Below are 70846 nucleotides of genomic sequence, written 5' to 3'. Positions count from 1 at the left end.
TACACACTTTAATCGTTTAGACACTGGGAGTTTTCTTTTTTCTGGTGCTTTTTGGTCCTTTATTTTGACTACAACTCTATCTTTTGCAGATTCAGAGATGATCGGTTCTTCATTTTGTAGACCGTTGTTGAAGTGATCATGTGGAGGAGAGGAGATAGGTGATAAAACTGCTTCAATTTCAGATTCTTGATTTTGTTCTGAAGGTAGCATTTTGGACATGATGATTCTTTGTGAAAATGTTGGAGCTGATAAAAAAAGAAGAAAGAAGATTTGTTTACTGAGGATGAGGAGATGGTTCTTTCTCTTGCTAGATTTATAGCGTCTTCACTTGACCAAATTCACTAAAACATTAATTGTACTTAATCTCACTTAAGATTTTCATACCATAAAAGTCACATTTCTTTTAATAACTCTATGTATAATGTTCACAAAAGATTATTTGGTTTGTTAGGCATTAAATGAACCTTTGAGACAGACATTTACAAATCTGTCCTGATTTATGGCTAGTAAAAATTGGCTTATATGGCAAATTACAACACATAGGAATGTCCTCAAGAATAATCATACATCATGAGCATCATCATCATCATGACATCATATATTATATTCTTGGAAATCTCCTAACTTCATAGTTGAATTACGATTTTATAGCTATACTAAATCAAAATCTAATTAAATAGTCATATTTTATTTACGTAAAGGACGAATTAGAAGTCTAACATTTAATTCCTTAGTTATGACATTATAAATTTCCTTAGTTATTTCTAATTAATGCGAACTTACTCACTTAGGAAAAAAAACTTTTTTTTCTTATTCCAAAACTATAAAGAAATTGAGGAGTTGCAACGAACTCAATATAGATTTGTTGGTTTTTTAATAAAGAAATTAAGAAAATAACAGAGAAAGACTATGACACCCCGGAATTTTTTTCGCAAAGACTCGAATATTTCTTCACGTGAGTGTAGACTCGGACCGGAGGGCTTGAAATTTTTCACATGAGTTAGGATGAGTTCCTAAGTAATTGAAGAGCGTTAGAGGTGATGTGGGGTCATGAAGGACCCCTAGGACCAAATCAAGCCAAAGGATTCGTCGTGGCTAAGTTTGAGGAGGAGTTCGCATGAGGGGTTGGCTTCTAACGACCCTATCTTTTGAAATATGATGATCTGAGTGGCCCACGACCTACCAAATTAAAGGTCGTCGAGTCTTCTTTCCAACGCCACCAAGAATGTAATTTTTGGAGTTCAGAGTCAAAAGATATGACTATCCTAAGATGAACTAGCACAGTAGAGATTTTCAGGCCTGGGTTGCAATTGCTGGAAAACTGGGCTTGGCGCCGCAGTGGCGCGATACGCCACTATCGCGCCAGAAACATGCCTCAGTAGTTTGGGCTTTGGCGCGGCGCGCCACTAAAAGGTGTGCAGGTTTTTTCAAGCCAATTTCCAGAACCTAGAAAATATTGGCCTTGGCGCTGTAAGGGCGCGACGCGCCACTATCGCGCCAAGAATGTGCCTCAGTAGTTTGGTTCTTGGCGCGGTGCGCCACTACAAGGTGTGCAGGTTTTAGGCGTAATCAGCCTGGCGCTGCAAGGGCGCGATGCGCCACTATCGCGCTAGGTGCATTTTTAGCCTATTTTCAGAACTTTTGAGGAGGGGTAATTTGGGAACTTACCCAAATTATATATGTATCACCCTAGACTATTTTGAGATCATATTTTCAGCCCCCACTCTCTCTCTAAAAGCCCTAGGAGCTTCTCTCTCTCTCTCTTCTTCTTCTTCTCCATTTCCAACAAGAAGGGTTCAAGAGTTTCAAGAATTCAAGCCTTCTATTGAAGACCTAACATCAAGGTTTCTTCAAAGTCTTCAAACAAGGTATGTAAGGCTAACCTAAAATATGGATTGAGTTCTTCCATATGCCCATAGACGTGTTGGTTAGGAGTTGTGAAAGAGTTGCACCTTCTAGAAAGGTTTTCTTGAAAGTTTTTCCTAAACTATGGAATGTTTTTAGATACAAATGGTTGATTGATGATTTTAATGACTTAAGTTACTAAATAGTTATTTTTCATATTATTAACTACAAATGTATCTTTGTATATAGATTTATAGGTATTGACGATATTCTTGAGTTGAGTTTTGTTGAGAGTATGGGTTCATGTTTCATTTACATGAACCCAAGAAGAGATTTCTTGTCATAAATGTCTTGAGGTTGAGATGGATAGTTGTGTGTATATATGTATTGATTGGAATGAAAAGAATGAATTGGTTAGTTAAGAATGTCCCTTTGCTTCTATAAAATGAACATAAGACTAAAATAAGGATTTTGGAGTAGATATTTGATGATTGATGTGATGATGATGCTTGACAATGATATGATGATAATGTTTGATGATGATGTAAATGATAATATATGATGATGATGTGATGATAATGTTTTGATGATGATGTGAGTGATGACGTGAATGGTGCTTCTTTAATATGTGTAGAATGATTGATGAAAAGGTATATTGATGGGGATGTTATGTGATGAAGTGGATTGGAGTCTAATGTGATTTTGTGGTATGTGATGTGCATAATTTGAGTTGATTGGAGTCTTAGGAATATTTTGAAAATAAATTATCTTTTGAGGAGGAGCTTTAAATAAATTATTTGTGAACTTTTTTGCATAAACCATTTACACGCTATTTTGAGTCTAAGGAATTATTAGTTTCATCTTTGATTTAGAAAGGAGTTTAAGTATGAGTTGAGTATGAGGAGCCTTTAAATGATTTGAGTATTTTTACATTAAAGTATCTATTTTGAGTTTGAGTTGAGGGGTTGAAATTATGTTTTAACGTACATAATATTTTCTCCATTCATCGAGTTGAGATTGTACAAGTTTTAAAGAGAAGAGTTTGATGATTTGAGTTGAGTTTTGAAAAGAGTCCAATGAGACTTGCCATTATGACTTATTTGAGTTGAAATGAGAACAGAGTTGATGAGGTGGTAATGTTCCACATGAAACTAGCCGTGAGGGCTTGTTTGAGATGATTGGAGGGAGTCTTATGAGCATGGAGTCATGGGAGGAGTATCGAGCACCAAAGCGGGTGAGAGTATAGTCCATACTCGAACCCCAGAAACTACGCCGCCAACGTAGGTGGGGATGGAACCGTTAAAGTCGGATGTTTCCCATGGGATCGAACTGTTAAAGTCGGATGTTTCCCATTTTTATTGTCCTGAAATGATAGGACTTGACTAATCGATGGTATCCATGATTAGGGAGGCGTTCTTGCCCTGGCAAGGTATGGACGGACGTGGCAACAACGTCTGATTGTTGTACTATCACCGGCTCATAGGTGATGGTTGTCGGATAAGAGAAACTCCCATTTAGGTCTTGATAGTGCTCTGAGTCAGTTGAGTTGAGTGGTTTACGAGTTGGTCCTGTCTAAACTATTTCTTGTTAGACTTAGGACACTTGAGTGAGTTGTTACATATTTATTGAGTTGAGTCCTTTGAGTTGAATTGTAAAACGTTGCATAATTTAATTTGCATATTTACTGAGTTGAGTCCTTTGAGCTGATTGTTGAGTTGAATGTTGAGTTGATTTTATATGGTCGGATTGGATTAGATGAATTGTGATTGGATTGAATAGAATGGTATGCGACTAGATTGGATTTGATTATTGAGTTAATTATTAAGTTGAGTGTATATAATCGGATTGTACATGATTGAAAGGGATCAAATTGTAAATGATTTGATTGAACTGTATTATACATAATTGGATTGGATTGTATGGTATATGATTGGTCTCTGTCTAAACTGTATCCTTACTTTAGATTTATGACGCCTTATTTGAGTCTCTCTTATCTTTCTGGTTTGAGATATGTGGGCCGATGTTATTCTTCCTCGAGGTATGTTTCATTCTGCCATATTACATACTCGTACATTCCACGTACTGACGTCCATTTGGACCTGCATCGTTTTATGATGCAGAGACAGGTTTAAGAGATCGTCAATAGGAGCATCATTGGGGATCTATTCGCACTCAGCGTATTGGTGAGTCCTCCTCTATATTCGGAGGACACCGTCTGTGTATTCTTGCATCGAGTTAGCCCTTTTCATTTTGATTTGAGGTAGCCATGAACATGTCATTGGCACCAATTAGATAGTAGTGATAGAGGCTTCATAGACTAGATAGTGATGAGTCGATTGAGTACTTATATCTTGGGTTATTCTTGTCAAACTATTTTTAATGACAAATATTTTAGTTGATCTGTTGGCCCATGGCCTTTATTCTTCGAGTTGGATGGGGGATTTGAGTTGCCCGCTAAATTATTCTTTATTTTTAAACTTTCCGCTGAATGAATGAATGAACGGATGTGTGATCAGGCTATGTGGTTCGCTTGGAAGCCAGAAATGGTTTCTGAGTGCCGGTTACGTCTAGGGTACCCTCACGGGGCGTGACAAAGACTTTGAGAGAAAAAATACTGCAACGAGGCTAAAGAGAATTATTTTTATTTTGCTTTCTTGGACTCTAGATTTATAAGAACAAAAACAGCAAAAAGGTAATGGTAAGAGAATATCTTTGCAAAATATCTTAATAAACTAATTACTAATAAAAATAAAAAAACTAGCTAACCAACTACTAACTTAGATTTATTCAAAAACTAAGCAGTAAAATAAAGTTGCTGCAGTTCAAAAGCATAATTCCAATAGATTATTGGCCAAAATCATCTCCATACTCTTCATTTCTAATGATGCATGAAAAATTATGAGCATCTCAGAATGTGGAAAAATTAGATAATTAACGGAGTTACAATGAGGTATATATCATCTTTGCTTCATTCGACAAACACATTAAATTCATTTAATTAATTCAATTTATGGAGCATTTCATTTCTCTGATCCCATTAGTCTTTTCCAGTGAACTGAAAATTGCAAAGTAAACTACTTCTAATAACTTCCGGTAAAAATTGGTACGATTCAATTCAACATTTATTCACTCGGATTTGATTGTGTCATAGCTTTATAATTATGATTTGATGATCAGTTCATCTATTCCAAAGACAAAGTACGTAGCACGTTAGATAACATTTACCTTCAATTCTTAGTTAATTTGTCTCTGAGGATTTTCAAATAGCCATCTGATTTTTTTCGCCTACCTCAAAAGAGTTATATCCATCTATTTTTTTTTGCCTTCCTCAAAAGAGTTAACATCTCTGATTTTATAATTAAGTTAAAGAGAAGATATTTGTAACACCCCTCAAAATTTTCCCCTAGAATTCAAACCCTTCTTGTATACGGGTAGGGTCGAACTCGAGTATTGAGGAGCGTATGCATGAGTTGAGATGAGTCTTTGAGAATTTGAGCAGCGTTAGAGGTGAGGTGGGGTCATGAAGGACCCCTAGGATCAAATTAAATCCAAAAGATTCGTCGTGGCTAAGTTTGGGTAGGAGTTCGCATAAAGGGTCGACTTTTAACGACCCTATCTTTTGAAAGATGATAATCTCGGTGGCCCACGACCCATCAAATTAAAGGTCGTTGAGTCTTCTTTCCAACGTCACCAAGAATGTAACTTTTGGAGTTCGGAGTCGAAAGGTATGGCGATCCTAAGATGAGCGAGCACAACAGAGATTTTCAGGCCTGGGGTTCAACTACTAGAAATCTGGGCTTGGCGCCGTAGTGGCGCGATGCGCCACTAAAAGTTGTGCAGGGTTTTTCAGGCCAAATTCCCAGAACTCAGAACAATGGCCTGGGCGCTGTAAGGGCGCGACGCGCCACTATCGCGCCAGAAACATGCCTCAGTAGTTTGGTCTCTGGCGCGGCGCGCCACTACGAGGTGTGCAGGTTTTAGGCGTATTCAGCCTGGCGCTGCAATGGCGCGACGCGCCACTATCGCGCTAGGTGCATTTTTAGCCTATTTTCAGAACTTTTGAGGAGGGGCAATTTGGGAACTTACCCAAATTATATATGTATTGCCTTTGATCTTTTGGAAACATATTTTCTCAGCCTCACTCTCTCTCTCTAAAAAGCCCTAGGAGCTTCTCTCTCTCTCTCTTCTTCTTCTTCCCCACTTCCAACAAGAAGAGTTTCAAGAGCTTCAAGATTTGAGTTCTCCATTGAAGACCCAACATCAAGGTTTTCTTCAAGTCTTCACTAAGGTATGTAAGGCTATCCAAAACATGGGTTGAGTCCACCCATGTGCCCTACTCTTGCCTTGTGGTTAGATGTTCATGAAAATAGAGTTTCTTGGTATGGTTTATGTTTGTATGAACTTTGTCTCCTATTTATTTGATGATATATGTGTTGATGTTGTTGAGCTAAGAAGTCCCTAAAATCCTTCATGTTAGTATGAGTTGATGGAGATGACTTGTTGTTACGTCTTATTGATCTCTTTAGCCATGTGATTATGTTGCTTAAGTCAATTTCCTTAAATGTGCTATTCTACTTGAATTGTTGAGTTGAAGTCATAGAGTTATGCTGAATCTTCAGGAGATGACATAAATGTTTATATAAATGAGGCTTGATTGAGTTGATTTGAGGATGGATGTAACACCCCTCAAAATTTCTTCCTAAGATTCGGGCTTTCTTTGTACACGTGTGGGGCCCATCGTATTTATTTCGAAATATGTGCTCGAGTTAAGATGAGTCCCTGAGGAATTTAAGAGCGTTGGAGGTGATGTGGGGTCATTGAGGACCCCTAGGACCGAGCTAAGTCCAAAAGATCCGTCGTGGCTAAGTTTAGGACGAGTTCATGTAAGGGTCGACTTTTAACGACCCTATCTTTTGAAGGACGTCAATCTGGGTGGCCCACGACCTATCAAATTAAAGGTCGTCGAGTCTTCTTTCTAACGCCACCAAGAACGTAAATTTTGGAGTTCGGAGTCAAAAGATATGACGATCCGAAGACGAACTAGCACGACAGGAATTTCATTTTTGGCCTGGGTTGCAACTGCTGGGGATATGGCTTTGGCGATGTAAGGGCGCGACGCGCCACTATCGCGCCAGAAACATGTCTCAGTAGTTTGGTCCTTGGCGCGACGCGCCACTAAAAGTTGTGCAGGGTTTTTTAGGCCAAATTCCCAGAATTTAGAATAATAGGCTTGGCGCTGTAAGGGCGCGACGCGCCACTATCGCGCCAGAAACATGCCTCAGTAGTTTGGTCCCTGGCGCGACGCACCACTAAAAGTTATGCAGGTTTTGGGCGTAATTGGCCTTGGCGCTGTAAGGGCGCGACGCGCCACTATCGCGCCAAGGGCGTTTTTGCCTGATTTTCAGAAATTGGAGGAAGGGCAATTTGGGAAATTTCCCAAATTATATATACACAAGCCTTGTGTATTTTGGGGGCATTTATTCAGCCCCCACTCTCTCTCTAAAGAAAAGCCCTAGCTTCTCTCCCTTCTCTCTTCTCTTCTTCTCCATTTCCAACCAAAAAGGAGTCCAAGAACTTCAAGATTTGAGTCCTCCATTGAAGACCCAACTACAAGGTTTTCTTCAAGTCTTCACTAAGGTATGTAAGGCTATCCAAAACATGAGTTGAGTCCATCCATGTGCCCTATTCTTGTTTTGAGGTTAGATATTCATGAAAATGGAGTTTCTTGGTATGGTACATGTTTGAACGAGCTTTGTCTCCATTTTATTTAATTATTTATGTGCCAATGTTGTTGAGCTAAGAGGTTCCTAAAATGAGCCCTTATGTGAGTATGAGATGATGAAGGAATGAGTTGCTAAATATGTTTTATTGATCTTCTTAATTATGTAGATTTGATAAAGTATATTATTTTCTTAAAAATGTTGCCTATTATAAAAATGTCAATTTGAAGTCTTGAAGATGTGGTGAGTCATGAGGATTTTCTCAAATGGATGGAGGTAATGATTGATTATATCTAGATGATGTTATACATGTGCATTTAAATTTTCTTTGAAGATATGATTGAGATTGAGCAATTAGTATGCTTGAAAGAGATTTGATTGTGATAGAGTTGATGAGTTGACAAGGTTGTAATGAGACTTGTTGATATGAGTTGATTGAGTTGATTGGATGGAGTTTTATGAGCATTGAGTCTTGGGAGGAGTATCGAGCACCGAATTGGGCAAGAGTATAGTCCATACTCGAACCCAATACCTGTGTTGCCAAACATAGGGGGGATTGAACCGTTAAAGTCGGATGCTTCCCCGAGAGCTTTTGTCCTGACATTATAGGACCTGGTTGGATTGGATCCATGAGTGTTCGTCGTTCATGCCCTGGCAAGGTATGAACGGGCGTGGCAACGACGTCGTTTCGTTGTACCTTCACTGGCTCATAAGTGTTGGTTGTCGGTTAAGAGAAACTCCCAAATAGGTGTTGATAGTACTCTGAGTCAGATTGAGTTGAATTGTATATGATTGGTCCAGTCTAAATCATATCCTTGTTTAGACTTAGGACATTTGATTGAGTCGTCATCCCTTTTGAGTTGAGCTCCCGAGTTGATTTATTCTTCCTTGATGTTCGTTGTATTCGGCCATTTTACATACTCGTACATTCCATGTACTGACGCCATTTGGCCTGCATCGTTTCATGATGCAGAGACAGGTACTAGAGATCATCAACCGGCGCTCCGTTGAAGATCCACATACACTTCCAGCCAGTCGGTGAGTCCTCCTAGTTCCCGGAGGATATTGGGCCTTCTTGTACAGTTTTGTTGTTCTTCCTTTTATTTAGATTGTTGGTAGCCATGGGCTTGTCATTGGCACCTTTTTGACATGAGTAGAGGCTTCATAGACTGGAGTGTGGAAGGTCGAGCGGTCATCTTGAGGAGTCCTATTTTTATTGTCTTCTTTTGATTGTAAATGTTTGGCCTTCGGCCCTTATATTATGAAAAGTATTTCTTTAAATTGAGTTCCTGCTAAGAGAATGTGCTTGAATGAAGGAGTGACTGGACCAGGTGGTTCGCTCGGAGGTCAGAAATGGCCTTCGGGTGCCGGTTACGTCTAGGGTACCCTCCCGGGGCGTGACAACATGGTATCAGAGCACAGAGTTCAAGTGTCCTAGGGAGTCTATGAAGCCGTGTCTAGTAGAGTCTTGCTTATGGGTGTGTTGTGCACCACACTTATAATCGGGAGGCTATAAGACATTAGGAATTGTTTCCCTTCTTTTATACTCTAAATTCATGCGATGGAGTTGAACTCCATGAAACTTCCTTTCTAATTTGTGCGTTCATACGTTACAGATAATGCCTCCTAAACGTACCGCTAGCCAGAGGAATATCGATAATGCGGGGATGCCACAGTCAGAGGCACGCCCAGCAAGGGCTAGAGGCCGACCCTCGAGATATGCAGAGGCACGTCAAGTGCCATCTACTCCACCTGCACCCACATCAGAAGCTGAATTTCGAGGGGCAATTGCCATGCTTACTCAACTAATGGCTGCCCGAAGCGGTAATCAGAGTTCGCCGACTCTCAGCTCTAGTTCTCAGGAGCCATCTGCTGCCACTACAATTAGAGACTTTCTGAGGATGAATCCGCCGGCATTTACGGGTTCTAAGGTTGATGAAGATCCCCAGAATTTCATTGATGAAATGTGGAAGATTCTAAAAGCTATGCACGCTACAGAAATCGAGGGGGTCGAGTTGGTGTCTTATCAACTCAAAGATGTGGCAAATATTTGGTATAATCAATGGGAGCAGAGTAGAGGTGAAGATGCTGAACCTGCTAGATGGGATTAATTCAAGGGGGCTTTTCTTGACCACTTCTTTCCCCGAGAATTGAGGGAAGCGAAGGTGGAGGAATTCGTTAATCTGAAGCAGGAAGGAATGTCGGTTAAGGAGTATGGCTTAAGGTTCATCCAGCTGTCCCGGTATGCTCCAGAAATGATTCCTGATGTGAGGTCGAAGATGAGGAAGTTCATCTCCGGATTAGGGAGGCATGTGAAGAAGGAATGCAAGGCAGCATTGTTGATCTCGAATATGGACCTTTCCAGATTAATGGTGTATGCTCAACAGGTAGAGGAGGAAAAGAGAAAAGACAGAGAAGAGCACCTGAGCAAAAAGTCAAGGTCATCTGGGCATGAGAATGAGTAGAGGCAAGGCAAGGGCAACAGGTCCTTCTTCCAGAAGAGACCTTCCACCTATGCCTCATCTACCGCTAGTGCACCGATGCCGCAGGACAGGTATGATCGGCAGGGACAAAGTCGCCAAAATTTCAGACCTCAGGTTTCTCAATCCCCGGCCAGTGTAAGTCAAGGTTCGAAGGGAAAGCCACCATGCAGCAAGTGTGGTAGGCTCCACTTGGGAGAATGCAGAGCAGGAAGGGTTGGTTGCTATAAATGCGGCCAAATGGGCCATCTTCTGAGGGAATGCCCAACATGGGGGAACAGGGCCCAGTCCTCTGCCACCGCACCACCAGCTAGAGGTAATCAGAGGGGCGCTACTCCAGGGACGAGTGGAGGTACAAACCGCCTATATGCCATGGGTAGTCGCCAAGATCAGGAGAACTCTCCAAACGTCGTGACGGGTATGATTCGAGTCTCTTCTTTTGATTGTTATGTATTGATGGACCCAGGTGCCACCCTATCTTTTGTGACTCCTTATGTGGCTAGCAAATTCAATAAAATTCCTGAACGTCTTCTTGAGCCTTTTAGTGTGGCCACTCCTATCGGTGATTCTGTCCTAGCTGAGAGAGTCTATAGAGATTGTACCGTGCCAATTCATCACAGGGACACCTTAGCTGACTTGGTTGAGTTAGACATGGTTGATTTCGACGTGATCCTTGGCATGGACTGGCTTTATGTCTGTTATGCCTCTATTGATTGTAGAACTCAGATTATCACGTTCAAATTCTCGAATGAGGCTGTCATAGAGTGGAAGGGTAGTCCTGTTGTGCCTAAGGGTAAGTTTATTTCATACCTTAGGGCCAGGAAGCTAATCTCAAAAGGGTGTATTTATCACCTTGTCCGAGTGAAAGATGACAGCATTGAGTCTCCATCCCTTGAGTCGGTTTCGATTGTCAACGAATTTCCGGATGTCTTTCCTGAAGATCTGCCTAGAGTCCCTCCTGATAGGGAGATCGACTTCGGGATTGATGTTCTTCCTGATACCCAGCCTATCTCAATTCCCCCATATAGAATGGCTCCGGCTGAGTTGAAGGAGTTGAAGGAGCAGCTGAAGGACTTGTTAGATAAGGGATTCATTAGGCCGAGTGTCTCGCCATGGGGTGCTCCGGTCCTATTTGTGCGAAAGAAGGATGGGTCCCTTAGAATGTGTATCGACTACAGGCAGTTGAATAAAGTCACTATGAAGAACAAATACCCTCTCCCCAGAATAGATGACTTATTCGACCAACTTCAAGGTGCCACTTGTTTCTCAAAGATAGACTTGAGATCCGGCTACCACCAGTTGAAGGTGAGAGAATGCGATGTTCCGAAGACTGCTTTCCGGACTCGTTAAGGCCACTTTGAATTCTTGGTCATGTCTTTTGGGCTGACTAATGCTCCCGCCGCTTTTATGGATCTCATGAACCGGGTATTCAAACCGTACCTGGATATGTTTGTGATTGTATTCATAGATGATATTCTGGTTTACTCCAAGAACGAAGAGGAGAACGCCTATCATCTTAGAGTCGTTCTACAAACTTTGAGGGACCAGGTATTGTATGCAAAGTTCTCTAAATGTGAATTTTGGCTTGCATCGGTGGCCTTCTTAGGCCACATTGTATCTGGAGATGGTATTCAGGTGGATGCTCAGAAAATAGAAGCTGTGAAAAATTGGCCTAGACCCACATCCCCAACAGAGATAAGGAGCTTTCTGGGCTTGGCCGGGTACTATCGAAGGTTTGTAGAGGGATTCTCATCCATATCATCACCATTGACTAAGCTGACCCAAAAGAAGGCTAAGTTCTAATGGTCTGATGCTTGTGAGGAGAGTTTCCAGAAATTGAAGACCAAGCTAACCACTGCTCCTGTTCTAACCTTGCCCGATGGGACAGAAGGTTTTGTGATTTATTGTGATGCCTCCAGAATTGGTTTGGGTTGTGTGTTGATGCAAAGGGGGAAGGTGATAGCCTATGCTTCAAGACAGCTTAAGCTTCATGAGAGGAATTACCCAACTCATGACCTTGAGCTGGCAGCTGTGGTGTATGCACTTAAAATCTGGCGCCACTACCTGTATGGAGTGCATATCGATGTATTCACCGATCACAAGAGCTTGCAATACGTCTTTAGCCAGAAGGAACTCAACCTGAGGCAAAGGAGATGGCTTGAGCTACTCAAGGACTATGATATGAGCATCCTCTACCATCCAGGTAAAGCTAATGTTGTTGCTGATGCTCTTAGCAGGTTGTCTATGGGTAGCACTGCCCACTTGGAGGAAGGAAGGAGAGAATTGGCGAAGGAGGTACACAGGTTAGCCCGACTGGGAGTTCATCTGGAAGAGAACAATGAAGGCGGAGTTAGAGTTCAGGACGGGTCTACATCCTCACTTGTGGCAGAGGTGAAGGAGAAGCAAGACCAAGATCCCGTCCTTCTCCAATTGAAGGGAGTTGTACACAAACAAGAGGTAATGGTTTTTACCCAAGGGGGAGATGGTGTGTTGCGGTACCAAAATAGATTGTGTGTGCCGGATGTTGACGATGTTCGAGAGAGGATTATGGCCGAAGCGCATAGTTCTAGATACTCCATTCATCCGGGTTCCACCAAAATGTACCATGACTTGAGGGAGATCTATTGGTGGAGTGGGATGAAGAGAGACATTGCGGAATTCGTTTCCAAATGCCCGAATTGTCAACAAGTGAAGGTTGAGCATCAAAGACCATGTGGTCTAGCCCAAAACATAGGAATTCCAGAATGGAAGTGGGAGATGATCAACATGGACTTTATTACAGGCTTGTCGAAGTCTCGAAAGCAACATGATTCCATTTGGGTGATTGTGGATAGAATGACGAAATCAGCTCACTTCTTGGCGGTTAAGACTACCGACACCGCAGAAGATTATGCAAAGTTATATATACAGGAGATCGTCAGATTGCATGGGGTCCCTCTGTCTATCATCTCGGACAGAGGAGCTCAATTCACTTCCCAATTTTGGAAATCCTTTCAGAAGGGATTAGGTTCGAGGGTGAACTTGAGTACAGCCTTCCATCCCCAGACAGATGGCCAAGCAGAGCGCACAATTCAGACATTGGAAGATATGTTGAGGGCGTGTGTGCTTGACTTCAAGGGGAATTGGGATGATCACTTGCCTCTCATAGAGTTTGCATATAACAATAGCTATCATGCGAGCATTCAAATGGCTCCTTATGAAGCCTTGTATGGGAGGAGGTGTAGATCGCCCATTGGGTGGTTTGAAGTTGGTGAAGCCGAGTTGATTGGGCCTGACCTTGTTCATCAAGCCATGGAGAAGGTACGAATTATCCGAGAGAGACTAAAGACAGCCCAAAGTCGCCAAAAATCTTACATCGATGTGAGGAGGAGGGACTTAGAGTTTGAGGTAGATGATTAGGTGTATTTGAAAGTGTCACCCATGAAGGGTGTCATGAGGTTTGGAAAGAAGGGGAAACTTGGTCCTCGATATATTGGTCCGTACCAAATTTTGAGGCGGATCGGGAGTATTGCTTATAAGTTGGACTTACCCTCAGATCTAGCTGCTATTCATTCGGTGTTCCACGTTTCGATGTTGAAAAAGTTCTTGGGTGATCCCTCGTTGGTAGTCCCCATTGACAGCGTTGGAATTAAGGATAGCTTGTCTTATGAAGAGGTTCCAGTCCAAATTCTTGATCGCCAAATTCGCAAGTTGAGGAACAAAGAAGTTGCCTCAGTCAAGGTCCTGTGGAGGAATCAATTTGTTGAGGAAGCCACATGGGAAGTGGAGGAAGCCATGAAATCTAAATATCCACATCTATTCGAGCCTACCGAGGAGGATATTGAAGGTAATGACCATTTCCTTGACTCGAATTCATTTGTACCTTTTTGAGTTTTGATTGATATTTGATTGAGAATTTGATTGATTGAATGACTGAGTTTTGATTGTGATTTGTACCCCGAGTCCATTCTTGGTTGCTCGTCATTCGAGGACGAATGATCCCAAGGGGGAGATAATGTAACACCCCTCAAAATTTCTTCCTAAGATTCAGGCTTTCTTTGTACACGTGTGGGGCCCATCGTATTTATTTCGAAATATGTGCTCGAGTTAAGATGAGTCCCTGAGGAATTTAAGAGCGTTGGAGGTGATGTGGGGTCATTGAGGACCCCTAGGACCGAGCTAAGTCCAAAAGATCCGTCGTGGCTAAGTTTAGGACGAGTTCATGTAAGGGTCGACTTTTAACGACCCTATCTTTTGAAGGACGTCAATCTGGGTGGCCCACGACCTATCAAATTAAAGGTCGTCGAGTCTTCTTTCTAACGCCACCAAGAACGTAAATTTTGGAGTTCGGAGTCAAAAGATATGACGATCCGAAGACGAACTAGCACGACAGGAATTTCATTTTTGGCCTGGGTTGCAACTGCTGGGGATATGGCTTTGGCGCTGTAAGGGCGCGACGCGCCACTATCGCGCCAGAAACATGCCTCAGTAGTTTGGTCCTTGGCGCGACGCGCCACTAAAAGTTGTGCAGGGTTTTTCAGGCCAAATTCCCAGAATTTAGAATAATAGGCTTGGCGCTGTAAGGGCGCGATGCGCCACTATCGCGCCAGAAACATGCCTCAGTAGTTTGGTCCCTGGCGCGACGCGCCACTAAAAGTTGTGCAGGTTTTGGGCGTAATTGGCCTTGGCGCTGTAAGGGCGCGACGCGCCACTATCGCGCCAAGGGCGTTTTTGCCTGATTTTCAGAAATTGGAGGAAGGGCAATTTGGGAAATTTCCCAAATTATATATACACAAGCCTTGTGTATTTTGGGGGCATTTATTCAGCCCCCACTCTCTCTCTAAAGAAAAGCCCTAGCTCCTCTCCCTTCTCTCTTCTCTTCTTCTCCATTTCCAACCAAAAAGGAGTCCAAGAACTTCAAGATTTGAGTCCTCCATTGAAGACCCAACTACAAGGTTTTCTTCAAGTCTTCACTAAGGTATGTAAGGCTATCCAAAACATGAGTTGAGTCCATCCATGTGCCCTATTCTTGTTTTGAGGTTAGATATTCATGAAAATGGAGTTTCTTGGTATGGTACATGTTTGAACGAGCTTTGTCTCCATTTTATTTAATTATTTATGTGCCAATGTTGTTGAGCTAAGAGGTTCCTAAAATGAGCCCTTATGTGAGTATGAGATGATGAAGGAATGAGTTGCTAAATATGTTTTATTGATCTTCTTAATTATGTAGATTTGATAAAGTATATTATTTTCTTAAAAATGTTGCCTATTATAAAAATGTCAATTTGAAGTCTTGAAGATGTGGTGAGTCATGAGGATTTTCTCAAATGGATGGAGGTAATGATTGATTATATCTAGATGATGTTATACATGTGCATTTAAATTTTCTTTGAAGATATGATTGAGATTGAGCAATTAGTATGCTTGAAAGAGATTTGATTGTGATAGAGTTGATGAGTTGACAAGGTTGTAATGAGACTTGTTGATATGAGTTGATTGAGTTGATTGGATGGAGTTTTATGAGCATTGAGTCTTGGGAGGAGTATCGAGCACCGAATTGGGCAAGAGTATAGTCCATACTCGAACCCAATACCTGTGTTGCCAAACATAGGGGGGATTGAACCGTTAAAGTCGGATGCTTCCCCGAGAGCTTTTGTCCTGACATTATAGGACCTGGTTGGATTGGATCCATGAGTGTTCGTCGTTCATGCCCTGGCAAGGTATGAACGGGCGTGGCAACGACGTCGTTTCGTTGTACCTTCACTGGCTCATAAGTGTTGGTTGTCGGTTAAGAGAAACTCCCAAATAGGTGTTGATAGTACTCTGAGTCAGATTGAGTTGAATTGTATATGATTGGTCCAGTCTAAATCATATCCTTGTTTAGACTTAGGACATTTGATTGAGTCGTCATCCCTTTTGAGTTGAGCTCCCGAGTTGATTTATTCTTCCTTGATGTTCATTGTATTCGGCCATTTTACATACTCGTACATTCCATGTACTGACGCCATTTGGCCTGCATCGTTTCATGATGCAGAGACAGGTACTAGAGATCATCAACCGGCGCTCCGTTGAAGATCCACATACACTTCCAGCCAGTCGGTGAGTCCTCCTAGTTCCCGGAGGATATTGGGCCTTCTTGTACAGTTTTGTTGTTCTTCCTTTTATTTAGATTGTTGGTAGCCATGGGCTTGTCATTGGCACCTTTTTGACATGAGTAGAGGCTTCATAGACTGGAGTGTGGAAGGTCGAGCGGTCATCTTGAGGAGTCCTATTTTTATTGTCTTCTTTTGATTGTAAATGTTTGGCCTTCGGCCCTTATATTATGAAAAGTATTTCTTTAAATTGAGTTCCTGCTAAGAGAATGTGCTTGAATGAAGGAGTGACTGGACCAGGTGGTTCGCTCGGAGGTCAGAAATGGCCTTCGGGTGCCGGTTACGTCTAGGGTACCCTCCCGGGGTGTGACAATGGAATTGACGAGTGGACAAGGTCCTAAATGAGACTTGCCATTATGACTTATTTGAGTTGAAATGAGAACAGAGTTGATGAAGTGGCAATGTACCACATGAAACTAGCCGTGAGGGCTTGTTTGAGATGATTAGAGAAGTTTTATGAGCATGGAGTCATAGGAGGAGTATCGAGCACTGAGGCGGGTGAGAGTACAGTCCATACTCGAACCCCAGAAACTACGCCGCCAACGTAGGTAGGGATGGAACCGTTAAAGTCGGATGCTTCCCTTGGGAACGAACCGTTAAAGTCGGATGTTTCCTATTTTTATTGTCCTGAAATGATAGGACTTGACTAATCGATGGTATCCATGATTAGGGAGGCGTTCATGCCCTGGCAAGGTATGGACGGACGTGGCAACAACGTCTGATTGTTGTACTATCATCGGCTCATAGGTGATGGTTGTCGGATAAGAGAAACTCTCATTTAGGTCTTGATAGTGCTCTGAGTCAGTTGAGTTGAGTGGTTTATGAGTTAGTCCCGTCTAAACTATTCTTGTTAGACTTAGGATATTTGAGTGAGTTGTCCTATATTTATATATATATGTATGAGTTGAGGTGCTGAGTTGATGTTGATGTCTTCTTGATGTTTGTTTCATCCGGCCATTTTACATACTCGTACATTCCATGTACTGACGCCATTTGGCCTGCATCGTTTCATGATGCAGAGACAGGTACTAGAGATCATCAACCGGCGCTCCGTTGAAGATCCACATACACTTCCAGCTAGTTGGTGAGTCCTCCTAGTTCCTGGAGGATATTGAGCTTTCTTGTACAGTTTTGTTGTCATTTCTTTTATTTTGAGTGTTGGTAGCCATGGACTTGTCATCGGCACCTTCTAGACTTTGATAGAGGCTTCATAGACTAGAGTGTGGGAAGGTTGGACTGTTATTTTGAGGAGTCCTATTTTACTTGTTTTGTTGGAGTTGAATATGTTTGGCCTTCGGCCCTACAGTGTGAATAGTATGCTATGATTGACCCCTCCTTTGGGTGAGTGTGATTAAATGATGAGGTGACTGAATCAGGTGGTTCGCTTGAAGGTCAGAAATGACTTTCAAGTGCCGGTCACGTCTAGGGTACCCTCCCGGGGCGTGACAATATCAAACTAAAGTGGAAAGTGAAACAATTTCAGAATGGATCCAAATAACCTTTAATTTCACGATCTCTGATCCAACAGTACACAAATTTCAGGTGAACTGAAAACTGCAGTCGAACTGAAAATGCAAGCAAAACAACATCACAATGATCTGATTATCTATTTTAAAGGTTTCGTAGCATGCTATACTGGTCATAGGATGACAACTCTTATCATTACACTGAGGCTCCCTTCAATCGATACAAAAAACACAAGCAACAATTGATTCTATAAATGTAAGAAAAGATATATCAAACAAAAATGAAAAGAGAAACAGTTGAACAAAAATAGCCCATACATCAGATAAACTCACAAAATCAAGTTTTTCTAATGAGTCTATAATGCTGCTGTAAAGTTTATACTATAATGAGTCTGAATATTAGTATCATACGCTATATCCCATCGCCAACATTGTGTTCGGAATTACCCCTTGATCGCATAGAGAAGTCAAAAATTTCGTTCAACTGGCTGTGCCATTTCAGGATTATCTCAGTCCAAAAAAAAAATGAAACCTAACTGCAGAAAACTATTTCCATTTCCAGTCATGATAAAATTCCTTGTGATTACCCCATAATCGCATAGACAAGTTGAATATTTCTCGATTAACAGGCCTGTCCAACCCAGGATTATCTCCGTCAAGTTCCCAAGCATCATTGTAATTATTCTTAAATGCTATGATCTTTTTCGCTAACTTCTCTCTGGAGATTTCCAAATAGGGGAGTGAATACATGATGAAATCGAGTAGTTTAAACGAGGGTGGATGTGGGAAATACCCAGTTTTGCACTTGAAATCCCACATGGTTCGTAAAATTACCAAATTCTGATGATAATCGTAATCATAATCATAATAGTCCGGATCTAATGCTCCTTTAGACATTCCCAGTTTAGACATTGGTTGTTTTCCTTTTCCAGCAGCTCTTCTTATTCTTCCTTTTTCCTCTTCCTCTTCATCGTCACCATTTTCTTCCTCATCTGACTGTCCTCCTCCTTTATGCATTGGTTGTTTTCCTTTTTCAGCAGCTCTTCTTCTTCTTTCTTCTTCTTTGTCTCCATATTCATCATTTTCGCGTTTTCTTGGATCCAATTCCTCTGTTTTTCCCTCCTCTGTTTCATTAGATTCTTGATTTCCATGCTTTCCTCTTTCTCCCTGTTCTGAATCTTGATTTCCATTTCTTCCATAAAGCTCCTTTTGACCTTCTTCTTCTTCTTCTTTGGTACGTAATCTCTTACGACCATCTTCAGGAACTGGTTCTCCTTCAGGTAACATTTTGTTTTTGCAGAGAAAATCAAAACAGAAAGAAAAAAGGAGTAAAGATTTTCGTTTCGAATATGAAGTGAATGAAGAGAATGGTTAAGCGCCACTAAATAATAAAATTAATGTGGTTAAAAAAGGAATAGTATTAAATTGATATCAAAGAATAAATAAGGATAATTCAGTAGTTAATATTTTCTTAAAGGACGTACAAAGAAAAACATGATAAGTAAAAATGACCGAAGAGAGTACATTTTTGATTACTAAATCTCACGTACCAGAAGTCTAATTTAGATGGGAGTATGGTGGTTACTAAATTATCTTTTAAAAAGAATTGGTTACTAAATTTTATGTACCCAAAGTCTAATTTTAGATTATTTTTAAATGTCAATTTACAATGGGAGTATGGTGAAGTCAAAATATAACTTAGTAGTCAGTGAAGTTTGACTAAACTATAATGAGACCAGTTGTTTAAAGAGGTTAAAAATGATAATTTGATTTTCTTTTTCATCGGTGAAAGGTCAGTGGATATATAGACTTATTGGGTACATGGATTAGTGGAGTATCAAACATATATGATGAATTGAGGTGCGCGCAAGCTCTCTTGCGGTCACCGTTATTGAAAAGTATATGATAAGTTGGCAACCAAATATGAAGCTTAAAATTTTTTATAGAAGTTGTGAAATATGAAGCAGTAGATTCATTATGGAGGCTGCGTAAAATCGTAGTTAGTAGTTTTATTTTTTTATTTTATATTGATATATCCAATGTTAGAGACCTTTAAAAATACGAAAGCATATCTCCACATGAACAGACTAAAATAGTATGCTACTTATAAAGTCATAAGAGACGTTTAGCAAAAACACTTCTTATGAGATAATTACTTAATTAATATTAGTATAGAAAATATACTTTTTAATTTATTAAATTGATATATCGATAGTATAAAATATTTTTTTACACTATCAAATCATATTTAGAAGATAACAATATTAAGTCTAACCAAATGTCAATTTACTTTATAGTCAATGAAGTTTGACTGAGTTATAGAGAGACCAAATGTTCAAAGAGGCTAAAAGTGCTAAGTGATTTATTTTTTTCCATTTGTGAGAGGTTAGTGGATATATAGATAGACTTATTGGATATATGTATCAGTGGAAGCATCAAACATATACGGTGAATTAATTGAGGTGTGCGCAAGCTGTCTTGCATACACCATTATTAAAAATAATGATAAGTTAGCAAACCAAATTTGAAGCTTACAAAATTTTGTAGAAGTTGTGAAATATGAAACATTAGATTCATTATAGAGGCTGCCATAAAATTATAGTACGTAGGTTTAAAATCCTAATGAGTAACATTCAATCATAACAATACAATGCAAAATGAAATGTTTTGAATTGAAGTGAGAATCAGTAGAAGTAAAGTGAAAATGAGGGGACCGGTTCTTCCTAGATATGATACACTAAATTAATGAGTGATACTTGTCGATTATCTCCGTCCCCATAGTAGCATAGACAAGTTGAAAATTTCTCGATCAATACGGCGGGCAATCTGGGGATCATCTCCGTGCTGTTTCCTAACATCAGTTGAACAAAAATAGCACATACATCAGATTCACTCACAAAATCAACTATCTTAACTTTTAGTCAGAAATATCGTAATGCTTCTGTAAAGTTTATACTAAAATGAATCTGAAAATTAGTATTGTAACCTATTTCCAGCCCCAGTCATCAAAATCAAAAAGTTGTTTTCCTTTTTCAGCAGCTCTTCTGCTTACTTTTTCATCTTCATCTTCATCTTCATCTTCGTCGTCGCCATTTTCTTCCTCATCTTATTGTCCTCCTTCTTTATGCATTGGTTGTTTTCCTTTTTCAGCAGCTCTTCTATCTTTTTCTTCTTCTTCCTTTTTGTCGCTATTTTCTTCATTTTGGCGTTTTCTTTTTCGTCCTCCATTTGGATCCAATTCCTCTGTTTTTCCCTCCTCTGTTTCTTCCATTTTTCCATCGGATTCTTGATTTCCACCCTGTTCTGAATCTTGATTCTCATTCTGTCCATCAATCTCCATTTGCCCTTCTTCTTCTTCTTTATTTTCTGGAACTGGTTCACCTTCAGGTAACATTTTTATTTTTTTTGCAGAGAGAATCAAAACAGGAAGAAAAAAGGAGTAAAGATTTCCAATATGATGTGAACAGAAAAGATGGTTAACTTCCACTGCTATATATAATAAAACTAATTAGTGAAAAGATTTTCTATTAAAAAAAACGGTTTTAACTTCCACTTAAATTACCTAATGGTCAAGTTTGTAAAATTTATATCTTAAATTCACATTTTTATAATAGTGCATTTTTCCTCTCGAAATTATGAATACACCTTTGCATATTTTATCCTTATTATTAAATATTACTTATTTTCCAGCATTTAGATGACTTATAATTAATAAGAGTGATATAGTAAATTATCACTTTATTTATTGCTTCTTAAGGGATATGCCAAGTCAAACATGAATAAATAAAAATGGATAGAGGGAGTATAAATATGCCTAAAGTGCGATTGCAAAAAAGAATCCAATCAAGAACCTTAGCATTAAGATTTAGTTCAACTAATGCTTACGTACTTGAATTGGGCGGAGGATTTTTTTGATAAGGATGAGGAAGATAATATGTTAGATATATGATTTGATAAAGTGGCTAGGAAAGCGGATATCTCATCTAGGCAACAAAGAAGTGGAAGCAACAAAACCAAAAAAGAAACATATGAAAGGCATTATTACCGGTTGGATGGTAAATTACACCTATCGATGCAATCGGCAAAGCAGGTTCATATGACAGTATCAATAGCTTCAATTAGTCCAATAAAGTCAAAAAAAATGATAAACTATCAAGTGTTGTGAACAGATTTGAAAAAAAAGACAAAAAGAAAGTACTCCAGGTCATTTCAAATGAGCAATCTAATTTATTTTTTTTAATTCATGCATTTGAATGAGTATATTTTGTTTTCTTTCTCCATTCCTGTAAATATGAAACTCACATACCATTGATAATTTGAGCTTAAAAAGAAACTGACAAGAAAAATTGGGGAACTTTTTAAAAGACAAATTCAAATAATTATCTGTGGCGGAACAAACTATCTACATTTTCTTTCTTGTAAACACTACGAATAAATAAATGACACAGGGCTACTCTCATTGGAACAAAGAATTATCAGCAAAATTGACAAAAAATAATTACAAAGAACAAAAAGAATGATCCTAGCTACTACTTTTTAAGTACAAGTGGACCTGCAAGAAGGGACACATTGATGCAGAGCCATGTAGCAGATCATCTCTGAAACCGTAGCTTTTGTCAGGTCTCTGCTCCACTCAAGTTAGCCTACCAAGCAACGAGTCAATCTCTTCCGAGTTCTACCATGCCTGGGTTCTAAAATGAAAGAATATTTTATCCCATTTTCTTCGTTCACGGAGACCCCTAAGCAGTTATCAGACTCAGACGAGAATAAATGGAGCGACATGGACAGAAAAGATCCAAATGGCCGACCCCAACTTGCTAGGGATTGAGGCATAGTTGTTGTTGTACTCAGATCCCTAAGCAAAACATAACATGAAAACAAATTAATAAGTAAGTTACTCTAGGTAGAAGATATCATAACCTAAACATCTTAGAAGGTCTACTATAGCTTGGTAAGATAGAAGGAAGCAAAAGGGAAACAAACAATAAGAGCTAGGTACCTTGTACCTGCTGAGAAAAATATATTTAAGGACTGTCATCGTCTGAACTAAAATCATCAATTCGCCTGTCTGCAATAGCCGGGAAAAGCTTCTGACGCTGATCAGGTAGTGCTGAAGGGACGGATTTATCAGGTTGTGGTGAAGGAACGGATTGATCAGGTCGCTGTGAAAGGGTGGATTCTGAAATTGTTAGAGTTACATTTTCCCTCCTTGGTGTGCTATTTATTTTTCTTGGAGCATTTTTTACCTCTCTGCATACCTTATCCAAAATAACTAGAAAATCCCTAACAATCACAAACAATCGCAAACCTTCATCCCTCCTAGCATTTCCATGGAAATAATCACCTGTGCTCTTAACAAGAGCCATTATTCGCTTTTCTTCCTCAAGTAATGACATGACATCACCCTCAGCATTCTGCACAAAGTTCTTCATGGTCTGGTGAAACCCATCTTCATCATCTATGATCTTCATCTCTGAATTTAGGAAATCGCGTGCTTTTATAAGTGCATGGCCAAGTTTGGACACTATGCCCGTTAAGTTATCTGCATCCAGAATTGCAGCTTTTTTAACATTTCCAAGATCACTACTCAAACCGGAGACAACTTGTAAACCAGTATTTCGATACTGATCTTCCTGATCCTGAGGCAAATCCTCTAGCAGATCATCGGACTTGATGCTAGACAAGCTCCGTTGATCCCTGGAAGCACGGGCAGCTCGTATACCTTCTGAGCGGATTATCTCCTGAACAACAAAATGCAACAATGTAGTTTTCCCGTCTATTCCTTTTACATCTGATAATTTCAGAAGCGTGTCAAGCTTAAATGCTTGTGCACCACCACGAAACGTTCCATCATTCATTCGATTGCCAGTTTTCAAAACAGCCTCAAGGAGCTTGAGAAACAGCCTACTATTCCGGAGTTCTATGCTAGCAGCCTGGACAACGAAAGAGCATGCATGAAACACCAATGTCAAAGGAATATTAAAAAACTGAACAGAACAATATAAACACAAGCTACTTCACATATGCCGCAAAGATAGAAGCTTCTGCCTAGTGCTCATGCATGAAGCTATGTTAAATATCCTTCATGCATAAAATATGTATTGAGCATATGCAGACCATGTCGTTAACATATGTGAAGAAGACACCGGTTGCAAGGAAAGTAAACACTATATATTTCCAACTCGGCATATATAGCTCTATGTTTCATAAGGTAAGAACCATGTCATCAAACTTTCATCAGGTATAAAGAATAAGCATAAAACCATGTATCACTAGCTCAAAATGAAGTGTCTTTTGATATAATAAATTGAGTCACACTTGCTTACAGCAAACGAGTTAACCTTCTAAATTGAAGCTTGACTAAAAGTGAAGGTCTTATTTCAGTAATTGCAAAGTGAAGTTCCACAATACTCCTGTTACTTTTCCATCAAGAAAGTCAATAAAATATTTGGTATTCCAAAATTCTAGAAAATTCTAGTACTTCAACATAGTGGAAGAGAAAAGAAATAGGGAACAACCACAATAAAGCAGAGTAAAAAGCAGTGCAACACCTGTTATGGCCTTAGATGCACAAACCCAATCTTCTCTTACTAATATCAGCATTTTATATGATAACTATGGGCACTTCCCCAGGTAGATTTTCCTATAACAACCCACTCTTTTTTCAGCTATTACAGTTATTGATCATTTTTAGGAAACAAGGTCAGTTATGATTCATATAGCCAACTTCAACTTGTTTGGGACTGAGGCGTAGTTCTTGTTGTGAGGTCAGTTATGGTTATCCTGTCTGCTTATAAATTGATTGGGAACATATAAACAGAGGCAACAATAAAGAACTGTCCATATAAACACATCGATTCTTCAGACAAGTCCACTTAGACTTATACTGGAAGCAAAAGTTCCAGAATATTTCAGTCTTTCTTCCAATATGAAAACCACAAACAAGTTAGGAGATTTTCACTCTTTACAACCCAAAAGTGGATAGTAATCAAGAAAACAGTCTCACCTCCAAGGTGGCAAATGATTCTTTAATCAGTGATGCCTCATCCTGAAGAGTGCACATGAAAAGCAATGTCTCTAGCCTTTTGAATGCAAATGGAACCTCAACCAAAGCTTTCAGGAACCTCTCTGCCTGCCCAAGCCGAGAAAGTTCCCCATTGTAGATCCTCAGCTTCAGTTCTTCCTCAGCAGTTGGTGCCATCTTTAGCAAAGTTTGAATGAGTTCAGCAGGAAGCTCATTTCCTGAATAAATTTAAACCACTAGTCACGCTTTGCGGTAGATGCAAACAATAACAACACACGACATTCCACTTCCAAGAAATATCACTCTAATTAACATACAAGTACATCAATGCTTTACCAATTGACAGCAAATAGAAACCGTATGTTGACAGTATTATCATTGTGATCATGCTACCCTAAGCGAAACTGCTGCTTCTTATTTATTCTGACATCAAATTTAGAATATGTAACCATTGCAAGGTAAGGCTCTCAGCAATGTTTCAAAACTGAATGTGATATTGCAGATAAAAACTGCTCACTGCAGTAGTAAAGCTGCTCCTAGAGAACATGTACATGCAGAGAAAGGTTAAAGGGTGTCTCAAGGACAATTACTCACATAAACAAACACCAGTCCTCTAACTAGATAAAATGCACAAAAACATCTATTGTTTCACTTGAATGCATTTCATAACTTTACTTCGGAAGGGAGTCAACCAAAGTCGAGCATTTCATAGACTTCAGGTGAAAAAGCAATACCACAATTCTAGTTGAATTAATAAAGCAAAGAGCACTTATGTGTGTGGGTGTGAGGGGGGGGGGGGTGCAGGCAAACTTGACCAACGCCGATCAATACTAGAACTCCTTCCTTCACAAGTAACTTACCTACTTTCGAGAAAGTTTCCTCCTCAATGATACGATCTAATAAGCTAACACTAGTAACATTCTTAACTCCTAATGAGAAACTGTTTCAAGTATTTCAGTTTCACATTTGAATACACTTTCATATCAATTATTAATGTGATGATGCATTTAGAATATGTTCAATCAATCTCAGCAATAGTGAATTAAGGCATTCTAGTTTAAGAGGCAGTATACCAGAGCAAACACTTATGTAATAAGGAAGCATTAGATCAACTATAATTAGGCATTTGGAACAACAATTTCCAAGAACAATTTCAGAACTGACAAATAGAATACAAAAGCAAGTAAATATTTAAAGATCAACAATGAAGCAGAGGTCGATACAAGATTTGCCCTTAATAAGTTCGGAGTGGGTGCAGTCTATATACCTGGCTGTGTCTGCACCCACTGCCGAAAGCTAAGATCGGTTTATGGAATGAAGGCATGCAAATAGTTCACCACAGAAGCATGGCATACAGCTAGAAATAAATCTTTAAGGACCTTCAAGAAATTTCAATGATTGGCAGGAAGGAGATGGAAAATCGACAATCAGCTAAGCACAATTCTTTCCTTGAATAACAAGATAACCAGCAAGAACAAAAACAGAAATATTGCCCAATGATCTTAAAACACGTGAAAAGTGAATGTGCAGACGAGTCTTGCGCAACTCCTCTTCCTCCACTTCCTTTTTAATTTATTTTTGTTTCAATCTTTCACAGATTTTTTTTCCTTCAGTTAAAAGTGTGCTGAAGCAATTGCATGCAAACATTATTTATATGTTAATCATTGCAAAAGATCATAGAAACCTCTAGGTAATCATTCAGTTCTCTGAATTAGGGAATCTGTAGTCAATAAGGTACAACATGGGTCATAATTCAATATAGTGCTAAAGAAGACATTCTTTTTAGCAGTTCTTTGACATTTAAGCATTGAAGGAGTGAAAAAAGGAACAGATGATCACCTTCTTTCAGTGCATCACAAACTTCTTCAGTTGTCACGTTTAAGGCTTTAAGAAGAATAGATAAATTTTGTGCCTTCTTCTGGTCAATAATTTGAATATATAGATTGGAAGCATCTTGGGAGTCTTTCTTTGACCCATTCTTCTTTTTTTCACCAGAGGTAAATCCAAATAGAGTCTCTATCTGCTCTTCATCAAACCTGTTAAAGGATATTCATTGCCTATTGAACTCCTTCCTAAATTAAAATGATTTAAAGCTGCATAACGCAAGAAAAGATAGACTTACTGGAAAGATCCTGCCTTGACATGATGCCAAACCATTGATTGGTCAGTGTTGGCTTGAACCTTATCCCAGAAGAAAGGCTTAAGCTTAGCTTTGGCATCAGTATCTTCTTCCTCAGTTGAAGCACTTGTGGATGCATTTGGTCCAAGAAGCGAACGTCGAGGTGGCTTCAAGCCCGTGGAAGGTGGCCGAGGTGGTGCTCGAGGACCAGGCATCATAGGTGGTGGAGGAGGAGGTCCAGGTGTAGACGGACTTGGGCCAACAGATGAAGGCTTTACTGGTGGTGGAGGTGGTGCAGCAGGTGCAGGAGTTGTTGTCTTTGCAGGAGGCGGAGGTGCAGGTGGGGCAGGAGCTTCAATAGGAACCGCCCTACCAGGGGGTGGTTTCAGCGGAAGCATTCCAGCTGGTCCCGTCCTTCGAATCTCAATTTTAGAATCATCATTGGGATTGTTATTGAATGAATGATTTCCAGTATTATTGAATGAAGATCCTAAAGCATATGATTTGTGTGATGAATAGTCACTCGAGCTTAAGCTAAGAAGAGGCCTCTCATCATTCAACCCCTTTTTGGATCTCCTACAGCACTTACAACAACAGCATATGCACAGAAGTGTTATGAGAATGGATGTGGCGGCAGCAGCCGCTATAATAGGAACTCCAACCGTGTTTTTTTTCTTACTGTCTTTAGCTGCAGATTTCTTTTTTGAGTTTTTGTGATCTCGTGATTTAGCTGGCTTTGAATTAGGAGGGGCAGGAGGAGGCTTAGGTGCAGCTTTCAATTTGCGTCGTTTAGGAGCTCCGTGCCAGGAGGAGAGAAACTCCACACACCCGGCATACCAATTTGGTGAGCCCTTCTCTCCACATATAAGAAACAAGAGATTTTTTTCCCTCAAACAACCTAAAAGGGCTTGCTTAACAAGCGGATGCAAGTCACCGATATGGTTATGGTTTTCTGAGCTACTTCTAAGGAGGACTTCACCTCTCACACTTGAATCTTCCTCCGCGACATAATACTCAAGATCAACAGCGTCATTAGCACTTGTTAACTCTATCCTACAGTTCAACCACAATAGCTCAACCTGCAAGAGAAGATTTAATCAAACTTTCTCATGAATGCTCATTCTCAAACATGTACATATAAAATTAGTATTAACATCTCACAATAATTAATTTCAGGAGAGTCATAGGTGGAGGTATTTTTTAATTTTGAATGAAGTAAAGACATGAAAGAACGCCATTGAAAAGGCTAGAGTGATATAAAACTGATCAAAAAGAAAGACGAAGGCTAAATTTTTAAAGGGGAATTGTTCAGCCTGATTGATTTTCAATTTCATCTTTGAAGGCTTTACTTTGGGGTTCTCTTGCTCAATTATAAATCATAGGGTGGAGATAAATTATATTTCGTTATGGCACTTTTTGCAAAGTGTTTCTGCTTTGGTATTGAAGATATCAATAAGTGGGCAAATATTCAGGTCCAATCTTTAATGCAAACTCAATTTTCTTTTCACTATGTTAATAGAAACAAGAACATAAAACTCGTCGCAAATCAAAGAAAAACAAAAAAAGAATATAAGCTTTTGTTTATCAAGAAAAGAAAAGGTAGTGGGACAAAGAACAGCACAAATGACACTTAGTTGATACAGAAATGATATCAAGCATAGGTTGTTCTATCATCAACGAAGAGTAGTTTCTCTGATTAATCGACACTAACTGTGTGGCAGCATGAAACCATTCCACAAACTCCTATAACTACATATTCGTCGAAGGTAAGGGATCAAGTAATGTTCAATTAAGTAACTCAAAATTTTCTTCAAAGAAACATTTGAAAAAGACAATTAAAAAGTGTGGTACCATGTCCCTGTTAATATCAGGAGAGTTGATGAGATTGTCAAGTAAATGCTCTTCTGAGTCCTTGCTTCCAAGTGCTGCTACCAAAAGCATAAAAAAGAACACAAAGAAATGAACTACTCCTCTCACACCCATTTGCCCTTGAATCAGCATCAAAGAAGTAGAAATTGTCTTTCATTAATGATTCTAGATAAACCCCACAAACCCTCAATTCTCCTAAAGGGCACACAAAAAGATCAAAAAAAAATCTGCATTTAACCTCCCAACTCTATATGGGTCTTCAAAAAAAACAATATTTCCACTTCCAAATGTCTTAATCACAACAAATCTTTGTGACCCATCTCCAATTTTCATGCAAAAAACTTAATTACAGTGAAATCAAACACTCATAAATCCAAAAAAAATAAATCAATAACTCTTCTTCGTCAATAATCGAATCAAAAACTCGACAAATCAAACCCACCTCCCCAAATTGTAAAATAAATAATTACAATCTACAATGTCATTCAAAACCTAGGCCCCGCCCCCAAAAAAATCAAAAAAAATATAAATTCTTTTTTCACTTGGGGTTTTTGTATGCAACGAGATCGAGCAAAAAATGCTCCAATACAAAAAATCATACAAGAATTGGGTGCGGGTCAAGGAGGGGCATGAAATTGACCCGAAATAATTCTTTGAGCGGAAAAGTGAAATTTTTTGTTCTGTGTTTATGGATAGCTAGCAAAATTCACCAATCATGTATCGCATTTTTGTTGCTCTCTGTAATTCTACATAATTTTGTTTAATCCATTTCTTTGAACAATAGAAAGCGAAAATGGCGCTGAAGAGATCCATGCATGGCCTCTCAGGGGTGGTTCATTTTATTTTCATCTCATATGTTGTACGTAAATATCTAAGTTCTGCCTCATTTGACTAGGTACAAAGTTTAAAAATAAATGAATTTTTAAAATTATATGGTGTTTTATATGGTAATTTTTGTCTTATGTGATATCTTATATTTATTATACCATGTAGAATGTATGTGTTTACGTATTCAATTTTATATAAATTTAAGTATTTATTTATATACCCTCAAAAGTTTTTTATAATTAATTGTGACATTCGCCAAATCCACATCCACACAATTTTATTTTATTTTGAACGAAATACATCCACACAAATATGATAGATGTTGGGTATATAAGAAACAAGTCAAAAATTTTAGTGACGCATTTAAAATTGTGTTAGTCTAAGCTTAAAGCCGGCAATATTATTAATGTCGGAATGAGCTATTACAGAGAATAGAGTTGCTCTGCATGCAATTTTGGGTAATGATGGGGCAAACTTCAACATTCACTTGAGTTTAGGCAAATTCTACGTTTTTGAAAAGATTATTTTTAAGAAGGTGTAAATGACACTTTAGCTAAATCTCATATCGGCAAAGCACATAAGAGGTGATGATAGATGTGAGGAAAGAAGCAGGAGACCTTATTGACATGTTTTAAGTCACGTCAGCTTAGCCACAAAGCAAACAATATCACTATAGAATTGCCTTGTTACAAAAGCTTAACTAATTTGAAAATTAAGTATAAATTGAAGTGACTTTGTGTTTTCAGTATTCAAAAGTAGTACTGGATTCCAACCTGCTATGGCCATGAATTTTTCAATATGAATCTGACAGATTCCATCTGTTTTTGTTTTTTTTTTGCCTACAGTGGATATGCAGAAATAATGCCTTTTGGTTAAAGCTAATTTAATTCCACAAATGAAGAACATATATAGAAAGTTGAAAGAAGAAATTGGTGACACTAATCATCATCAGCAGTAGATAATGGACTTTTAAGTATTCCTTTCACACTTCTCTTCATTACTAGAATTACATTCATATCAAAATAATATATGAAATTATTAATTATCTATCCCATATAGAATGGGATGTTATTATAATCCTACGAAAAAGTTATTTTGAACCAAACGATCTCTTATATATAACAAACAATTGGCTACTTTATTATACCACGTCGATATATTGTTAAGGACTGAATTTTCATTAAGATGGATCAAAATATGAAGAAGTCAACACACAAAATAGCTGAAAGAGATTCAACATTTATTATAGATATAATATACATACAAATAAAATTATTTTTAACTATATATAAATAGTATAATTTTTTTTGGAAACGATTCGATTGAACCCGTTGACCCTACCGTCTCAATTCATCGACAACCATTGATTTGTTTTGGGTGTTCCACAAGTAATTTTCTCATACTTTCGTATATAAGACGGGGAAAAAATCTAGAAAAGAATTATATTCCCTTATCTTTACAGCACATTTTTTCAAATATTCCATAAGAATTTGTTCTCTTCTTTGTTCATTTGCACCACTAGAATTAGTATAAGAGGAATTCAAATCTCAAATTCTCCTCCATCATTATTCAAATTTCTTTTTCTTTAATTCAATGACTAGTTACAAACAAGTTGAAGTTCAATTTGAAGAACCAAATCCTAAAAAATGGTGTGTTCCATTAAAAGAAGATGTGTTTGTGAAATTCATGAACAAAGGGAATTTTATAACACACAAGGCTTTGTGTGAAGGTTCACTTTTTAGTCCACTTTTGTTTGGGAAATTTTTTGATCCTTCTGATGCATTTCCACTATGGGAATTTGATTCAGATGTGTTATTGTCCAATGCAAAAAGTTCCAATAATAATCAGTGCACAGTTGATTGGACTCAAACTGAGACAGATTATGTGTTGAAAGCAGAAATTTCAGGTGAGTTTCATGTTATTTTACATAGAGACGGATTCAGGATTTGAATTTTATGTATTCTGAATTATACTGTCATTTCAAGTGTTAGTAACTGTATTTTAGCTCTGAGCCTGATTTTACTTGAATGTCATGTAGTGGAACTATACTATTGTAGGATTTAATTTTAAGCTACACTAGTTATAGTAATTGTGAACTACCTTTGTTGATATACGAGATGCTTCTAAGATATTAAAGAAACAATCTATATGTATACAAAAATAATTGCTTTTTACGCTATTTGCATAATATAATTTTCAGTGAAAAGAATTTGATTCTTTACATGTAGCTTTGCCTCTGATTTATAGCACCGTCATGTCTACTTCATATGATCAGAAGTAGAATATGTTGTCTGAACTCTCCATAAATATTATTGCACATGTGTTTGATTGTCCAAAAATGTTGTATATTTGAAATATCCAACATGCAGCGAATAAATTTTTTGAATAGTATGATTAACATAAAAACTACATATAGGATGCTTCTAGCAATTAGCACCCTACACAAGACCATGTAGGCTGTTGAATTTGCCTAGTTTATGAAGATAATGAGGGCAATTCAACAGCTGGAAATATACCTACAACTCCATTGGCTAATTTCCCGCGGAATTGCAACATGTTGTAGTTTTCTTGGCGGACCATAATCAGGGGTAGAGCTACATGTAGGATTGGTTCGAGTTAAGTTAAAACATCTTCATTCTATTTAGTAGAGACGTATTTATGATGGATTTTATCAATTCAACTGAATTCATTACTCTCGACTAGAACCATGGTGTACATATGAAAAAGTATATACTCTTATTATAAAACTCATTCAATTGAACTCCCTTGGCCCCTGATTTGCAATATTAATTCGAATAACACTATTGACATCTATTGCAACAGGAGTGGGTAAAGATATCATTCGTGTTTCCGTTGAGGATGGGAAAGTTTTAGATGTCAGTGGGCAATTGAGGTTGAAAATAGAGACGGGGACGAAGGACTGGAAAGCTGGGAACTGGTGGGAACACGGTTGTGTTCGGAGGATTGAACTTCCTGAAAATACAGATTGGAAGAAAACAGAGGCATTTTTGAGTACTGGTGATCACAAATTCTTAGAAGTAAAAATTCCAAAGATACCTCCAAATATTTGTGATGTACCTTGAGGGGATCAATTATAAAAAGGGGCAAATAAAGATTATTTCTAGCTTGCCTAACAGAGATGTATAAAATGTAATTGATATTTTGGATGACAGATTAATGTTAGTAGTATAAGATGTGGAGAATTATATAGAGTGTCTACATAATCAACAAAAGAAACTAAAGAGTGAAATATAATGTATCAATTGGAAGATATATAGGAACATGCTTGACAAATTAATATGCAGGATTCATTAGTCTTACGAAAATTCTTGTAGCTTGAGGCGTGTCGAGAATATTATTTATTAGAGATACACAATTTTTGTTAATAAAAAATACTTGATAATAAAAAATGGTATGATGCTAAAAAAGAGATGGTTATATGAGAATAGTAAAAATAGGTAATTGATCAAGTATATATTCACTCGTATTGAAGGAAGAAGAATGCCTGGATAGGAGGAACGTCGATACCTTTCTCAAAGCCCCTGACCTAATTCTGCTTTGATTCTTTCTTCATAAACTTGAGATATAATTTCTCTGCAAACACTGTTCACACATGGGGATGTAGCTCAGATGGTAGAGCGCTCGCTTAGCATGCGAGAGGTACGGGGATCGATACCCCGCATCTCCATTCCTTTTTGGTCTTATTTCTCTTTCCCTTCGTTCATGTCTCCCTCACTCTTGTGTTTACACGAATAAATATACGGTATCTGTTTGTTATTTGCATATAGAGTTTTCGTACTAAACCATGGTTCATTAATATGCATTCTCACCTCATAATTTTGTTGTGTCATTATATCCAAATTGGTAAATTTCCTAATCTACCTAGAGAACTATTTTTTCTTCATTAGATGTTACTCCCTCTGTCTCATTTTAGTGTCATGATTTTTTTTTTAGAATCAAACTATATGAATTTTGACTAACATTTTAAGATATATTTTTTTATCATATTGATATGAAAAAAATTGTAACTTATAGTACTTTTCGTATAGTTTTTGAATATCTAATTTTTTACTTTATAATATTAAGTTAAAGTAATATAATTTAACTTTAAAAATTAGTCTAATTAACTTTCGAAAAGCGCAACTTATGACAACTAAAATGGACGGAGGAGTACTTTTTTAACGCAAATACCTAATCAAGGGTTAAACTAGAAGAGAAGAAAGGAGTTAATTAAGCAATGATTTATTCTAAGCAATTAACGCAAAATCTTCTTTATTTACGCCTTAATTTTCTGGAGGATAGTTTAGAAATCTTAACTTTAAAATTTTTCCTTCAATAATTTAAGTAGTTGGTTAGGAAAAAGACTTTGATATCAGTCAAAAACAACCTCATAAAATTGGCAGCTTCATGTAAGGTCACAAATTAAATAGCATAAAGATTTGTAAAAAAAAAATGGAGGGTTTAAATTAATGCAACGACCAAACATACCAAATCGCAAGAAATTCAAGGCCACAGTGATTTTTCAACTACTTCTAAAGTTCCATCGAAATGTCGGTTTAGTTGAAGCACTTGTAAAGATGACAAAATTAGCTCATGAAAATATGACTCACCTAATTAATTTAATCCGGCATATCCATTTGACATCCATATTTAAAATCACAAATGCCATTATGCACAATTTCTTTTCCGATCTTAAATTGTAACTCGCCAACTTCATAACTTTGGTGACATGATCATGAATTTTAGTAAGGAGATTCAAAAAAAATCAACTTGCAATCTAAAGCAATTTTAGAACATCGTCCTTTGATGTGCTCCTGTTTAATGCATATATCCAACTACAACTACTTCACTATGCCTATTTAATTACGATCAAATTAAATATTGATCGTGAATAAAAACTAGTGACTTGTAATAATTTAGTGGAATTTTTTTATAAATGTCGTCTGCCATATCTTATGTGTACCTCAACTAATTTTATGAGATGTTTATCACCTTCCACCTATAATAGTTACCTAGTGATTTCTTGCAGGCCACCAACTTTAATTTGGACGTTCTGCTTCTATGTCTTGTTCAGTTTCTTTTCTTGTTAATTAGTTCGTTGAGTAGATATTATTTTAAGTCTCTTGATCTGATAGGGAAATGAGGAGGAAAAAAAAAACAGGAACAAAAGGTCAGTTGTCTTATTCTCCAACAAATTAATTATTCACATTCATGTCCGACTTAACAAATAAAAAAAATTGCCAGTGTAACTTCAATATTTTGCCATTTGGACTTCAAAATAAATAATAAGAGAGTCAATGCCATCTAAAAAAAATTTGTCGTCTAAATTAGAGCGTAATATTGCAAGGATAACAAGGAAGAACCTATAATATTGCATGCAGTCCACAATACACTATCTGAATTAGCTTACGCGCACTTTGACTCTGTGATTTCACAGGATATCTATCATCTCCTATAGAAAATAGGTATTATATGTACCAGGTAACTTTGTCCACTAAAACTATAACAAAAGGGAAGTAGTATTTTTTTTCGTCTTTGCTCTCAACTAATAGTGTTTTTTTTGTCTTTACCTGAATTTGAACATGCATACCACAATTCTCAACTCACTTCATTGATCTGATTAATGTATTTTAATTAGTTTCTTGACTTGAAAGCGACCTTTTAATTGGCAAGCAAGCGTAAAATGGCAAACATGCAAAACCTTGCCAATATGTTAGGAGCTACAGTATTATATACTGTTACATAGCGCGAAAGGACTGTACATGTTATATATATTTGCAAAAGCCATAATATATGTAGTAGTTATAGTATCATAACAACTATTTGATTGATCTTCACCAAAGATTGTGGCCGAGTGATAAATATTTCTCCAATTTTAGTCAATGGTCTCAAATTCAAAGCCGTATGTATAGAGTCGCCTTTGATAACTAGAAATTAAGCTCTTTACTAGCCTCCAAAATAGAACTTTCTGGCGTGAATCCTAATTAGTCCGGATCCAATCCGTGTTATATATACTGTTACCTTAGCGTGAGGAGTGATATATATTTGCCAAAGCCATAATATATGGAGTAGTAGTTATAGTATCGCAACAACTATTAATTCGTACTATGCAAGCCTTTGAATTTTTTTTCTTACTTTTTTCATTATCATTTATCCATTACCCAACTTTATTTAATTTGAAAGTATATTATTTCTATTCCTTGTTGGCGAATTCACTATGCAATAATTCAGGAGTTTTTTTTAAAAAAAATATGGAGCCTATAGCATGCATTCTTCTTTACGCTTTCATTTCAATATATATGATATGTCCAATCAGGCAACTGCATAAATTTAATATTGCCTGATCAAGAAGCAATGAACTATTATAAACCTATGTATACAAACAAAATATATTTCCACTTCATATTTTATTTAGTTAACTCCCTAGTCGACACTTTAGTCTCTAGCCACTATGCCAAATTTTAATGAATACGAAAAGGAGAGTACTTCATCAATAGGGTTGTCGACAGGATGGGTTGAACTAGATTTGAATGAAGCAAAATATGTTGAGTTAATAAATTGATAGGTCATTAATCCGTTCAAAGGTTACTTGGGCTGAAATAGATCGAGTCAAGATGCGGTTGAGTTATATATGAGTCATAATCCAACTCATTCAAAGTTTTATAGAAGTTTTTTTGTTTGTTTTTTATAAATCGTTTGATTACCAAACAAAAGTAATGAACATTCCTTCTCTTCAGGGAAAATTATCTAGATAAACAAACATATACTAGTTAGTTAGTTAATGTAACTATAGTTTAGTTAAATTACCATTCACCACTAACTTACAATCATAATTATGTGGCCCACGTCCAGAATTTGTATAATTCGGCTCTCAATTGTATAAATTCAGAATTTATATAATTCGGTTCCTAATTGTATAAATCCAGAATTTTCCTAATTGTATAAATTCAGAATTTGTATATGATTACCCTAGCTTGTAAATAATTTATCATGTTGATACATTTGATTTGTATAAGTTCTGAAAAAAATTCTAAATGTATAAATACAGAATTTATATATACTTACTCTGTTTATATATTGGCATCGAATTATACAAATGGAAATACCCATAGCAAACGAAGCTACAACTATGAAACGTAATTAGGCAAACCGTAGTTAAGAAGCATAATTAAGATATTTATAATAGTTATTTCTGAAATTTTCTTTTTTTTATTAGTACGATTTATGGGTATATATACACATCATACCAAAAATAATTTGATAAGATTTTGTGCGTCAATCTAGGCTACATATTCAGCCAAATCACTCCAATGATTAGATTAGGAGGTCAATAATTATCAAACTTAAACAAATTTGGCCGATCATGTTTTTTTAAGCTAATTTTACCACCCCTCCGTCAATAAAATTATTTCCAGACTATAATTAATTACTATTTCGACCTCCCCAACAAGGGGAAAAAAAAGGTAGATGAAATGGTGACACCTAAAAAAGGCAAGCAGTTAACATCACAGCTTTGAAAAAGGTCCCTCATGGTTGTGCTCTTTTAATCTTATGTGACAAACTAGAAAAAATATATGGGATGAAGACTTTGAATAATTAAAAAGTTTATGTACATGACAGTCTTACATTTTTTCATGGTTAACTAAACACGTTAAGCATAAATTCAAAGTGTTGAGAGAAAAAAAAAAGTAGGGAAAAAATTGTTTTTTAATAGTAAAAGACTATCTAATTGTGAAAATAACACATGAATATGTGAGGCTAATGAAGAAGATTTAGGAAAGGTGTGTGGAAAAGGACTATAAGGATTAATACAAAACACCAATAAGTGAAAAGATATATTACCTATGCTATCTTTATAGCCATTATTGGCACATTGAGAGCACTAGAATAACATAATATTATATATCCAATGGGAAAAAAAGGTTGCAAAAGGTTAGAATAGTATTCTTGACACACATAAGACGCAAGATAAGGCAAAAGATCAATTCCATTTGTTTTGTATCTCAAGTTACCTAGTTACCTTTTTTTTCTTCATTTTTTTGATAGTAAAAGTCAAAATTATTATTCTCTTTGATTTTCATGTCAATTAAAACTTGGCCTACATCTGATATTTTTGTCCACCAATTTTAGGTATACATAAATAAATATTTAAATTTATCTAAAGTTGAACAAGTATACACACACATCTTACGTGATAGTTTGCGTGAGATTCACTCGGACCAATTTAATTACTGTAATTTAATCTAAAATAAATTAAAAGTGCACAATTTTAAAATGATAAAAATAAGTAATAGAAAAAAATATTGAAATATTTTGATAGTCAATTAAAAGCTTCACTAACGATTTCTAAGCGCCATATGGAGCCTCGTAGGAGGACCCCATATATATTCCATCACAATATTTAAATCCTCGTCCGGCAGAAATGCGAATAAGAGAATGTAATCCATTTATTACAACAACGTTAACATATTCCAATAAAATTCTCCAAGTGAAATATGAAAAGAGTAAAATATACATAGATTTTACTATTATTTTGTGGAAATAAAGATATTGTTTCTGAGAATCATTGACTCAGCTGAAACAATTCTTGATACAAAAAAGAAAATATAATGAATCACAAAAAAATAATACAAAGTCTACTAGGAGCCCGTTTGGATTGACTTTAAGTTGGTCAAAACCAACTTAAAGCTCCTTTTCAGGTTTTGGACGTGTTTGCCTAATGCTAACTTTAAGTCAGAAAGTTCTTAAAGTCAGTCAAAAATGAAAAGTTAGGATTTCTAACCTTTTTTTTTTCTAAGTGCTTAAAGTCATTTTCTTTGACCATGGAAATTACTTTTATATCCCTTATATTTTAACTAAATTCCCAAACTACCCTTTTTATTCTTTTAACCCTAAAATTCACATAATTTTCCTCATTTAAGCACTTTTATCCAAACACTCAACTGCTTATTTATAAAAATAATTTTCAGCACTTTAAAGTTCTAAAAGCACTTCATACATAAAAATTACTTTTTTTAAGCCCATCCAAACGGGCTCTAGAAGAAGACAACACTACAATTAATAACTTCAAATACCTTCGTTAGATCTTTTTAGCCATAATAAAACCATGTAATTAAGCAGAGACGAATATAGTGTTACAACATCAAATTAATCTAAATCTTAATACTTTTAATACATAAAATAAATTTATATTTGAATATCTATTAGAATTGCAATAACTATTCTCTCCATCTCAAAACAAGTGTCATATTAGCGGGTGTTGATACTTATGGGATGAAGAGAGTATTAAATATGAATTCAACAATAATAACATCTAATATAAATATTTATAGGTGCGTATGAAGAGGATAAGCTATATACATATCTTCTATATCTTTAACTTTGAATTTTTTTGTGTGGTAAAATAAGAAAATAAAGTAGCAAGATACAAAACAAGTTTAGCAATAACAAATAGTAATACATATTCCACGTATCTCAATTTATGTGACACATTTTGCTTTTTAGTCAGTTCAAAAAAGAAGACATATTTCTATATTTAATAACAATTTAACTTTTAATTGATTATTTTACTCTAAATGACATGATTTATAGCCACACAAACATCTATAACTTATTTTACATCAAAAGTCTTTCTTCGTTTTTTTAAACTATTATCAAGTCAAACAACATAACATAATATAAATTGAAAAAAAAAGTATTAAATGTGTATTCATAATTTTAAAATAACAATGCATTAAATGTTTAAAAAAAACTTGAAGGTTAGACTAATCAAACTTAAATGCTGAATTCATTACAACAATTGCGAATGTAATAAAAATTTTGACATCTCATTATTTTAGAAACATATAAACTCTTTTTTTGCCGTATTATAAGTATAAGTGAATAATAAAACAGTGTCACATAAAATAAAACGGGAGAATAAAGATAAAAATTTAGGTAAAAACGAATGTACATAAAAGAAGTGCAAGTAATGATAAGTATTAAATTAGACCGTTAGGGGTATAATTGGTAGTCCACATTTCAACGAATCGAAAAAAGCCCCTAGCGCCTGCTCCCATTTCAAAAAAATTCAAATTCTCCAAAACTACGTCGTTTTTATCCCTAACTTCCGTCGATTCAGACAGATCAAAACCAAATTAGTACCAATTAGGGTTGCAGAGTGAGAGTGAAAGAGAGACAGTAGAAGATAATTAATCTTTTTTCTCAATTTTATCAGTGTGAGTTTTTTCAGTTTACTGCAATTCAAAGCAACGGTAGTGATAGTATTTGGGGATATAGCTTCGATTACAATCCACGGACCCACTTCTTCAAAGTTCAAAAAATCCCAAATCAAATCGCTGATTTTAACTTCTTCTCCTTTTCTCTCTCTCTTCTTTACCATTTCATAATTACGATTTTTTTTTCAGAATGGCTCCTCCCAGGAACCAGAACAGAGCGCCTCTTCCTTCTAGTCCTTCCAATGTAAGCAATCATTTACTATCTATGTATAGTTTTGTGTTTGTTTTCGGCTTATTTTTGATTGATTGAAGAACCCCATGTTTTGTTTTTGGGTTTTAATTTGTGGGTGTTCGCGATTTTTTGGTTTTTCGGCTTATTTTTGATTGATTGAAGACCCCCATGTTTTGTTTTGGGGTTTTAATTAGTGGGTGTTTCCAAATTTTTGGGTTTTCGGCTTATTTTGGAGTGATTGAAGAACCCCATGTTTTGTTCTTGGGTTTTAATTTGTGGGTGTTTTTTAGTTTTGATTTCTGGGAGTTTTCAAATTTTTGGGTTTTGCAGAGTAAGTACGCGACAGATGAAATAACAGTAGATAAGAAGAGGAAAATTGCGAATCCGAGAATGCCGACTGCAGCTACTGGTGGTAGACCAACTAGGCAAGCATTTGCAGTGGTGAATGCGGCTCCAGATCTGGCTCCAGCCAGTGGACCACCAAGTACTGCTGGTTCAGACAGCCCTGTGTTTGAGTTTACAAAAGAAGATGTTGAAGCTTTACTCGCGGAGAAATTGAAAACTAAGAACAAGTTTAACACTAAGGTGAGATGTTGAATCAATTCTTCTGGTTAATGTTTGTACACCTGGTTAATGTACCATTTACTTTGCTAAGTTGCAGAAATGTTAATTGGATTTCTAATTCATGTATTGGTGCTTAAATTTCTTTTGTTACTATCAGGAAAAGTGTGATCTCATGTCAGAATACATAAGAAGACTTAAGCTTTGCATAAAGTGGTTCCAGCAGCTTGAAGAAAACAATGTCACACAGCAGGCATCACTTAAAAGCTTGTTAGAGTCAGCAGAAAAGAAATGCAACGAGATGGGTACGATTGTGTTCCTCTTGTATATGTTAGTGCTGTCCAATGAATAACCGGCTTACTTTAGCTCTTTTGCATTTTTCTTAGAGGTACTAATGAAAGCTAAAGAGGAAGAGTTGAATTCAATCATAATGGAGTTAAGGAAAACTATTGAAGCTCTGCAAGAAAAGTGTGCAAAAGAGGAGTCAGCCAAATTGGTAGGAGGCTGGGCAAAGATCATGTTTCATAAATTTGGGATTTTTGTTGGAGCTTCCCCTATGGCAAATAATAGCTTTGTCTCTGAATTAGTTAACATTTTGATCAGGAAGCGATGGATTCTTTTCATAGAGAAAAAGAGGCTAGAGATGCAGCAGAGAAACTGCAAGCTTCAGTTTCTGAAGAGCTCAAGAGATCTCAACAAGACAATTCAAGTGCAAATCAAAAGGTAAGGAGATGTACAAGGTATTGTTTTGGTTTGATTAAAGTTGTGAACTGCTTGGTTGAATTTACATCTTGCTTTAATATCTGCAGATTCAATCACTAAATGAAATGTACAAGCGGCTACAGGAGTACAACACAAGCTTACAGCAGTACAACAGTAAGCTCCAGTCTGAACTTGCTTCAACAAATGAGACATTGAAGCGTGTGGAGAAGGAGAAAGCAGCAGTTTTTGAAAATCTCAGCACTCTCAGAGGTCACTACACTTCTTTGCAGGAACAGCTCTCTTCTTCTAGAGTAAGTTTTAGATTTTCATGTTGTTTCCTTGTCTCCTGTTGTTAGCATCGATGCAGTTTATTTGTTTCCATCTCCATTAGTTTAACGCTATCTAGCATCTGGTCTAATTAACTTATACTCTGCACTCTGCAGCAATGTTAAAAATGTCTGCTTCATTTCAGGAGTTAAAAAACTGCTTTTTCTTCCTTGAAGCTTAGTCTGTTGCTTTCTGCAACCTGTACCGACAACTAACTTTATGGGTAGCTAAATTTGACGGCATTAAGGCACTATTCAGATCTCTAGATAACGTTTATGATTCTTAGGGTGTTCTTGGTATGGTAAGCTGAAGAATGGCTCCTGTGTTTATCATCTACTGAGTCATATTCTTATTCTTCCTTCTTACTTAAAAAGGCTGTTCAAGATGAGGCTGTCAAACAAAAAGAAACTTTAGCAAATGAAGTTGGATGTTTACGGGGAGATCTACAAAAGATGAGGGATGATCGTGATCAACAGTTGTATCAAGTCCAGGTTCTAAATGCTGAATTATTAAAATATAAGGAATGTAATGGGAAATCCGTTGCTGAGTTAGAGAACATGACAGTAAGGGCAAACGAGCTGGAGGTTTGTCTCGTTTTATTTGTTTGTCTGAACTTCACAAAACAATATTTATTTGTAGTAAATAGCCATCTTTCTTGATTTTTTCCTCAGGCAAGTTGTCTGTCTCAATCTGAACATATTAACAGAATGCAAGAAAAACTAACTTTTGCGGAGAAGAGATTAGAGGTGCGTTACAATATGGAATGAAACAAACTTTCACTGTGTATATTGAGATTTCTATAGTCCATTATACCTCATAAGCTTTAAAAGATATTCCTCTTAAATATTTTACCACTTTGTCAGATGTCCGACATGTCGGCACTCGAAACCAGAACAGAATATGAGGAGCAGAAGAAAGTAATTTTTGATTTGCGTCAGCGTCTTGCTGATGCAGAAACAAAAGTTGTTGAAGGAGAGAAACTTCGGAAAAAATTGCACAATACTATACTGGTAAACTTCTCACACACATGATATGCAACTGATATCTTAAAAGTTCACTTATGAATCTTTCTGATACAGGAATTGAAAGGCAACATACGGGTTTTCTGTAGAGTGAGACCTTTACTATCTGAAGATGGTGTTGGTGCAGAAGCAAATGTCATCTCTTTTCCATCCTCAATGGAAGCACAAGGGAGAGGCATTGACTTGGGACAAAATGGTGAGTATGTGTTTCTATCACATTTAAGCAGATAGTATTTGTATTTTGTTTAGCTTTGCTTTTTAGTGTTTGTTAACAATTGATTTGATATTTCTATAACCAAGGACAAAAGCATTCCTTCACATTTGATAAAGTTTTCACGCCCGAGGCTTCACAGCAAGATGTTTTTGTTGAGATTTCCCAGCTTGTACAGAGTGCTCTTGACGGTTATAAGGTGATGTATTTTTTAACTTTGTATATGACTGCAAGTCTAGTGTTAATAAAGAAAAACAATTGATGTTTGCTATCGTGGTGACGGTTATAAGGTGATATATTTTTAAACTTTGTGTATGACTGCAAGTCAGTAGTCTCGCGTTTGTAAGGAAAAGCAATTGATGTTACTCTCAATGAATTGTTCTCGTGACCATAGAAATGTCATAGTATGTCTAAGGTCACAAGTTACAACATGGTATGTGCCAAAAAACTTAAACTTTCTTTCTTGAACTATGTGTCCAGACAAATGCCGCTGTATTCGTTCTTCTTTTGATATGTCAAATCATTCAATTAATAAACAAAAACTCATCCATAGCTGATTCTCGTCTATCTTTTTTCAGGTTTGCATATTTGCTTACGGTCAAACTGGTTCTGGCAAGACACATACAATGATGGGCAACCCAGAAAGTGCAGAGAATAAAGGACTAATACCCCGCACTTTAGAACAGGTATTTGAGACCCGACAGTCTCTTCAAGCACAAGGGTGGAAATATGAAATGCAGGTGAGAAATTGTAACTCTTCTTGATCCAGTTTTTAGTCTGTTTCTCCCTCTATTTGTGTATCTTTTCTGACATTGGTTTTCCACATTGTCTTTAGGTGTCAATGCTTGAAATATACAACGAGACTATTCGGGACCTTTTGTCTGGTTTCGATGCTTCCAGACCAGAAAATGGCGGAAAGCAATATACAATCAAACATGATGCAAATGGCCATACCCATGTCTCAGACCTGACAGTTGTAGATGTTCAAAGTAGTAGCAAAGTTTCTTCTCTTCTAAGGCGGGCTGCACAAAGCAGGTACAAAAAAACAGCTGCTCTCTTTATATCACAATTATTTTCTGAAATTTAGTTTTATATCTTTCATCAATCTTTGCATAAAATAGGATGATTTAGTGAGGAACTTTTTTATTTATTTAGGAATAAATGCTTCTTGGTTCATTTATTTGAAACCCAAAAGGGTTTTAATTTGTGAAACGTTTCTCTTACTGAATTAATGCATGCGCAGGTCTGTTGGCAAGACTCAGATGAATGAAAATTCTTCAAGAAGTCATTTTGTTTTCACTTTAAGAATTTCGGGTGTTAATGAGGTGAGAATATACTCTATGTAGCATGCCATTTGGATCGTCTACTTAACTAGATTTTTGAATTGACTAATAGTTTCATGTCCATGTGTAGAGCACAGAACAACAAGTACAAGGCATACTCAATTTGATTGATCTTGCTGGCAGTGAGCGTCTATCTAAGAGTGGGTCTACTGGAGATCGGTTGAAAGAAACTCAGGTTATTTGAGTTACTCATCTCTTTACAAGAGCTTCGTATTTCTAAAAATTTACGCTAAACCTATCTCTGACTTTCATTCAGGCTATCAACAAGAGTTTATCATCTTTAAGTGATGTTATATTTTCTCTTGCAAAGAAAGAGGAGCATGTACCATTTAGGAACTCAAAGCTTACATACCTTCTCCAGGTAAAATTTCTTTTACTCCAATTTAAAACAAAGATTGGCTCTCCATCTTATTTTGAGTCCTAAGATGTGTCGAAGTATTATGCTTATTTGAGCTAACTAAACGAAAGATAGAAAATACCAATGGACTTTGTATCTGTTTCCAAAAGCTTAGTAGGTTGTTATTAAATTATTTCGAGATATGTCATATCAAATGGCATTCCTAATGCAGATTGTTGGTACCTTATTTCTGACCGTTGCATGTTTAATCAGCCTTGTCTAGGTGGTGACTCGAAGACGTTGATGTTTGTCAATGTATCACCAGATCCTTCTTCTACGGGTGAGTCCCTGTGTTCACTCCGATTTGCAGCAAGGGTTAATGCGTGTGAGATTGGGATTCCAAGACGTCAAACAAGCATGCGTTCATCAGATTCTCGCTTAAGCATTGGCTAATTTTTCATTTTTTGTGTTTATAGAACACTCCTAGTTTTAGAAACCGCGTGTGGTCTGTATTATTCTTATATGATTGGCATATGATTTTAACAGAAGTAAAACACACCCTCTAACCGAATCCACCTTCGATTTGTATAGTGTGGAGAGAGAAGAATACTGCCTTACGTATCCGTAATAGCAAGGGCTTTTCCCTTTGAAACATTTATCTCATGATGTACTTTCACGAAATTACCTTAGTGTTTGTAACTTTACATTTTTACAAGTTAATCTCTTTTTGTTGTAACTTAATATTATTTGTTGATATCCTTTAAAGTATATAATTGATGATACCAGCACCTAGAACAGGATTATGAAGCCTGCAATTGCTTGTGTTATCCATCGATACGTTTTTATGGATGCTGCACTTTCTTATTTGTGTTCTTGGACATCTTTTGTAGTATTTGAAGCAAACAGAAGTAGGATTCTGATTTGTGTTCTTGGGACATTACTGCATTTCTAGCGTTTGTTCCGGTGTTACATTGTAGATCATATTAGTTGATCTGACTTGTTTGGAACTGAGACGTGGTCGTTATTTAGATTCCTTTCTTAAGGAAGAATCCTGGGTTTCCTTGTTACAAATGTCTATATCAAAGTCCATTATCTTCAGCAAGAGAGGTTCAAGCCCAATATCAGACATTGGGGCTTGGGCCTCTCTTGTTGCAGATCCAAAGGGCCTAATGCTAATTTTCTTGTAGTAACAAAGTTTTCTAAATCTTCTATTACATGAGGGTTTATAGATACCGTCAAGAATTCTTGTATAATAAGGATCTTCAAAGTATTTTTCTTTTTCAATATTATTTTACTGGAGCTTCCCTCGTTCTTTTTATTGAACATAGTGAGTTTTAATGAGCTCTAAAATGTAATTAAGTAGTTCCACTTTCTCATCCCGAGAAATGTATTGTTAGAACTGGATTAGAACAACAAGTAACTCTCGATTTGGAGAAGAGGATGTATGGGAATGTATCATTTGAACTCACTCCACACAAATATCGCTAGATTGTAAGCTTAGGTAATATGCGGTTCAAATTCGCTGCTTTATCAATATAGCTAGTCTTAATGCAGGACAAAATTATAATTTTAAATGAACGTTCTGATTACACGAGCCATAAAATCAGTTATTGATGCGCATTATGATAGACAATCTATATCACACACATTAAGGTAGCAATCCTTCCCCAAATCTTGTATAAATGCAATACGGAATACTCAGTGCACTTGATTGCATTGCATATTTTTCTATTATGTCTCAAATGTAGTAAAACTATTTTTGTATTCAGAGCGATAAATTATTGAAAAGTTTGTTCTGACGCAGAAGCAGCATATTCGTTAATCAATTGTACACATTAAGTGGCATTGCACTTTACCTAATAACAATCATATACTATAATAATAACCAAATATTTTTTTATTCAAACCACTAGTTACTGCTGACGTTGTACTCCACATTACATAAGCATTAGTACTTAATTATAAGCAATATATAAAGTAGCATGACTTTAACTCATAATAGCTTATGAATAAGTAATTTTCGAGATTGAGGAACCTATTTTACATTCAAAGGTCCGACATCCAAATGGATTCTAACTAAATTATTACTTATTATTTTATATAGTCTATGAGTTTGTAATATGCTCACAGAGGAATAATATGATATCATCATCATACAAAAGCATATCATATATAGTAGGAAAAAAAAAACTATAATTGTTTAGTGGCTAATCTCATCTTGTACAGTTGTACGATTGCAATTTCTCCAAACTTTTATGTGTAAAATATATATGGTTTCACTTAATGATAACCACTCAAGCTCACCAATGTTTGCATTCTCGATGTCATTCACCAACTATATTGCTCGGACTTATTGAAAAAATTATAGAAAAAATATGACTTCATTTACGTTTTTCAGTGAAATAAATACTATAATATTGAAATTGAATTGTTGATTTTTTATGCAGTAATTCAGAATTTATCAAAATATACACACCCTTACTTTGAATTGAAAATTTCCCAAAAGTTGAATTTATTTATACACTTTCCACATTATTTACTGGTAGATTGCTATGGTCTACATCATCTCCTAGATTTTGGACATTTTAGGATAGTGATACTACATGAGGACATTTAGGCCACTTATTTTCAATCCTTTTCTTTTTATAGATTATTATTAACCAATCACAAGGTTACAACTAGGCATGGTTTCTATCTTCAATATAAAACCTATACTTCACTCCTTGACTCCCCCCCCCCCCAACTTTAAGTTTTGTTCACGGTTATTTTATTTGGACACTATCATTTAATATATATTCAATTCTTTAAACTATTTAATCTATTCACAATTTTGATAAACATTAGGTATATGATATTTAAAATTTCATATGACTGAAATTTACGTAAGAATGATCAAACTTCAGCTATAGCTATATGTACATGAACTTCAAAAAGAAGAAAAAAACTGAAGCCAGATAAAGATACTTCGCCTCCCCCTCATAGTCCATTAGTGGGTAGGGTAGTCAACTTCAACCGAAACTTTAAGATATTATTATTTTAAAGTAAATAGATGTACAAAAATTGATAAACTTAGTATGAGCACTTGCCTTTTATATCGGTGTGTACAAAGTGGTTAACCAGTCATTATCAAAGTTTTCGTCACGACAAAGACAAACCAAAGGCCAAGCCCAAAGCCCAATCAGTACTATGTGCCAACATCGTGGAAGCCCATTCAGAAACGCGCAGACACTAAAAAAATAAAATCTAAAATATATATAAAAAAATGCAAATGCCAATATACAGAAATAAAAAAGAAAAAGAATTCTGAATTTTCCCCAATTATCCGATTACCAAATTCCTTTTTCCAATCCAAATAGCAATTGAAAATTGAGAAATAAATTCCCGTATTTTTGCCGGCGATTGATCGGAGATGGTTTCACCGGAGAACACCAACTGGCTTTATGATTACGGGTTTGAAGATAGTTCCGTCCCTGATTCGAATTTCTCAGCTTCTCCATCTGGGTTTAATTGGCCTGTACAGAACTTGAATGGTTCAAGGAATGTTAGGTATGTTGAGTTATCAAAATTATGCATTATTTTTTGTGACTCAGTAAAGTTTGGATCTTTTAGCTGATTTATGAATCTATGTTGTTTCCATTATTTAGGAATTTTTGAGTAATGACAACCCTTTGTCTATAACTGTGTCTGTGTGTGTTTTTCTCTATATGCTGTGAAGTTTACAAGTTTAAGGTCTTTTTATGCACATTTGGAGTTGATTTGAGTCCAAAGACAGTTTAATTTGGCATGATTTTTGTTATCATTTTGTGGTATTCACACTTGTATCCATCTATCACTACTTTCTCTTATTGGTTTTTGATGCAACTGTATTACTTGTGTCTAAGTGTAGGATTACGAAAGCATTTCGTTTATTTCATTTTCCAGATGAAAAATTACAACGTCGGAAGTGATGGAGTTTGACTATCTATCTGCACATGAAACCATGTATGATGGAAAATAATATCTTTTATAACTTTAGTCCTGTATCTTTTTAGAATCGATTGTAGAGTCCGACGTAGATTCAACCATAGAATGAAGACAGAAATGCCGAAAGTGACAAGTGAGGGTTGCTCAGTTGGTTAAGCACCTCCACCCACGACCGGTAGGTCCTGGGTTCGAGTCACACTGGAGGGGAAGTGTGGAAACACTATAAATCCTCCAAAATGGGGGGTAAAAAAAAAAATTAAAAAAAAATGCCGAAAGTGTCCAATTACTGAAAGTTTCCTCTCTATTTGAGTTGGAAAGGTAGACAGTTAATGGATTTGGGTCAAGCTAGTATAAGGTGCCTAACATCCAGCCCTTGGTGGAGGAGAAGGTTGACGATATAATATTGCTGTAATATCGCTGTCGAAAAACTGACATAGTTTACTGTCTTCCCTTGCATGTTACCAACTTTCCATCGGAATCTTGCATTCGCCTACTGATGGGCATCATCAGAACCTGGTAATAGTGGCAGAGATTGGAGAAGAAACCATACAAAAGAGGATGTACTGAAGATGGAGGATTAGGATAGGAAAATACTTAGGGCAGAGCATTCAGTGTGCAGAAAGAGGTAAACAGATATTAGCGCAGACATGATAACAAGGTTTAAAAGGAATGGAGCAATATATTGATAAACATCGTTGAGGAAGCTGAAAACTGGAAAAGCTTAGTCAAGTGTGCAGAATCTTGACAACAGTTAATTGAGAAAAAATATTACTAAACTTATTGAGAATGGAAGGGGAAAATGCGAGGTGTAGAGGAGAAAAGAGGAACAGATATGGAGGAGGAAGATAAGTAAAAAGAAGTGAGTGGATATTTGAAGATAGACTGAAAAAAGGAAGAATAGAGGAGGAAGCTAAATAGAGAGGAGAAGGAACAGAAGAATAGCAACTAGTACTGCTTCTACAACCTCCACAAGAACAATTATGCCTCATTCTCTTACTAGTTGGGTCAGCTAATAATCCTCTATATCCATTCTGATCTGTTTTGACCCATTTTATTACAATACTCAATAATAGGTTTTTAAAGTCAAATTTACCTCAAACTTATCAAACGTATTTTTTCGTATAAATTTCTAAACAAACTAATGAAGCTCCTGGAAGACATTGGACCAAATGTAAGTGTATGTCCACGAGTATGCCGTAATCTCAACTAGTTGGTGTTGCCTGTATGGATCTTTTCCTTCTACTACTAGAACACTTAATTAAGCACTAAATAGAATAATGTTGTTTAATCTTGGCTAAAATTGAGGCATGCTTTTGGGGTGGGATTCCTTGTTTCTAGTACCCGGTAGAATGACTAAAATTTGCTTGATTGTCAACTAGATGTGTTGGCTAGACGATGATGTAGCTGGTGCTATATCAATTTTTTTGATAGAACAGCAGGGGTTGAGGTGGATGGATACATCCTGAGAATTTTTTGTTCTTTCTAGTTCAAGGGTGTACATTTTCTAGGTTTCCATCAACTTAATTTTCATCCTTTCCTGTGCCTAATTCTTCTATATGTTACCAGTCAAAAAAGATCTTCTATCTGTTGTTTTAGTTTTGATATTGGGTTTTTCCTGCTTTTTTGTGCTTTTTCAGTTCTGAAATTGATGGGTCAATTGGTGAATCAGATTACCCAAAAGAAAGTGGTTCTAAGAAACGGTAAGAGCTTTTGCCTTTTCTGGACATTTTTGTAGCAACCTCCATCATTGTTGTCGAATAAAGATGTGATGCTGCACTCAATCGTTGCATGTCATTTAATTTAATTAGCGGCTGTTGCAAACAATAATGATTTAAATCTGTGAGGTGACACGTTTCCGCTCTCTTTGTATGTTTTGAGGATTTTTACCCTTTTTTTTCTGTGATTCATTGTTCTAAAAGTATCTGTTATATTCTGCTTTTAACTGGGGAGGTTTGAGAATGTGGAATACTTTCAACCGATTTATATATTCTTGCTTTAAGAGCCTGCATAAGATTATGCTGTATAACTCAAAAACAGCTTTCTAAGGCTCTATACGAAAGAAACACTATGCCCTGGCATTCTTCTAGTTCATTAATGCGTCAATATCGTGTGATTTAGGTGGTTACACAAAGTCCCCCTGATATATTCCTAATCCTATAATTACTACCCAAAGTTGAACTAATTTGTTGGTGAAGTATTCAATTTTTAACTCTGTGACCTCAAATTTACTGCTGAAATTCAGATGCTCTTGACCTTTACCTGTACACATTTTCTCTCTCACCATTTTAGGTAATTGTTCCAGGGCTAGAGTTGAATCATGTGCTCCAACAAGTTCCAAAGCTTGCAGAGAGAAACTGCGGAGAGATAGACTAAATGACAAGTGACCTCACAACCCATTCTATAAGAATTTTTCTCTTTATTTCATGCTAAAATTGACCTATTTATCAGGTTCATGGAATTGGGTGCACTCCTTGAGCCTGGCAAGCCCCCCAAAACAGAAAAATCCGCTATTCTTGTTGATGCTGTTCGCATGGTGACCCAGTTGCGTGATGAAGCTCAAAAGTTGAAAGACTCAAATTTGAATCTGCAAGAAAAGATCAAGGAGTTAAAGGCTAGTATTACTTCCCTCGAATGCAATCCTTGTAGAAAAATCACTATTTAGTCTTGCATGTCTTCCACTTGTTTAAGGGTACCAGGGCTTTTCCATTTTGTAATGGTGACAAGACAAGCTAGAACATCACTTCACTCTTCTGCTCCTGAACTTCAAGCATGTGTTAACTTGTGTAGGTTGAGAAAACCGAGCTTCGAGATGAAAAGCAGAGGCTGAAGGCTGAAAAGGAGAAGCTAGAGCAACAACTAAAGGCTACGAATGCACAACCTAGTTTCTTGCCTCCTGCCATACCTGCTGCATTTGCTGCTCATGGTCAACTTCCAGGAAGCAAGCTGGTGCCAATCATGAGTTACCCTGGTGTCGCGATGTGGCAATTCATGCCTCCTGCTGCTGTCGATACTTCACAGGACCACGTGCTCCGTCCTCCAGTTGCTTAGCTTGTTGCTGCTTAAAGCCTACAATGGTCGACTTCACTATCCGGTTAAATGACTCGTCAAGTCAATGTCCTCCGATTGTATTAGTTTTGGCTCAACTCCCCTTACTGTATTTGGTGGATGATAACTTGTGACTTTTGAACTTATAACGGTTTAATGCTGCTTTTATGTGTAAAATTAAATAAATTTACCCATGAACTGTATCTACATTTTCTCTATTCGATTATCTGTTTTTCTTCTTTTGCCTAGAAAAGACCAATTTTCTAGTTCTAGGTACAAGAAGGAAAACATAGGCACTTGGTTGTTACATTTGAGTCATGAGGGGATCATTACATCATCTTATAAAGTCAAATTAACTTAAACGGATTTGAATATTCAATTGATGCGAGTGTATCAATATTATAACTTTACAATTTCTAAAGTCATATAAAAAAGATGATATCGGACGTACTTAGTACAAAAAATTGTTTCTAAAATGTAAAACAACAGTATTTGATCAAACGTGATCTCTGTGATATACGGTGTAAATCTTTATAAACAAAATTAAGGAACTATTGCATGTTAAATCATTTAATTATGCACATTGTCTTAAATTTATGTTGGTACTCTATATATTACAATTCTAAAAATAATTTAACAATAACATATAAAGGGAGCAAAACAATATTAGTAGTTTAATGGGCAAACAACACAAATCATTTTAGTCTAGAGCCTAATTATGTGTCTTTACGTGAGTTTTCGAAATTATCATTCGTGCCAGATTTCGGTACCCAGATACATGTATCTAGCGCGTTTAAATACACGTATCTCGAATACTTGAGGTCAAAATTAGGTGTAATTTGTTCCAGATACAACAAATCCAAGTGGATTCACATTTATCTAGGATACACTGACTCTCGCGCTTGCATCTCGCTCTATGTTTCTAGTGTGATTCACATATATATGAGATACACTTACTCTCTCGCTCGCCTCTCTCCCTATGTATCTGTAGACTGTATTTCAGAGTGTATCTTGTAGCAAAAATATATATATCTAGCTATATCTAACCTGACATCTAGTATGAAATTATTAAGGGAAAACTATACAAATTGGACCCATTAGGCAAAGTATTCACCCAAATTGGACCCAACTCAGAACTATTTACCTAAATTGGACCCACGACCCAAACTATTTACCTGCTGCCCCTTGTTTTATTCATGAAACCACTGTCTCTTCATTATTGATACCATCAGATTATATATATACTCTGATTATATCTATATACTTTTATCAGGGGCGGACCTACATACAGCTTAGGGGGTTCATCCGAACCCCCTTCGTCGAAAAATTACACCGTATGTAAGAATCAATTTGTTGGTTTATGAGTATATATTTAATAATGAACCCCTTGAACACAAGCCAAAGACTTGGTTCAGCGGTAAAGGGGTTCACGAAATAGCAACTTTTGGAGCTAACTCTGCGGGTTCAAGCTTGGGTAACAACATTATTTTTCATATTTTAGTTTCAGCCAATTTTCATTTTTATTTGTTTAATAAATGAAACGTCCAACCCCAATATTGTAATATTAAACTGTATTATATGTGTTTAATTATTTTACATAAATATTTTAGAGCAAAACATAAAATGAATTACACTTTACATTAATTTTTTTCTATTTTTATAAAATTAAGTAAAAGTTATAACTTTTTTTGGGTTTTCATATTTAAAATTAAAAAAAAAAATCTCATACTCATTTTTAAGTCAAACATTTAATTTTTATTTGATTAAGGAATAATATGATTATAAGTAAGATTAAATAAATAGGATTGGATTTTGAAAGTATTCTCTTATCCTTCTACTACAGATTAGTGACCACAACTTAAGAAAAAATATGCCTTTAACGTACAAGTCAAGAATTAAGAAAATCATCATTATTAAACTTTCATTTAATTATTTATCTTATTTTAATATATTTTTTTGGATAGTATAATCTTTTGTGTTCCTTATTTAGTTTCAAAAATTGAATAATGTATATATATACAACAATGACGGCGATAGAACCCATAATTAAAATTTTAAAAATACATTTTCTCATATTGATTTTAATATTATGTCAAACGCGTACTTTCTCTATTTTATTGTTAGCGTTGAGCTAAAGTTGAATTTTATCTAGTTGCTTATATTTGATCTACTCATTCATATATGACCTGATTCGACCCGCTTATTTGTAGATACTATTAGCGTGCTTACTTATTTTTTTGAACCCCCTCGATGAAAATTCTGGTTTCGCCACTGACTTTGATGGTATCAAGCAGTAATTAAGTAGTTTTTTTGCTGAAACAATGTCTGTTATATATACACTCTAATGGTATCAAGGAGTAACTGAATAATGTTCTCTTTGATACCATCAGAGTATATATATACTACGATGGTATCAAACAGTAAACGCGAATTAACAATTAAAAACAGGAAGTATAAAAGTTAGGGGGTAGCTACTTGTAAATAGTTTTCCTTTTGGGGTACAAGTGTTCTTTTTCTATTTATTAATTAGTGAAACAATATGTAATTACTTCAAATTATAGAGAGAATCAATAAATATGATAGAAATATTTGTTTAATTAGATAGTTTTTTCTAATTTTTAGTTGATCAAAGATTTAAACATATGCTATGCCAAATATCACATGGCCAACAAATAAATAAACTTCTACCAAAAAAAATATTGAAAAACTTAAGCTAGTCCCCTTAAGATTGCTTATTATCAAGTATTCATACATAAACTTAAGGCAACTTTTATTACTTCCTAGTAATTAGTTAGGCAACAAGTTTCCAAAATTGATTTATTCCTAATCCGAATCTTAAACGGAATGGGAAAAAAAACACTCTATAGTTCTTATATTACATCCCTAAATGCAACAAATTCGTATCAATTCATTTCTTTATAACAACTCCGCCAATTTTCAGAGTCCTTTATGTATACGTGAAGGTTGAAGAACGTGAAGAGATTTTAATTTCGACGTAGCAACAATGGCCAAACAAATATTTCTGAAAAAATTGCTGGATTTTCTTCCATGTAATAATTCTCTGTTCATCAAGAAATCTGATCATAACAAAATAGAAGAAAGTAGCACTAAAATTCTGGAACTTACCTTTATGCAACATTATAAAATTAGTGAAATATCATCATGGGATAATTTGCCAGGTTCAGGGTCTACTGCTGAATTAATGAATGAAAGATCAGTTATTCATCGTAACTATTGTTCTCATGACGGTCGTGTTCGTGTTGGAGCCCGAGCTAATTCAAAAGTTGAGAAGAAAAAATGTCCCAGATGTAGCAGATGGTGCAAATATTATGCTATAAAAAGTACAAGTATCATTATGTGCCCTAGCTGTGGCAAGAAATTCGATCCAAGATCGAATTTATCGTCCTCAGGTCATAAACTTGGTGCTAAATCTACCTTGCACCGGAAGAAACAGGATCATCTAAGGTTGTCTCTAGAAGTTTGTTGATGTTTTGAACGAGAAACAGAGTCAGTGAATTCAGAACGAGTGTAATTTTTATTTTTTTCTTCAATATGTATACGTAATTCGAGGTATAATTAGAAGTATTTGGTTTAGTTGAATATGCTTTGATGTTTGTTGGAATAATATTTTTTTTGGACTCATCAAGAGTCAAGACAAACAATTAATTAATTTTAGCCATGTTTATTTGATGTTATATAGTGTCAGTTTTCTGGAGTTAAATGATTAGTAGGTTTTTAATTTAATTTCTTGAATGTATGAAATTTTGATATCACGTAAGTGATGAATAAGAACAATGCTTCAATTACCCACACTTAATTAGAGAATTAACCTTACTAATTAGACGGAGAATTAACATATTTTTTGAAATCTCATTCCGAGTTTCCAATGAAGAAAATCACGTGAGCTTAGCCCAAAGTTAATAATATAAGGTATTTAGTAATATCATGTGAAGAGTATCTTTGGGTGGTTTTAGCCCAACAACTGGTATCAGAGCCAATAATTCGACAAGACGAGTATGAAGCAGTGTTTTGAAAGGCAGTTTTGGGGCTTGCCCCATGGCTGGGCACTGGTAAAATGCCTCAAGGCTTTTGTGTGACGCTTCTGCCCTAAGCGCCCGATTGTATGCCTTAAACACTCCTACGCCCATGCTCGGGGCTCGCTTAACGATTCTTACACAAATTATGTGTCAAATTCCTCGGTTAACATTGTTGAAAATAGCGTGGAACCTGTCTTAGTACTTTGTTTTTTGGTATTACTATCATTTATTATTTGCTAATTCTGCATGATACAGCTTGACACTTCTGAAGAGAGTGTCCTTTTGAATATCTGTATAAAACATGTTTTTTTGAAAGAATTCATCATATTGTATAGAATCTAAACTGCAAAATAAAATACATCAGAGAACCAGAAATTCAAGTAACCGCGAAGAGTTCCAGCGTGTTAAGATCAGGGCTATTGTCATCTCTCATCAGGAATTGGAGGCCTTTCCATTCTCGTGAACTCTCCCCTAACTTAGTCCTCTCATTTATCAACAATACTCCATCTTTTGCCAGCTCATTTCAAGATGCTCTAATGTGACAACTTTTGATAAGTTTATCTGAAAAGTTGACGTATTTGGTCCACAAGGGTCGAAGTTGTGGGAATGCTATATCGAGCCAAGGTTTTGCTCGACCATTGAAATGTATAACACCAGCACTTTGTGCTTCTGTTAAAGTTGTATTGTCTTGGTACCCTAGTCCTAGCATGTGCCAGAAGGGATCAATGGCATGTACGTGTCCATGAAATGCAATTAGACCTGGAGGTAATGTCCCTAGCTGCCACAAACTTAAGTCTGATTTCAAGTTCTGTATAAAAAAAAGTTGTATCAGATAACAAATTTGGGGATTTATTCGAACTAATTGAGTTTTTTTTATGTTACTTGTAGTTTACCTGTTGGAGCCAGTAGTAGTATGTGTGACTTATATTTGTGTTTCTCCATGCTTCTAGATCGAAAATGTTCATTCCATAGGCCCACGCGCATTCACTTGGATCGAAGTGTTCTGCTATCAATGGATGAGAAAAGTTTAAATAGCTTTTGAAGCGCTTTGACATGACATACTTGTCCTCTCCCCTGCACGTCTCAACTGCTCCGTTCACCTTTCCATTCATGTCGATGTCCCATAGACGTGAAAGATCCGTTTGAACAACGATGTCATCATCCAGGAACACTATCTTATTCAGACTGGGAAATAGCTGAAAAGAAATTCATACTTCTCAGTATAATCAGTCATTTCTAGTCCATCAGGAAATCCAGGATGGATATTACATGTATATCTACAAATAACAACTACTCATGCCTCAGTCTCAAACAAGCTGGGGTCGACTATATGAATGTTATATGTATATATTGTTGTAGAATTCAGGGCTTACCTCGGGCAAATGTATCCTTATGTGGTTCATCAGTGAGTTATATTTGGGACTGAGGGCTTGCAATTTTGCTGCAATGATTTTAGGCTTTTCAGTTTTGTTTGCTACAATTGCTGATGACCCTCCTCTGAACTGTGACCTAGCTTTTTGGTCTTTCTCCATAGCTTCCATAACCGGTACTTTCCCCTTCGTGAACCAATCAAAATGATGTAACCCTTTAACCTCAATGACAGATGGTGATAAAGGATGCAACGAAAACCAAGCTTGCATAGGTGCATATGTTTTCCTATCTGTGATAATGTGAAGGACCATCTTTTCAGGGCGGAGGAAATTCTGCACGAGTGATGATGCAACGACGGAAGCAGCAAGAATGTTGTCAGAGGCAAGGACGAAATGGGAGTAGGAGTTGTCAACAAGGGCGGGAACAAGCTCAGGCGATGGTAGCTGGAGACGGGCATTGGAATTGGTGGAATGCTCATGTGCTAGCTTGAGAGCAAGGCAGTGCAGCTGTTTTGGGATGCTACTCGATGCCACATGTCGATACAGGTATTCTTGGATTTTGGCAGTTCTTGTCCTCTCTTCCAGCTGAGTTACCTGCAAAAAGAACAGACAAAAATCAAGCCTTGACCTGGACACAAGGCACATTAAGAAAAAAATGTTTAAACTTAGATTTCTTGTAGAACTTCCTTTTGCGGACCTAGAGGCCTGGTTACAGGTTTACGTGAACATAGTAGCTTTTGCCCAAATCTTGTATATATAATAAGAAATCTATAAATATTTGACAGAGACCCCATTTAGTACTGTAGTAATAACTTGAGGTCGTGGTAGGAACTCATAAACCTCAAATCCTAGATCCGCCTCTAGCCTGGAATGCCTAACTATGGATATCTTATGGCCTTTTTGGTTCATTACTAGTTCTTTGTCAACATAAATTTGTTGCCTATGACATAATGTGCCACTTTAAATTATACTTATTATTCCTATATATGCTGCAGAAGGCATGATAGGATTAAAAATACCATAGCTTTAAGCTTGACAGCAAAGGTTTTCGCGTCTGGTCTTCCATCTTTCATTTCTGCGATAAACTCTTCTAATGTTTGAGGAAATTCAGGCCTTGTTTGTGTATCAGTTTGGTCTGAAGGTTCCTCCAATACTCGGTATATCACCTCAGGAACCTAACAAATGCAGAATAGTAATAAGAAACAAGACTATATAATTCTAATATTTGATACTAAACAAGCACACCGCTAAGGGGATATATCTTCATTATTCGACAGGGGAATGCCACATTATTATACACAAGGGAAAGATACACAGCTCAGAAGCGTACAGTTGATTCAGGCCGTTTCCCCAAAATCCTTGGTCCAATTTTTTTTCCCAAGCAACCTGAATCCAAATTGCAGAACAATTTTAAGCCTTTCTGTTCATGAAAGTTAACAAAGGGGGAACAATTTTGACAGCATTGTTTTGATCATTTTTAACTCTCTAAAACTTATTATGTGTTTGCTATTTCTTTCCATTGTAACACACGTACAATTCATGCGATTTGTTTTGTATTTCTTCTACTATATGTTGTAAGAAATAGTGGCATACAAACTTAACATATATGTTCCAAATCCTGTATACAAAATTAGAGAGAAAGAGATGTACCTAAGGTCGAACATTTTCGTTCTCCATCAATAGTATCTATAGCTGTTAACACGAAGACAAACCGGAGTAAGAATGTAAGAAACAGGAGGCAATAGAAGACCATACGATACGATAATCTTTTGGAGCCAACTTTAACTTTAATGAACTCCTTGAAACCTTTAGCAGGAAGAACAGTAACATGCCTTAAACTTGGTGATATATGGAGCTGCATTGCTTTTAACATTCAATAACCAAATGAAAAAATGATCAATCTACCCAAAAACAGGCATAGAAAAAAATGTTTAAAATTAGCTATAACATAAATGTTGGTACTTTTGGCCTAGTGATTAATTGGGCAAGCAATAACTCAGAGAAGAAGTTGAGTAGAATGCAGAATACCCCTGTAGAGATATGCTGTAAAAGGAAGTACTTGGAGAGGGCGTGGGGTGGGGGGTAGTGTTGTTTTCAATCACCTAACCTTGCTTAGCATGAAGGTTACATAACAGTCTTGCAGCCTTTTTTTTTTACCAAAGTTTATATTGATTTTTAATAGTGAAGAAAACTCAAGAATTGTAGTTGTTTGAAGGAAAGAGACACAGCACTACCTTTTATTTCTAGTAAAACTGCGAGTGAGCTACAAGCACCTACTCCTTTCGATGAGATTGCCTCAAGGACTCCTTCGGCATTAGCAAGAATTAAACCCAAATTTATGGTATGAAAAGCTCTTTCCAAGAGTTAATTTCCTATATGGTCGCTCAACTTTTTGTCGTGTCATTCAACTTTACTCAAATATCAGGGAAAGTTACTAAACTATTTTTTTTTCAATGAAATAAAAAAAAGAATCATTCAACTTTTCCTAAGAATCACAATAAGTCGCTTTGACAATTATTTTGTAACCAAAAAGTCATCCAACTTAGCACAAGTATCATACAAAATGCGTCTTTTATTTCCTCTTAATGACTTTTTGTGATGTTGTAGTTACAAAACATAATTTGATATTGGTACCACTAGACTGTAAGCATTAATTGGTGAATTGTATTAAACTTGGTCTAGAAGAACGGACGTTAACAAAAAGTCCCTAAAGAAAAATGTTAGTAAAATAAATGAAGAATTTTTTTTTATTTTTTTTTTTTAGAAAAAAAGAAGAAGAGAGAAGTCAGAGTTTGGTGTTGCTTCACTTTGCCTCCAAATGTAAGTTGTTAAGGAATAGAAGCTTGATTTTCACATTGTGAAAGTTTAGACAATTTGATTTGAACAGAGTTTCTAAATTGGAAAATGACTCACTGTCTTTCTTCTTTTTGTTTTTCCTATTGTGACTCCAAAATCTAAATACTGGTGGGGACAGGCTTAATAGTTGTTGGTTTGTTGGAGCTAAACTTAATTTGGAAAAAATAAGACTAGTTTAATTATGTTGTATAAAAATAATTATTCTGGCTTGTACATGTTTAGAATTTATGTTGTTCGATTAATTAATTAACCCATTATATTGAGAACAATGATAAAGTTGTCTCAACATGACTAATGGACCATGTGTTTTTACCGTAAAAGCACACTCAGGGATGTATGGAGGGGGGTCACCAGTTCACGTGAATCCATGCTCTCCTCTTGAAATCATATATAGTAGTTTTATATTTTTTTTAAATAATTAAATACAGATGTGTGAATCCACACTCAAAGTATCATATAATGCGATAATGATTCGGTGCGCTCTCTACGTGTAGTTAGAAATTTGAATCTTATATCTAAATTTTATTTTTCTTTCTAAAATTGGGTAACACCTCTCTAAGTGGTTTGGTTATTGGTAGAAATTTTGGCGTTTTAATTAATATATATTCTCTAAGTGAGGTTAAAAATTTGAATCTTATATTTCTTTATATATTACGTTAATCTTCCAAAATTTTCAAGTTTGTCGCATTGAAAATTCTTAGATTTTTTTTAGCACTGTAATTTTTTTAAACATATAAGTTATTATTTGAATAGATAAGAATTAATTTTGGACCAATTAATGATTTTCGGTGATAAAAATATAAATATCAAACCGATCAAATTAAATATCTTAGATCTACTTTTTCATAATAATGCATTCATCATCTCAAAATTCTAAATACGTCTCCGTAGACAATAATATTTGCATTATGGTTGATTGTCTGCCGACCCCTTTTCCAGACCCAATAAAAATCAACTCATCCAAAAAGGTGAATCAACTTGGAGATTTATTATTAGTTCAATTCTTTTCAAATCAGTTGCCTATGAAAAGAAACACTTTCAACAAAGGATTAATAAGTTATATCGACCTTAGTTCTTTCAGACCTATTTAACTAATTTTTAATAGTTTTTAAAAGGAAAAAAACTCTCTTTTTTCTTAGTAAATGTATTTTAACGACTTTGAAAATTGAAATATTCTTATAAAACCAAAAAGAGTTATCAAATCATTTTCTTTATTGAAAGGTTAGTTAATTCACCTATCATTGGGTCTGGACCTTTAGTTCAAGATTACTCTTTTTGTGAATTGGTGTGTAGGAATAAAGCTCCCTACTAAGCAACATGTCCAATATAATCTAGGTTTGCGCAGTCTTACCTATTTTATGGTAGAGAAACTGTTTTTGATAGAACTTCGGCTTAAATAAAAAACATGAAAAAATAAGCTTGGAAAACAAATACAGCAATGGGGGAAAAATGCATGCTGAAAACAATGGAAAAGAGAACAGCAGCAACGACAAAAGGATCAAAGAAAAGGTGAAACATTGCTTGTAAATCTTGTTTTTCAAACATCAAACATTTGATAATAGTAGGATTTCAGGCTCTTAAGTTAGAAAGTCTGATCTCTTTCTTTAACGGAAACTGTTCCTAGTTAAATACTCATACATTCTAAACTCTTCCATAGAGAAGTAGTTCTAAACAAGTCATTAAACCAAAGAGACAGAATCACACAGCTCACGCTGAGGTAGAATCGCGATGTAGCACACAACCTGTCCGAGGTAATCCACTTTAGAAATTCACTACACTATCAATGTATATAACTTAAATCCATCCCGAGATATATATGCTTTGTTACCAATGGACTGAACATAAGGTGAACGAGGATACAATAAAATAAAAGCAAGAAGTTGCAAGATCCAGGCAATTATTTACATATTACAGCTAATTTATTGGACAAGTTCCAGTATCTAAATATTTACAAAGTTAAAGCATCCACATTTTGTTCATTGGGTCAATCAAGGAGCCTAAAACCTCTTTCTTCTCTACATTTTTCACCCCCCACAATATTAACACTTCCAGAAACCTTCCGCGTAATAAACGAATAACGAACACCTGAGAAAATATGAAGACAATGAATTAAGCAACTAGCAAAAAGATGCAAAAGATTAAATGACAAATAAAATGAGACAAGCAATGTGTAAATTGAACTCGGGTTTCTGCACTTTCTTCTTTCTCTCTAAATACAAGAAAAGGAGAGTGCAGAAACCCGATTTCAAGTAGACACTTATTTTTAGGTCAAATATATTAGGGAGAGTGGGCTACGACCTCAATGAGATAGGAAAAATCGTATTATCATGCGTACTATAAGTACTTGAAAATGCAAGAAAGAAGATGAAAACAAGCAAAAAGCGAAATGAGTTAACCTTCAATCAACGCCGTAAACATCATCTTCGAAATGATTCTCCATTCCTGTGCCATCTAGGTTATTATTTACAAACTTCATGTTATTTACAAAATCTAGCTCGGCATCCGCTTTAGGGCTCTCACTACTATTTACAAAGCCATTAGCAGTTTTACTTGTCATTGGAAGACCATCCAACCCATTAACTTCTCGGCTGCAGTGAACTTCGCTCCTGGGACCATTCATGGAATGATGCGATCCATTACCACCATTAGCCATAATATTGCAGTTATCGGAGACCTCCAGCCTAGGAAGTGACTGTTGGCTATTGTCGCTGTTAACAGATACCCTAATAACAAACACTAACTTCAGAAACAGTAACCATATTCCAATTTCCAACAAGTATAGCCAATACATTACAAAATGAAGCAGTCAACAACTAATGGCTAACAACGGGACCTACAAAATAGTCATTGCCCTGCCGGAAGGCATAAAATCAGTTTATGCATGTCCCAAAACAATTTAAAGACCATCAAGCAGACCCAAACTTCAAGTCCCCTAATCAGTATTTGCTACTATTACTCTCCTACTATCGTATTCTTCGATTTTAGTATTACCTGTTGTTTTCATTGCTTCGATTCGTATTATGTTTCACCTAGCGCTTTATTTTGTTGTTGTTACTGCTTTCATTTCCGTATTACTTTATACAAACTGCTTTGAAATACGTTATTTGAGCCGAGGATCTATCGAAAACAACCTCTCTACCTCTACAAGGTAGGGGTAAGGTCCCATACACTCCACCCTCCCCAAACACTACTTGTGGGATTTTACTAGATATGTTGTTGTTGTTGCAAGCATACCCAAACTGTTGGATAACTTACTATAACAAGGACGACTCATTCACAAAAAGAAAGAAAGACTGATTACCTCCCTTGTTGGGTCCTGGAAGCTTGAATGCAATCAAAAACTGGAACTAAATCTTTTGATCTCGCCTCGACTAAATGAGTTGGAAATACTTCTATCTCAGTCTCTCCTCCAAAAGCATAAACATCGCCTACATTAATCTCATCTGCAACAAATGATTGAAAATAGATCTGCAGAACAACAAAGCACAAGGGAGATATCACCCACTACGCAAAGGCAGCATGAGATTTACTGAAAGACTGTGGTACCCATACAAACAGTTAAGTACCTCTGGTTTTGCCCACAATGAAATCTGACGTTTATGCATTTCAAGCTCCACTTCGGATATATACATATGATGTCTTTCATCAGAACTTCTCTTTTCTTCAGTGGTTGTATTCCTAGTCTTGGAATAGAGACCATTTTCTACCTTCATTCGTTCAGGAAATATTTTACTGCTATCACAGTCTCCAAATTCACCATATATATCAATATTACCACCTCGCTCTTTGCGATTTTGTTTCTGGCAGATATTCCACTTCTGGATTGCATCTACGACTAATCTTGTATCAACTTCAACACCTGACTCATATGCTGTAGCCACCGCAGGGGTGGTGGTTGTAAGAGAATCTAGGCCAGAACACATACGTAAAGAATATTGTATCACACAGCCAGGAGAAGAAAAAACCAGCAGGTGATAATTTGATTTTAGAAAGGCTGCATCTGTATATTGGTTATAGTTTTTGTTGTAGTACTGAAAAGCTGAAGCAATGGACCCAGATAGAGAGCTCATGTTTCCAGTTGCAGCAGCGGCAGCACCACTTAGAGTATTCTTCCAGCCATTACCTCCACTCCTTATTCGGCCAACAGCCGAAAGTGTCACAGGTGAAGCAGTTACACCGATGCTTTGGTGAGTATTTACAGCCCTCTGAACTGCAGGCTTTGCCATCACCCCGGAGCCATTAGCACAAGCACTAAGACATGCATCAATTGTGTGAAAATCAACTGAGCCCCCTGAAGGAGATACCGCAAAAAGATGGCTAGTTCCTCTAGAAGAACTTATCATAATCCACCGGCTATCACTACTAAAACTTATGTCTTGTATGACCTGAGATGTCCAAAAAGGAAATAATAGTCGACTTCAATCCTCAAAAAGCAACAAACTCAAGAAAGAAGGGAAAGCAACGTAGGTTACTTACCGCATTAGTCAATCCACGCTGCAGCCTATACAGATGGACAGAAGAAGATCCAGGATCAGTAGCACAGGTACTTCCGGATAGTCCAGGCATTATCCGAAATACATTGATGTTATGACCTTGAACTGAAGCAGTCACCAAAAGAGTAGTGCTAGGATCAAAACACAAAGCTGCAATAGGACTTTTATGTGCCCTAAACTGAGCAATAAGAGTTTTGCTGACAATGTCCCTGACTATGACCTACAGATGCAAAAAATCAGAGAAGTTAGATTAGAGTCCAATGATGGTCAAAGCCAGCACTATATAATAAAATACAAAGGGAAAATGTATGGGCATACATAAATGTCCACAGAACAGTAGACACAGCATGAGAGCCTTAAAACGACATGAGTATTTAAACCAACATCTTTGAAAGAAAGTTGATGAGAGTAACTTACCATTCCAACACTGTCTACATCTTGAAAATGACCATTAGCAGCTCCTGATAACTTCACACAAACATTCCCAGGCTGAGAACAATTACCATCTGGTCGCAGCTCAGAATAGTACCTTGACAGCTTCTTGTACCCCATGTCCCCTAGAGTCACAATTCCAGCAGCAATTTGCCTGCTTGATTCCTTTGCATAATGAGCGACAATGCTCCCATTTGGTGCTGGATTTGGGAAACTAGTTGAAGGAGTAAGGTGCTGTGGATTGACTCGACCAGAATTCGCGACTGAAACTGGACTTCCACTATAGGCTATCCACCTGGGACCTACTGCAAGAGGTCCCACACCTATGTTTCCAGATGCAGGAAACCCCATGACAACAGGATTGGTGACAATAGTATATTCCCTCTCTAGAGTTGCAGCATCAAAACAGTGTATCTGTAAATAAAAGCAACTTAAATCTTATGTCTATCCAGATAGACCTGAGTACAACTTTGAGATATCACGTCACATACCTGAGCTGCTTGTAAGATTGCAATCACTCGGGAGCTGCATCTTACCAAGTGAACAACTGTTCTGAACCTCAATTGATGCACGTAAGAGTGAGATCTCATGGAATAAAACCAAACAACAGTGGGCACAAACGCTGGTCTTGCTTGGTTATGATAATGTTGGAAGGTTCCATTACAAGGAGTTTCTGTGCTCTCCCCACTGCTACTACCACCAGAAAAAGATACATCGGCACAAAGTACCAACATTGGGCGATTAACAGAAAATTTGTCATCACAATTCTTTGATGCTATTAGTTTTGGTAACACTTGCATGAAAGAAACAGGGCCGTCATGCCGGGAAACCAAGTTGTACACATTATCACCATCTTCAACATCCCAAACCTGGAAGCCATAACGACACCCCAGGAGCAAAATTTGTCGAGTTGTGCCTCTCTCAGATTCCAACTTGTCAAACCCAGCCCAGAGAACCTGTGTGTTGTAGAAGAGGAATATGAGATACGCTACCTTTCCCTTTGGAAGAGCATCAAAGTGTTGGCCTCATTCACATATCAATGCAATGAACATCATCTCTAAGCACTAGCAATAGAAATATTTTAACTAATATGAGATACGCTACCTTTCCCATTTTCATAAAAGCATGTTAACAGCTTAAATTCCATGAAGATCTCATATCATTAAGGCCATAGATCTCAAAAGCTCACACTTCCTTTCATTAATACCATGTCTCTTTCGCGCTTCTTTTCCACCCTCCCGGTGCCCCAAAACTTCTTTAAGGTCAGTCAAACTTTGACTACCTTTATTTGTTCCCTCATGCAACCCCCACACTCGAACCCGCCCAAATTAAGAGGACATGCAACATGATTTTTGTGCCATCCATCTTCAGACCCCCATCCTCATTTACATGATTAATACTTGCATTTGTAGTAACAAAGCTCAAGCAACACGTGACATGAATTTTAAATTCCTTTCTTTAAATCAGGAAAAAGACAGTGAAAATGCATTTTAAATTCCTAACAGCGACACTAGTATGCTACATATGGTATGATTCGAGGAATCTGGATATACGACAACGACAAAGAAAAACAAAAAGAAAAGGGTCCAATTATGCATACGGATCATTCATTCAGAAACAATAACCAGACAAAACACAGGTGGTATCTTAGAACAACACGACAAAACGGAAGTTAGAATTCCACAAATAAAGTAACAGATCAGTAACCCTAACGAACTGTACGAAAGAGCCAACACCACATTAAATAAAAAGATTATATGATGTCACATAGCTTGAAAGCGGGAAACACTACAAGAACTAAACCTTTGGTAGCATTAGCATGCTTTTCAAAACGAGATAAGAAGAACCCGCCAACTTATTTGTGGGTCCCCACTCCTATGATACTAAATTGAAGAAAAGGTCATTTTGAAATTACTCATATCCCCTGATCTTTGGCATCCAGAAAATTGAATTCCTAGTTCAATAAGCATGCATGCTTTAACAGGCCTATGCTACATATGGTATGATTCGAGGAATCTGAATATACGACAACGACGAAGAAAAACAAAAAGAAAAGGGTCCAATTATGCATACGGATCATTCATTCAGAAACAATAACCAGACAAAACACAGGTGATATCTTAGAACAACACGACAAAACGGAAGTTAGAATTCCACAAATAAAGTAACAGATCAGTAACCCTAACGAACTGTACGACAGAGCCAACACCACATTAAATAAAAAGATTATATGATGTCACATAGCTTAAAAGCGGGAAACACTACAAGAACTAAACCTTTGGTAGCATTAGCATGCTTTTCAAAACGAGATAAGAAGAACCCGACAACTTATTTGTGGGTCCCCACTCATATGATACTAAATTGAAGAAAAGGTCATTTTGAAATTACTCATATCCCCTGATCACAAAGGCATCCAGAAAATTGAATTCCTGGTTCAATAAGCATGCATGCTCAAACAGGCCTCCCACAAAGAATCTAATGCTACACATATACCAGTTGGAATATGCTTATCTTTTCTTTTCTAATAAAGACAGAAGCCACCAAATATGCATATATACACAATATACAGCATTCAAGTTGATCTTATTTCCCCTGCTGATCCATATAACGATATAATCATGATACATTTCTAATTATATTCGCACCTAAGGTTGTGGCCTAGTGGTTAATGAAGTGGGTTGAGAACCATGAGGTCTTAGGTTCAAAGCCAGCAGAGATTAACAAAAAAAAAAATAGGTGGTTTCTTCCCACTTGTCCTAGCCTAGGTGGACAGAGCTACCTAGTACTTGTTGTTGGTTGGATGTGACAATTACCCGTGGAATTAGTCGAGGTGCAAGCAAGCTGGCCCAGACACCACGGTTATCAAAATAAATAAAAAAATTATATTGGTCATCGGAGAAAGAATGATTCATGAAAAACTAAAAAAAATACATAGCAGATCAGTGAATGTGGACTTTCAGATCTCATTTCCCCTGCTGATCCATATAATGATATAATCATGATACATTTCTAATTATATTTCCCTTGGTTGTGGCAAGAAGAAAAAATGCACATGATATGCAACCCAAGAAACTTAACCCACATAAGTTCTACTTGGAAGTAACAACAGCAACATACCTGAATCCAACAAATGGGGTCTGGGGAGTGTAGAGTGTATGTAGACCTTACCTCTACAGGTAGAGATTGTTGTTCTACTTGGAGCTAAATTTTGAGGGGGAAAAAACTAACCTAAAAAGAGGAGGAAGACACCATAATAGGTATATACTGGATCTAGTTATTCTAAGCAGTTGCTTGCCTAAGGTAAAACTAGCATAACATTCAAAGCATTAAGGATTTGAACTCAAAACAGCATTAACCAACTACATTTCAAATTCAAGACATTCAACTATAAATGTATGAGTAGCAAACCCATCTTAACAAGTATAAAGTTTCAATCTTTCTCTACAAAAAAAGCTATAAACCCTGATATCTAACACCTACAAACTACATAAGAGCATAAAGAACATCAGAACAGCACCTGATCATGGCTCGACTCGTTATCCCTCTCCACAATCGCCGAAGCAGCTGACTTAACTGTGGAAGCAACAGTTGAAGCACCAGATGATACAATCTTAGATAAAGCTCTAAATGAAGCCGGAAAAACACCATTTTTGCTCCTGCCTAGTGCAACATTCCCACCTTCAAGAGGTGGTTTTTGCTCATCATTCTTCATTTTCTGATTCTTGAATCTACTATTCTCTACTCTTCTGATCATAACCTCAGATTTGTTCAGACCTATATATCACCGTTCTTGATAAGCCCTAGGGAAAAGAAAGCGTTACATCTCACACCTGTCTATACCGTTTGCTTCCAACATCGAAAAAATCCAAACCCCACAGCTGCATAAAACACACCGCTTCGTCTTCCAAATCACAACAGAATAGCAAAACTGTAATTGAACCCCAAATCTGTCTTCTTCCAAAACTTCCACTACGAACGCAACTATCAAACCCCACAAGAAAAAATCCAAACTTTAACTTCTAAAACACAACAAATTTTTCAAAAACTTATTTTGTTGTAAAATCTTTATCTACTACCTGTACATCAAATTCATCAATCAAATAAAGTATTACTATTTTTATTTTTATTTTACAAAGGGTATAAAGAATTAACAAAGAATATGTACAAATTTAGATCAGATGATTCTGAAAAAATTGAATCGTAAAGGGTTTCAATACTTGAGCAGAAAGAGAAATAGATTCCCAAATTATATAAAAAAAAAATTAAAAAAAATTTAGAACTTATATGTATCCATATATTAAGCTAATAATAATAGTAATTTTCAGGAGAAGGAAGAAATGATTTTTGAAGGATCGGATAATGAACAAAGATGATTGAAGAAATTATAAAGCCTCTAACTTTACGTCTCTCTTTCTCTCTCTGAAATTATATATATTTATATTTTATATATTTTATTTACTAATAAATGCTATTTATTTATTTTAATTTTCTTTCTTTCCTTCTTTTTTTTCAACCGAAGGAACCTCCCTTCACGTTTCGTCCGTCGTCTTTTCACCGCCGGTGGCCACTGTAAACAGTAAAAAGTTAAAACTCCGTTAAGAAAAGAAAACGGTGACGATGACTTGGGGAGAACGTAAAACTGCTGGGGAAGTCTCAAACTTTCCATTGTCCTTAGTTTGACTAGCTTGAAAAATATAGGCCATTGATCATAAAATGTCGATTTGGTGTATTAAGTTTTTACTATATATAGTTTAAAAAAGAATCAAATTATAAAGAAGAAGTTAATTTCATAGTTTACACTAGTGAAATTTTAATCACGTGATAATAATTTTACTAGTTATACTAAAGTTTTTCTTCATTTAGCTGCCATAATTTTGAAGATGAGTTCAAACATGAAAAATTATTACTCCCTTTATTTCAATCTGTTTATCTTATTTTTATTTTTGTATAACTCTTTTTGATTCAAACTTTTTCATGTGATATATTTAGATTACGAGTTTAAAAAATATGTTTAATTTATTATTTATATTTTTTTGATTTAAAATTACAAGTTTCAAAAATTTTATTAATTTTTGAAAATTTTATGTTAAGTTAAAATAAAATAAAAAAAACTAAAATAGAGAGAACAATTAATTACTTTTACTCAATTCACATTTACCATTGTACTTCCTTTAAGAAAATAAATTGAAGAGCATATTTTATTGTAGTATTCATGATATTAACATTTTAAAAGAATTTGAAAATGGTTTAGAAAATTAGTAGTAGTTAATATAAAAGGTAAAACAGACCAAAAAAAAATTAATATACTAAAGTGAACGGATAAAAAAGAATTTTATTTTTAATTTATTATAAGACAAGAGAGGTAAAATTTGTCTTGGAAATAAATATCTTACCATCCTTGAGGGAAAGCAATTTTACCCCAAAGTGGTGTCCAAATTAATTACATAATGCCAATGATACATAAGACAAAAGAATTAAATATATTTAAAGGCAGTGTCATTTATAATAGAAAATATTTTTATATAAAGTAATGTGATTAGGTTTTATAATAAATATCGAACATGGGATAAAAAACACTCTTTCTAAATTAATATTATAAAAATGTACTTCTTTATTATTGATATAAAAAGAAGTAACTTGCATTATTTTTTTATATATTTTTTAAAATATTCAAATTTAAGTTTTAAATTATTAAATTAATTTAATTTAAATTCGTAAATTACTCAATGCATTTTTGAGTGCATGTGCCATCAAGCAAACGAAAGTTCACCCTTAATATATTCTAATGTAACATCATCTTTTGGTAAAATAAAAAAAATGTTTTACAAATAATGTTCAAGATCGAGATCCAGATGTAATACTTACAAGAAGATGTTGGATTATTTCTATAAAAAAAGACTTACATTGGTTATTATTTCTTATATATAAATGAAATAAGGGTCAAAAATATATATGAACTATCTCTATTTTATGAGTTTCATATCTAAACTATTGAGAGTATGAGTTTAATATATAAACTATCATATATTAGTTTGAGAAACACACCATGATGAGAGTGAAATAAAAGAAAGAGATGTGTTTTTTAAACTAACAAGTGATAGTTTATGAATGAAATTCACATTTCCAATAGTTTATGTATAAAGCTCAAAAAAATAGATAGTTTAGATGTGTTTGACACTTATCTCTATATAAATCAATATTCTAATGAGATATTTC

General features: G+C 36.1%; 6 protein-coding genes and 1 non-coding gene across 9 annotated transcripts; 4 read left to right on the top strand and 3 right to left on the bottom strand.

Annotated features, from left to right (window-relative positions):
• Positions 1-21976: 21976 nt before the first annotated feature.
• LOC129893358 (formin-like protein 5) lies at positions 21977-29491 on the bottom strand. 2 transcript variants are annotated; one of them, XM_055968877.1, is made up of 6 exons: positions 28637-29491; positions 26789-27864; positions 26506-26702; positions 24649-24884; positions 22642-23575; positions 21977-22497 (listed from the first exon to the last, which is right to left on the bottom strand). In XM_055968877.1, exons 1-5 carry the CDS (start codon positions 28784-28786, stop codon positions 22667-22669), a joined length of 2568 nt encoding a protein of 855 aa, XP_055824852.1. In that variant the 5' UTR covers positions 28787-29491; the 3' UTR covers positions 21977-22497; positions 22642-22666. The 2 variants fall into 2 exon arrangements, with proteins under 2 accessions (XP_055824852.1, XP_055824851.1); XM_055968876.1 differs by having other exon boundaries at positions 22649-23575.
• Positions 29492-31053: 1562 nt separating this feature from the next.
• Positions 31054-32688, top strand: LOC129892000 (21.7 kDa class VI heat shock protein). The gene is made up of 2 exons (XM_055967515.1): positions 31054-31388; positions 32306-32688. The coding sequence occupies exons 1-2, from the start codon at positions 31076-31078 to the stop codon at positions 32563-32565; spliced, it is 573 nt and encodes a 190-aa protein (XP_055823490.1). The 5' UTR covers positions 31054-31075; the 3' UTR covers positions 32566-32688.
• A 409-nt stretch (positions 32689-33097) lies between these two features.
• Positions 33098-33170, top strand: TRNAA-AGC (transfer RNA alanine (anticodon AGC)). The gene has a single exon. It is a non-coding gene; the product is annotated as a tRNA-Ala (tRNA).
• A 6429-nt stretch (positions 33171-39599) lies between these two features.
• Positions 39600-45249, top strand: LOC129892282 (kinesin-like protein KIN-14N). 2 transcript variants are annotated; one of them, XM_055967847.1, is made up of 18 exons: positions 39600-39699; positions 39889-39943; positions 40262-40516; positions 40653-40797; positions 40879-40988; positions 41096-41215; positions 41302-41505; positions 41896-42105; positions 42193-42267; positions 42385-42531; positions 42601-42739; positions 42844-42953; positions 43333-43494; positions 43590-43789; positions 43998-44079; positions 44168-44272; positions 44354-44458; positions 44708-45249. In XM_055967847.1, the coding sequence occupies exons 2-18, from the start codon at positions 39890-39892 to the stop codon at positions 44885-44887; spliced, it is 2403 nt and encodes an 800-aa protein (XP_055823822.1). In that variant the 5' UTR covers positions 39600-39699; position 39889; the 3' UTR covers positions 44888-45249. The 2 variants fall into 2 exon arrangements, with proteins under 2 accessions (XP_055823822.1, XP_055823823.1); XM_055967848.1 differs by having other exon boundaries at positions 39604-39794.
• Positions 45250-47702: 2453 nt separating this feature from the next.
• On the top strand, positions 47703-51668 carry LOC129892080 (transcription factor ILR3). Its single transcript, XM_055967625.1, has 5 exons — positions 47703-47980; positions 50035-50097; positions 50700-50777; positions 50846-51008; positions 51185-51668. Exons 1-5 carry the CDS (start codon positions 47844-47846, stop codon positions 51443-51445), a joined length of 702 nt encoding a protein of 233 aa, XP_055823600.1. The 5' UTR covers positions 47703-47843; the 3' UTR covers positions 51446-51668.
• A 3999-nt stretch (positions 51669-55667) lies between these two features.
• LOC129892042 (probable galacturonosyltransferase 12) lies at positions 55668-58866 on the bottom strand. Its single transcript, XM_055967576.1, has 6 exons — positions 58500-58866; positions 58180-58235; positions 57869-58024; positions 56853-57443; positions 56373-56675; positions 55668-56287 (listed from the first exon to the last, which is right to left on the bottom strand). The coding sequence occupies exons 1-6, from the start codon at positions 58720-58722 to the stop codon at positions 56003-56005; spliced, it is 1614 nt and encodes a 537-aa protein (XP_055823551.1). The 5' UTR covers positions 58723-58866; the 3' UTR covers positions 55668-56002.
• Positions 58867-61547: 2681 nt separating this feature from the next.
• LOC129891719 (autophagy-related protein 18f) lies at positions 61548-69034 on the bottom strand. Its single transcript, XM_055967176.1, has 8 exons — positions 68148-69034; positions 65122-65586; positions 64616-65044; positions 64182-64418; positions 63272-64090; positions 63007-63173; positions 62102-62428; positions 61548-61790 (listed from the first exon to the last, which is right to left on the bottom strand). The coding sequence occupies exons 1-7, from the start codon at positions 68382-68384 to the stop codon at positions 62104-62106; spliced, it is 2679 nt and encodes an 892-aa protein (XP_055823151.1). The 5' UTR covers positions 68385-69034; the 3' UTR covers positions 61548-61790; positions 62102-62103.
• Positions 69035-70846: the final 1812 nt, after the last annotated feature.

The sequence above is a fragment of the Solanum dulcamara genome, chromosome 6, assembly GCF_947179165.1.
Source record: "Solanum dulcamara chromosome 6, daSolDulc1.2, whole genome shotgun sequence".
Taxonomy (NCBI): domain Eukaryota; kingdom Viridiplantae; phylum Streptophyta; class Magnoliopsida; order Solanales; family Solanaceae; genus Solanum; species Solanum dulcamara.
This window is presented reverse-complemented; position numbering and strand designations above follow the sequence as displayed.

Bases quoted from the DNA above. Each gene is read 5' to 3' on its own strand.
- LOC129892282 (XM_055967847.1), top strand. From the start codon at position 39,890: ATGGCTCCTCCCAGGAACCAGAACAGAGCGCCTCTTCCTTCTAGTCCT. The intron at 44,080-44,167 runs GTGAGAATATAC...GTCCATGTGTAG, and splicing joins GAATTTCGGGTGTTAATGAG to AGCACAGAACAACAAGTACA. The intron at 44,459-44,707 runs GTAAAATTTCTT...ATGTTTAATCAG, and splicing joins AGCTTACATACCTTCTCCAG to CCTTGTCTAGGTGGTGACTC.
- LOC129892000 (XM_055967515.1), top strand. From the start codon at position 31,076: ATGACTAGTTACAAACAAGTTGAAGTTCAATTTGAAGAACCAAATCCT. The intron at 31,389-32,305 runs GTGAGTTTCATG...CTATTGCAACAG, and splicing joins GTTGAAAGCAGAAATTTCAG to GAGTGGGTAAAGATATCATT.
- LOC129893358 (XM_055968877.1), bottom strand. From the start codon at position 28,786: ATGCTGATTCAAGGGCAAATGGGTGTGAGAGGAGTAGTTCATTTCTTT. The intron at 27,865-28,636 runs GTACCACACTTT...CTTCTCTTGCAG, and splicing joins CTGATATTAACAGGGACATG to GTTGAGCTATTGTGGTTGAA. The intron at 26,703-26,788 runs GTAAGTCTATCT...ATCCTTTAACAG, and splicing joins GTCAAGGCAGGATCTTTCCA to GTTTGATGAAGAGCAGATAG.
- LOC129892042 (XM_055967576.1), bottom strand. From the start codon at position 58,722: ATGTTAAAAGCAATGCAGCTCCATATATCACCAAGTTTAAGGCATGTT. The intron at 58,025-58,179 runs GTACGCTTCTGA...TGCATTTGTTAG, and splicing joins GGAAACGGCCTGAATCAACT to GTTCCTGAGGTGATATACCG. The intron at 57,444-57,868 runs GTATTTTTAATC...TTCTTTTTGCAG, and splicing joins CTGTCAAGCTTAAAGCTATG to GTAACTCAGCTGGAAGAGAG.
- LOC129892080 (XM_055967625.1), top strand. From the start codon at position 47,844: ATGGTTTCACCGGAGAACACCAACTGGCTTTATGATTACGGGTTTGAA. The intron at 50,778-50,845 runs GTGACCTCACAA...CCTATTTATCAG, and splicing joins AGAGATAGACTAAATGACAA to GTTCATGGAATTGGGTGCAC. The intron at 51,009-51,184 runs GCTAGTATTACT...TAACTTGTGTAG, and splicing joins AAAAGATCAAGGAGTTAAAG to GTTGAGAAAACCGAGCTTCG.
- LOC129891719 (XM_055967176.1), bottom strand. From the start codon at position 68,384: ATGATCAGAAGAGTAGAGAATAGTAGATTCAAGAATCAGAAAATGAAG. The intron at 65,587-68,147 runs GTGCTGTTCTGA...TACAACACACAG, and splicing joins ACGAGTCGAGCCATGATCAG to GTTCTCTGGGCTGGGTTTGA. The intron at 64,419-64,615 runs GTAAGTTACTCT...TTGCATCTGTAG, and splicing joins ATGTAGACAGTGTTGGAATG to GTCATAGTCAGGGACATTGT.